The sequence below is a fragment of the Panicum virgatum genome, chromosome 3K, assembly GCF_016808335.1.
Source record: "Panicum virgatum strain AP13 chromosome 3K, P.virgatum_v5, whole genome shotgun sequence".
NCBI classification, from domain to species: Eukaryota; Viridiplantae; Streptophyta; class Magnoliopsida; order Poales; family Poaceae; genus Panicum; species Panicum virgatum.
The window spans coordinates 25,485,307-25,556,219 of NC_053138.1; the positions used below are offsets into that span (position 1 = coordinate 25,485,307).

Genomic DNA, 70,913 nt, shown 5'->3' on the forward strand with positions numbered 1-70,913 from the left:
CCATAATTCCCCTAGGGCTTTACGAACTATGCACAATCTTTAACGAACCAACGTATTTGCAATTGCGATTTTTGTGATCAAGTTTTAAGAAAACATGTTTTTTTAAAGTTTGTCACACTCTCGAAACTATGCTTTGCAGCTCTGATACCAGCTGTGGCAGCCCCGCCTAAATTAATCCGGCTTAAGTGCGCTAACCATCATCAAAACGACAATCAGGATTAACACGCACTTAAAACGGAGAAATCCGGCAGTGCTGTCGGGTAAAAATCCCGATTAAACCACTTGAACAGGATCGACAAAGCAGTCCAGAGAATGCAACATTCCACAAATTTTACAGCATAGAGTAAGAAATTGAATTAATATTACAAACCAAGTTTGAATTTATAACAGTACAACAGAGTTTAAGTCTGATGGAAAAACGAACGATAGTCTAGCGACGAAACAAGACATCATGATGAAGCCCATACATGACATCATCCATCCTCAGATGTACCACCTGAAAAACAAAGCCACAAGCAAGGCTGAGTATACTAATACTCAGCAAGGCTTACCCGACTAAGGGTATACTTAGCCCATTATCTAGACATGCAAGGCTTTTGGCTTGAGGGGTTTGTTTTGCCGAAAAGCAGTAAAGAGTAGATCCTTAATTTCATATTTTAGCTTTCAGGTTCTAGTTCAATTAACCATTCTAGGTGAGCATCTATCCACTAGCATCAATGGTGGAAACAATTATCTTTCATCAATCATCCATATTCATCATCATCATCATGTTCCACTTCTTACTCTATGTGGCAAAAGAGTTAAGCAGTCCCATTATCCGTGAGAGGCGGACGATTCGAATCGAATTTGTTAACCTTGCAAGGCAGACCTAAACACACGTCACGTGGTTACTCACAGAGTCACACGTGCAACATTTCCCCTTTCTTTCCGGGTTGTGGATCAGGGTCACCGTCCTCGACTACAGAGTACGACGACTCTGCACCCGCATGTGCGCGCATGAGAAAACGACGTTCAAAGAAGGTGAAAGTAAAGTCCACTTGCCGGTCCAATCAGGTACTTAAGCTTACCGATTACCATATTCTCGGCATGTGTCTAGTACGTTCAAACGCTTAACCACCACTACCACACACTGCGGCCTTATCAAATTTCACTAAACAGACGGGGCATCACAAGTACCACAGCCCCGCCCGTAACCTTATAGTTGCAGCAGGTATTAAACAACCAACTCCTATAATTCTCGCGAGTGACAGGAAATCACTCGACTTCTACCGAACACTTAGCATAGCCAACTAGCGACCTACACATACTAGTGTTCAAGCATAGGTACCTAGGATCATGCAACTAAGGTTCCAATCAACTCCTGTAACTTAGATGCACAAGTAGATAGAAACAATAATAAGTTGCATAAATTTTTCCATAGTAGGACATGCTCCGGGGCTTGCCTGGGAATAACACTAGGTCAGTGTTAGTTAGAGGATAAGTGCTCGGCGAGCATCTTCCTTCGGTCGTGCACATCGGGATCCATCCGTCCATCTTCTGGATGTGTCCACCATTCACCGTCTTCTGGCTTGACTCCAACGTCGCGTCCTTCACGTGATTCATCTATCGTACCTAAATGAAATGCAACAATGCATATGTATGAATGCACAGTTTCGAGTTGCTCAACAATATAGATGTTATTATTTTTACTTCACGATAAAGTTGTAGTCCACATAAAACTTAAGTCAAGAAAACACTTATTTCATTTCCTACTTACTGGGCAGTCATTTATAGAGTAGTAACTTGATGCAATTTAGTTCATAAAAACAACGTGGGGTGGCTTCCCAGAATCTGGCTAAGTCATATAACGCAAGTGTTTCAACATACACTAATTAAACAAAGATAAAAGGTACAGGTCAAACACATGCAAGTAAAAATAAGGGATTCTTCACTAAGTGTTGGCGATCTCATGATGAGCCTACTGTATATTTTTCAGATTTAAACAAGCGCTATAAAAGGCATCCAAAGTAAATCAAGTTATAGTAACATAGACCAAGTTCAATTTATTCAGACCAAAATACTAAGTTTCAGTGGCTAAAATTTTACAGGAATGTTCACGTACTGAAAATCAAGCTCTAATAAAAACATGAGATTTTTCTAATAAAAGAAACTAGGGCTTTTGATTTACAAAGTTTATTCATGAATAAATCAAAAGTACTAGTTACGCATTACTAAAAATTCCCAAAATTTTTTCTATAGCATCTATAAACAAAGTTAAGATTGTAATAAAAATTTCAGCTCAAGAAAACTAGTATAGAACCCTGTGGATTTAACTCTATTTAACACAAGCATAAACCAAGATCTAATGAAATATATAGCTAGAGTTGTCAAAATGTACTCAAATTTTTACAGTACTCTATTCATCTATGGTGTAGCAAACTGTCCAAAAACTAGCCTTAGTTCATGACTACAACAGGAGATACATACAAAGGTGTATAAAACTAATATTTAATATAGAGATAAAACTATTGGTCAAATGCAAAACTGGATGTAACAAAAGTTGTAGGTCTTGTTGCAAGGATTCCAAAACATTTAGATTTGTATTTTTCTTATTTTTCTACGATTTTCTAGGTATTTTCAAAGTTCGCTATTTTGAGTTCATGGCGTTTTTGCGCTTGGCCCCCTGGACTTCTGTTTCTTCTAACCGTAGGTCCCTGGACGGACCAGGAACAGAGGAACGACGGCGGTCCGTTTCCCGGTGAGGAGAGGCACCGGAGGTGGGGGCTAGGTTGGGGGAAATGGAGAGGAGGTCGAGCCGCACCTGTAGATGGTCTCGGTGGAGGCTGAGGTGGCTCGTAGCGGGCTGTCCGCGGGCGGCGGCGGCCGGCGGCGGCCCTGTGCCGCGGCTGCGGCACTCCGGCGAGCAGTGGCGGAGCCAGGATTTTAGAGTTGGGTATTCCCGCTTTCCAAACAAATGAACTCAAAGGTAAATCCGAATAATAAACATTGTTGATGAAAGTTCGATTAATCCATATCCGATAGAGTGGCATGGATATCATTAGGGATGTTGATCGTGGTGACAGGTTTGGTATTGTGCGTTGAAGATCTAGGGTCAGAGAGGAGGAAGATTGTGACGCTATGATCATCAAACAATGAAAAAACAGTGGAAAAAGGGATCAAAGAATCTATTTTGTCTGTTACCATATAGAAGCAGATGCTAATAAGATGCAATTTTATTCATTTAAAGGATGCGCACATAAATGTACTAGAGGCCGTAGGTCCGATTATCGTGAGCAGCAGCAGATCACGCTCTTGTAATAGGAGTACATAGTTTAAGAAGCCAGGAGAATGGGTAACTAGCTAACCAACATGTTAGAGCATCTCCAGCAGACTACCAATAACACATCCCCAAAACATCCATATACGGTGACCTCCTATTATAGGTATTAGTATTTTTCTCAATCTCCTTGAGCAGATTACCTATATCTCATTACTCATATTTTGTAACTGGGCCACACCACCTCCAAAGCAACCTATATGCAGCCCGTTTCTCTAATATCTCTTTCGTGAGCCCATCTGCGATTCCACTCTGCTCTTTTTTTTCTTCATGAGCACAATCCAAATGGATCACTATTTCCAAACAGCATGTCTATCTGAGGTATATGAACACTCAAATTTCAGCACAACAATGTTCAAAGTTCCAAACAGCAGGTCGGCAAGTGTTTTTTCCCAAAAAAAAAGCAGTACAACCTAGTAGCAGGCAGTAGCAAACCACAATGTTCATCAAGGTTATTTGGAGAACTGCTACAATTCTTAACCTTGGTGAATGCCCTTTGTAGAAAATAAGCAAACAATAAACTAGATAATCCTAATCCAACGAGAAGAAAACTATTGTCCATGAACTTGCCACAAATGTTCAACAAGGTCATCACGGAGTTGATCATGCGCCTCTCTATCTTCAATCTTGCGATGCACTTCGAGAAATCTCTTGATCCGGTTCTCATCCTTCTCAGGGACCACACGTGTTCCCACATGCTCATAGTTGAAGTCTTCCGGTTGGCCTCTCTCATCCTCTATTATCATGTTATGCATGATCACACATGCTGTCAAGATACGCCCCAGGGTCTTTTGGTCCCAAAATCTTGCAGGTCCACGGACAATTGCAAACCTTGATTGCAACACCCCAAATGCTCTTTCAATGTCCTTCCTAGCTGCTTCTTGAGCTTGGGCAAAGTGCGCTCTCTTGTTACCCTGGGGGTTTCTTATTGTCTTGACAAATGTGGACCATGAAGGATATATGCCATCTGCAAGATAGTAACCCATTGTGTAGTGATGGCCATTGACTTCAAAGTTTACTGGTGGAGCATCGCCAGTAGCTAGCCGTGCAAACAAATGGGACCTTTGCAGGACGTTAATGTCATTGTGAGAGCCAGGCAACCCAAAGTATGCATGCCAAAACCATAGATCATATGATGCAACAGCTTCAAGAATAATCGTTGGATCATGACAATGTCCAGTGAACTGCCCATGCCATGCTGCGGGACAATTTTTCCACTTCCAGTGCATGCAATCGATGGATCCAAGCATACCACGGAACCCCCTTGCTTCACCCATTTGCATAAGTCTTGCAGTGTCCTCTGCATCTGGTGCTCGCAAGTATCGCTGTCCATAGATTTCAATCACTGCTTTCACAAACTTCTTCAAACTCAGAATAATAGTGCTTTCTGCAATATGAAGCCAATCATCAAGAGAATCAGCAGGAACACCATAAGCGAGCATGCGCAGTGCTGCAGTAATCTTCTTAAGAGAACTATGTCCAAGGTCCCCAGCAGCATTCCTTTTCTGCTAGAAATATGGACAATGAGCCTCCACAGCGGCTGCAATTCGCAAGAATAACGCCTTAGACATCCTGAACCGTCGCCTGAAAGTGACCGGACCAAACACAGGGTTATTTGCAAAGTAATCCTCAAATAGCTTATCATGGCCTTGCTGCTTGTTCCGATGAACCACCTCACGCCCTTGCATGGAACCACCATGCTTGGGCTGCTTATTCCTCTCCATCTCAGCAATCAAAACTGCTGCCATCTCGAAGTCATCATCAGACTCATCGGACTCATCGTCAAAAAACAAATCAAGAAGTGAATTCATCTGCACAAAAAGGAAAAATAATTAAACGTCCTGATTAACTCACACATGAATATGACAACAATATGGTAGAACTAAACGATATGACTTTTTCATATTGCAGTGCAGAAACATCAGCAATGTGTATATCCAATATATATGGCGATAGCCTATTTTTTATTTCAATCAAATTAGATCAGACCACATGCTGGGACAACAAAGAAGCTACTCTAGCTCAGCACGTCTACCAAATTAAGCAAGTATTAGTTAGCAATATATTATGTTAGCAATATATTATGAGCAATCGCGATGAAAATTAGCAAGGGATCAATTACTGACATGCCCTTGGTACAGCACACCACTTGGACTTTGGCGCTCATCTATACCAACATCATCACTCAGCATACCCACAAAGGAACCACCACTAGCCATTGGATCACTGCATATATGGAATTATAACAAAATTAACCAATCATCTTCAGCAATAGAGATAAAGAACTACTTTCAGCCTATGCAGCAAACAAGATGCATATATCCATATAACCATCTGAGCATAATGCACTCTGAATTTAAACTATATTGTAAGAATAGGAGATAATCAATATCACATTTAACCGTCACAGTAAAATACACATGATCCCAGTTAATCAACTAGATTTAACTGTTAAATTGAACCGTAAATGTGTATTGGATAATGTTTGAACATGATGCTATTTAGGATTATTGAACTAACTTTGAATAGATGCTGAATCTAGTAGCTTAAAATGTTTGGTATAGTAGTTTGATATTCTGAACCTATTCGATCATAAATGTTTATCAAAAATTAAATCATCGACAAATAATAAAAAGAACTAGCAGTACGTGATGCAGTGATGCAGTGTGTGATGTAGTGCGTTGCTTGTCCTCGTGCGTGATGCAGTGCGTTGCTCCCCAATCTGCCCCTCCCCAATCCAAGCCAGGCAACCAAACGCTAGGCCTAGGAGGCGGCGCGGCTAGGCCACCAGCGAGCGGCGGCGAGAGTGTGAGGCCAGCGGTGAGGGCCCGCTCCGCACGAGGCACGGCCGCACCATCCGCTACGGGCGGACAGCGGCTAGGCAGGCAGGCCTGAACTGCAAAGAAGTCAAGAACACACCTTGGAGGAATTTGGTCGAGCAGGTGGTGGGCGTCGTCCATGCCAACATCACCCGTTGCATTTGGGCCACTAGCTGGTGCACTCTGCGGCATGGGAACTAGAACAGGGACGGGAGGGAACTGCGCAGCGTCTGCCCCACTCGCCTTCTTGCTCGGGTGTGCCCTGCGCAACACCGATGTGGACTCCGAAGCTCCTCCATGGATGGCAGAGCGAGGTTTCGGGATGGCTGCTCCGTTGCGCGCAGGCGGAGCTGTGGCACCTCCATGAGTTGCGGGATGAGCCTCTCGAAGAGCGCGGGGCCTTGGAGGAGCATCGGCTCCCGCGGCGGCAACGGGCTGCTATCCTTGGCGGCGGCGCGGGGGAGCCAAAGAAGAAGGATCGGGGAGGGGCGCACGGAGATAGGGTGGGTCTTGCAGCTACATGGTGGTGCGGCCGCAGAGTGGAGCGAGGCCGGGGCCGCCGGGCAACAACGTCGAGGTGGGGGCGGCGGCGCACGGAGAGAACGAGGCGTTGTGGCGCGAGACGGGAGGAAGCTTCGCGCCAAAAATACCGGTGGATAGGGGAGAGGTCGTATCCCCCTACATGTAGGGGAGAGGATGTGAGTTTTGAGGGATTGCCAAAAAAATTTAGGTATTGGGGAAGAGTTTGGTAGTTTATTGGAGTACATGCATTACCTAAAATCATTTTTTTTGGTATTGGAGATGAGATTGGCGGTCTGCTGGAGATGCTCTTAACATTCATGAGTACCTAAACTTTCTCTTACAAAGGGGAGAGTGTCTCGCATTGGGATGAAGCTCTGAGCTGCTGATCGAGAGCGTTTCTTTTATATAGTATAAAATATATATACATATATGCAACTGATATATGTCTAAGGTATTGTCAAATTTGTTGGGTATTCCTGGGAATACCCAGGAATCTAGCTGGCTCCGCCCATGCCGGCGAGTGGGAGGCGGCTTGGCTAGGCTTGGGAGGACCAGTGGAGGTCGAGGAAGCTCGCTAAAGGGTCGGTTTGGGGAGAGGAGAGGCGCAGGAGGAGGCTCGGCGACGGCCTAGGTGGAGGCGGCGGCCATGGTGTGGTGGCGCCTCTGCGCGTCCAGGGAGAGGCGGTGGGCAGGCCTGGGAGATGCACGGGACGAGAGAGATGCTATCTGGGCGCTGAGTTGTGGCGGAGGAGGGGCAGGGCAGGGGTTTCGCGGCGAGCTGCGAAGCGGCACACGGCACGGCTCGGCGTGTTCGTCGCCGTGGCGCGTCGACGGCCGTCCTCGGCGTGCGCGTAGGGAGATGGCGCCGCGTGGCGATGTCGCGAAGCTTCAGGGAAACACCAGAGGCGCGGAGAGGGCTGGGGCGCGGCGCGTGGCCGGCGGCGCTGGCAAACGCCGTCGTCACGGCGAGAACAGAGAGGGAGGTGCGAGGGGATGGAGGTAATGACAGTTTCGTAAATAAAACGAAGTTCAAAACTCCAGTTTGAAAACTAAAATTTTCTCCTTCTACATGGCCTCAAATGAAAAACTTTTGAATACCAAACTTGCTTAGAATTTCGAGATCTACAACTTTCGTTTTAGGCAAAAGTTCATTTGAAGCTTCGTTTGAAAGATACAATTTAAAACTTAAGTACATTTGAAAATGTCCTTTGTGCTTCGAAATTCAAATATTTCTTCCATTTTTGTGCGGCAACTCGAAAAACTTTGAACACGAAAATTGTTCGTATTTTGAAAACCTACAACTTTGGTTTTGGACAAAAATTCATTTGAGCTATAATTTAGAAATTATTTTCAAAGCAGATTAGTTTGAAATTTGACCTGTCATTTTATGTTCAAACTTTTATTTTCTCTCTTTGACTTCAACAAGACTTTGATTTAACATGATTTTAGAGAGACGCCTATTCGCTTTCATATGTATACTTGCATTGGTTTACAAAATTATTTACGGTTTCTGACCTATGCATCTATACACATACACATGCATGCACACATAAATGTATTCGAGTCCATCTTCTTAGTTGATTATGCATAATATCGTATCTAATATTTCTTACTTAGCATTTTAAAACTCTGGGATGTTACAGCAAGCAACGCTGTGGCAACCGACAGGTCGCAACACGGTGTGAGTAGGAGAGACAGTTGAAGCATCTAGCCCCTTTCTAGGCTGTGGGGTGGCCGCGGTGGCGGCACAACAGACAGCGCCCGGCGGCGTGGAGGGCGAGGGGGTGCTGGCGGTGGAGGCATCCTCCAAGGCGCCCGGCGGGGTGACGTCGACTTCCGCCCGACGCGCGGCACAACCCCGCATCCCTCATGCTCGGGCGCCGTCGCGGGCCTGGATACGCGTGGTGGAGGAGGGGAGGGTGAGGCAGGGAGGTGAGGGGAGAGGATGGATGGGGAGGCCGTCGGTGCCACGGTGGCGGCCGGCGGTGGCGTCGATGGCGGCGCGGGGAGGGAGCCAGAGGCCCCTAGCTCAGCTCATGTCTCGTGGCGGGTTGCATCAAAACTGATATTCCTTCAATTCTAAAATAAGTGTTCATTTAGCATTCAGATTTTATCATACAAGTAATGTTTCTTTTAGTTTCTAGTGAGGTCCATCTAATTAAAGTGATATCAAATGCTAAGAAAACACTTATATAGAGAAGGGCATGGAGCCAGTCAAATGCTTAGTAGTTACTACATATTTGGTCCCAATATATTTGTATTTAAAGAGAATCTAGAGAGAAAAAAATAACACGGTTCTCAATCATAACTGCTATAAGTAATTATGGCCAGTGAGGTTAATTTCTCACTATTAGTAATGTCAGAAATTTTCTAAATAAATACTTATTTTGGGATGAAGTAGACAATAAACGAGGTTGCATGAGCACAAACCGATCACGGATGCCACGGATTGAGGATGGCAGGCGAGTGGGTATGCGATTGGAGAATCTAAGGAAAGAGGTTAGCAAGTAGCAACTCTAGGAGGGGATCCATCCTAAGATTTTGCAGCCCAACGGGCACTTGTCCAAAAAATTTGTCAAAAATTTAACATCTATGTAATTTTCAGTAATGATCTGTTTTAAAATATTGGTAAGTGTACAAATGTACAACACCTTACTATTAATATACCATTATATTCTTTTGACGAATCCTATGTAAAATTGGAACAACCAAACCTAAAATTTTAGATAGTCCACTATTTAGTAAGGTGGCAACCATAGTACAACACTCACGTATCTGCGAGGTAGGGGCGAGGATGACCACGGAGTAGGAAGTTTGTTGGGTGGAGCCGGCCAGCCATCCAAGCCACTGGTGTCAGCTTCACGGGAGACTGATGTCATGTCCATGGATAAACAACATCGAACAGTGTCTCTCGCTAATTTCGCATCAAATCGTCGGTGTCAGCTGACACCGATGAACATGTCTAGCTCCGCCCCTCATCAGCAAATTGAACACCAACAAAAGAAGGACAAACGACCAAAGCCGAAATACGGGAATCTTTTTTTTTTTTTGAAGAAATGAGAATCTTATGGTTGTGGCACGCTGATGGAACCTTGTTGGAAGTAGCTACCCTCGTGTACATCATGTCTTGAAAGCTCCTGTGCCAAGTGCCTTGCAACCATCACCCTCTTCGCTTGGCTTGTCCAGCCGGACCAGCGCTACAGTCCCACCGTTGCTACAGTGCTACCGCATATGATCAGATTCTCGGTATTTTGCATATCGACCAGGAAAGCTGTTCCTCTCGCAAAGACAAGCGCGGCTCCTCGGGCGCCACCGAATCATACACGTCCCGCGGCGCACTCGCAAAGCTAGGGAGATCGCATACGGCTCCGGTCACGCCGCCGCTGGCCACCCGTCGGCCGTGAGACGGGTCGCGGGGAAAAACCCTTTCGAAACCCCGCGCCCCGGGTTCAAAAACGGGCTCTGCTATTCCGCGCGCGCCCTAGGAGAGGAACTGGCAAACGATTTCCGACAATCCAAAGGATTCCATGGATTCCATTTCCGGTTTTTGCGTCATTTACTTTCCATTTTCGGCCTCTGCAGGACATGCACTCCATCCCGCCCCTCCCACCACGAAACGCACACAGCGCACGACGGAGTACCGGCGCTCGATTTCAGACAGCAGGTAATTTTCCATTTAAAGAAAGTTTCTCTCTCCATAATTTTCTACATTTAGAAAGTTACTTGCAACACATGTATGTATAACTTTTTTCAACACAGTTATTAGATGATAATTTTGCAGCACAACTTTTATGATACTTATAACTTTTACGTATAAATTTTTCAAACCAACTTATAGGACAATTTTTTAGCACGACACTACAAATTTTACGCATAATTTTTTTAGCCTCCTTACTAAATGATAATTTTGAACATAACTTCCACGAAACTTCTCGGACTACAACTTTGATGCATAAGTTCATCATACATCTTGTAAAAAATATAACTTGTCGATATAAGTTTTCAACACAACTTCTATGAAAAGGTAATCAAGAAGATTTTTTACGTACAAGTTCATCATACAACTTGTAAGTACAATATTCGATATAATTTTTTAGTACAATATTTCTAAAATCTTTGTCAAGAGAATTTACACATAGTAGAAAGTAAAGGAAGAAACTTGAAAAAAAAATAGAAAGAATGGTAGCAGCTGCCATTTACGGGACACACGGTGGGAAAAAAATAGAAAAGAAAAAGAGAACAAAACAGGCATGCTCATTCACAGTACCACACGAGTTTCTGATTCAGCACGGCAGCATCGCTTGTGCCAGTTGCTGCAGCTTTTGTTTGGTGGCTTGGTTCACGCAGAGAAAAGAAAATGAAACTAAAGTATGCATCACAAGTGACGTGTGCATGTCCGTGCGGGCGGCGCGGTCCGGTCCGGTCGGGAATCGAGCGCCCGCATGCCAGCTAACGCTCGCGCGTCCGATTGGATTTCCGCTCAAAAACGCCCAAAACGCGCGGCGCGGCCACGGCGCACGCGACCGGCCACACCGACCCGCACCCCGACCTAAATAACACACGGCACGAGCCCGAGCCGCGTGCCGGCCGAGAGCCCGGAAACACCCACGCCTCGCGCTCTCGCAGCCGCACCCACCCCCCCCCCACCCCCCGCGCATCCTTGTCGACGACGCCGTCGCCGTCGCCCGTCTTTCCCCTCCGCGTCTTTCTCTTTCCTCCCCCACGCAGCCGCGCGCCCGCTCCATACGGATACGGTAGTAGCGGGCTAGCTGGCCCAGCTTCTCCGCCACAGCTCCCTGCGGCGCAGCAACCACGGAGCCCACTGTGCGGCGGGACGAAAAGCCGAGCCACCAGCAGAGGGGGAGGGCGAGCGACCGAACCGCCCCCCCTCCCCCCTCGCCCGCTCTCTCCCCCGCCTCCGGATCTCGCATGCGCGGTGGCCTCCGCCGCGCGGGACGGGGGACGGCGAGGAGGGGTTTAGGGGGGGGGGGGGGAGGTGGGCCCCTGCCCCTGAGTAGAGTTGCCGGCCGGCGGCGCGGCGCGATGGCAGGAGCCCAGCTGGTGGGGAGGTGGGTGGAGTCGTACACGGGGATGTCGGCGGACAACATCAAGGGCCTGCTGCTCGCGCTCTCCTCCAGCCTCTTCATCGGCGCCAGCTTCATCGTCAAGAAGAAGGGGCTCAAGAAGGCCGGCGCGTCCGGCGTCCGAGCAGGTGAGGCTCGGTCGGGCACCTCTTCGGCCTCTGCTTGGGACCCGTTTACCCCCCGAACCAATCCAGCAGGCTGCGGCCGTGCTCTCGTTGCGATGCCGGCGTGCTTGGTTTGCCGCTTAGATCCGTGAGCTGTGTGCGGGTTGGATCTCGGCTTGCAGTGTCGGTGGGTCTGGGTGTCTAGTGGTAGTGGAGCGCGGTTAGGACTTGGGGCGGTAAGCGCTGAGCACATTGGAGACCGGTTAGGTCGTGCGAAGCATGAATTGGGGTTTTATTTGGAGCTCGGTTGTTCAAATGTAGTTCAAGCAGGTGTCGCTTATACTTGCGGTTGATCCTGGAAGATCACTAGCAGCATAGTTGATTGCTGGCACGGTGTCAGCGGGGTGATGCACTGCTTCTAATGCTGCTGCCTTGCAATCCAAACAGACCACCGTTTGCAAATTTGAAATGTAGTTAGTGCATATGGATGGTTCGAACAAATTTACAAACATTCCTAGAGTAGCAGAAGAAAAGAAAAAAAATGCTCAGTTGCTTTTTGAAATGCTTCAATGGCAATAGATGTGTAAACATCCTTTTTGTCGGCTTATGCCACCGAAGAGTTAATACTTCCATTGATGCTCAGTGAACTACGTACAGTTGACCACTGATCAACCATTGGTGTTATGCAACTTCAGCTTAGCCTATTCTGCTTCTATCTTTCTAGATGACTTCCAATATTCCTGTTTCCCTATTGATTAGATTTACTTTGCTGATTTGCAACAGGTGTCGGTGGCTACTCATACTTGCTCGAGCCACTATGGTGGGCGGGAATGATAACAAGTGTGTGTTTCCTTCTGATGAAATATAGTTCTGATATTGCAACTTTGTTCATTATGTGGTACCAATATACTGTACTCTATTTCAGTGATTGTTGGCGAGATTGCGAACTTCGCAGCCTATGCATTTGCTCCTGCTATCTTGGTCACTCCACTTGGTGCACTTAGCATAATTATTAGGTAAGTACTAAGCTTCAATGCGATCTCCAATTGGTACAGTAACATCTTCTTCCACTGCTTATGTTTTCAGTATTTCTGATAGTTTTGGTGTGTCTCATACAGTGCTGTTCTTGCCCATATTATGTTGCGGGAGAAGCTTCACATATTTGGTATACTTGGGTGTATTCTTTGTGTTGTGGGCTCAACAACTATTGTGCTTCATGCCCCTCCCGAGCGTCAAATCGAGTCCGTGGCAGAAGTGTGGGATCTTGCTACTGAACCAGGTACTCTGATTTTTTCGTGCATTTCTTAACTCACTAATCAGATCATACTATTTTATTAGGTGTTATGTCATGAATATCAATGTACTAATTTATCAGGTGCTAAGGTTTAAATTTTGTCCTGCAGCATTTCTACTCTATGCAGCAATTGTGCTTGCAGCAGCTTTTGTTCTCATATTCCGTTTTGCCCCTCAGTATGGTCAGACACACATCATGGTTTATATCGGCATCTGTTCTCTTGTGGGATCTTTATCGGTATGAACCTCACTGATTAACAGTTGTTTTCATGTGAATACTTGTAACTCTTCTCAAGAAGCTAGGATATAAATGTTTTCCATCTGTTATTTTTTTGGCTTGGTTTGGCAGGTCATGAGTGTCAAAGCTCTTGGGATAGCATTGAAGCTGACGTTTTCAGGGATGAACCAGCTAATGTATCCACAAACATGGGTGTTCTTATTTGTTGTGGTCTCATGCATAGTAACACAGATGAACTATCTGAACAAGGTATGTTCAATACTGTGGTCATGTACTCATATGAATTGAAAATTTGTCTTACACTTAGGTGGACTAAAAATATTTGCCTTGTGTATATTGTCTTCTGTTCTACATTATTTTCAACTTGCCAAAATTAAATATTGCAGGCCCTTGACACATTCAACACTGCAGTTGTTTCGCCCATATATTACACGATGTTTACATCCTTGACCATTTTAGCTAGTGTTATAATGTTCAAGGTAACAGATTCTGACCTTAATATATTTTTTTGCATGATTTTAACTAAACTTTGACTTAAGTCTTAAACAGTGACTTAGGCGTAGTAACTTGATTTACTTATCTTGTTTAGCCTGAAATATCAGTACACTGGACAGCAGACTTTACTTTGAATGAGTCAGGTGCTGAAATTACTAGCAGGCATTTTTTTACATTGTTAATTGATGGAATTATGGTATAACTACAAACACCCAATTAACTTAACTTATAGTTAATTTTTGTATTTTTTTCTCCGCATAAGTATGCGATCTTTTTTGTGACACAAAAGGTTCAAATCCCAATCCTTTTTTATGAGAGATTCAAATTTCAGTTTTGAACCCATAAACTCTCAATCCATCTTTCTGATGACCACTTAAATTTATTTGCTCCCTTTTTGGTCGATGGCATCAAGTATTGCAGTTGCCCCAGTTATCTTTCTGATTGAAATCAAATATTCCAAACTCCACTGGTTAAATGAGATTCGAACCTTGAGGGATCTAATTTTTTGGACAACGTTTATGAAATTTGTGAAGAATCATAGTTGTCCAGTCCGAGGACCACTCTGCTGTGAACAGGACTAGTTGGGGATGGCATTGGAAAGTATGAGTAAATAAGTATCTAAAATTAATACTGGCAAACCTGCCAGATAGCAACAAAATTTTCGGTCACGATGGTATGAAACACATTCTGGAGAAAGCATAGTAGGATGGACTGATAGCTAGGCTGGATTGCCAAAACGGGTGCACCATTGAATCCCCCTTTTTTGTGAAATTCGGAACTATTTATTAATGCCAACTCTGATTGCATGCAGGACTGGGATCGTCAAAATCCGACTCAAATTGTCACGGAGATGTGTGGCTTTGTTACAATCCTTTCTGGAACTTTTCTTCTTCACAAAACAAAGGATATGGTGGATGGTATGTTGGCATTCACTCTCCTTATGACATGTAATGGCTTCTATCCATATATTCTTATTGGTTCGCATCACAGGTCTCCCACCAAATTTACCCATCCGACTTCCTAAACATGCGGATGAGGATGGCTACGCCACTGAAGGAATTCCTCTAAGGTCTGCTGCTGATGGCATCCCACTCAGGTCGCCAAGGGCCCCAGATTCATTTCGGTCATTGTGATGTCCTGCTGAGATTTTCAAGTGCACTCAAATCATGATGCTTCAAGGATTATACTCAGCAATCGTCGGTCTTAGACATGGGAAGGGAAGAATACCCCCTCCATTCATCACTCGTTGGATACAGAAGATAGGTTTTGACTGTAGGAGATCAAAAGGTAACAGCTCGGTTCCCCCTCTGTAATTTCTGAGGCATTGGTACAGAATTTTGAGGATTATATCAGGTATACTTCTCTGGGTAAGATAGCCAGGTTGGCCAAGAATCCTAGTTTTGGGTCATATGTAAATCGGGGTGGGCCATATAGGTCACTTTCTTGAACTGTTGTGTTCTTTCAACACGGCTCTCAGAATACAGGAAGAACTGAAGCACACCATGCCGTTAACCACTTGTGAACCCGTGCACTTGATGAATGCTGCCTCATCCTCCGATGCTTCGTCATATATGATATGCGTGGAGTGACGTAGCACATACATATGCGTGAAATCATCTTTAAACTGCCCTGTAAATTGGTGTCCATGAGCAAAATTGGACATACTCCTATTGACGCCAGGTGACGCATCCTGACGTCCAACAAATGAGTGACATATATTCGTTGGGTTTGCGTCTTGATTTCAGCAAATTAATGGAGCACGAAGGCGAAGGCGAAGGTTTGGCTGCCGGCGCCGGTCACCTATTGCGTTCTGGTTTCAGACTGTTAAAAAAATAGCTGCTCAAAGTTGACCAAAACGAAAGCGACGTCTGAATTTCGCACTCAAAAGTCTTCGTTGATCCACTTTAGGTCAGTAACATTTTCGTTTTCTTTAGGGTAACTATGCAGCGGTTCAATTCAATGAATATGCAAGGTAAAAAAGGTATTAGGATTTCTTTTTCCTAGTAAGAATCTGTTTTTAGCTCACTAGTCTACCAGAATTCAGCTAGTGCCTCGTGCACGGAGAGAGCTCAGCGAAGCGCTCTTGCAAGAGGTCGTCAGACACTGATGGAGCTCTCTCCCCTGCTTCTCCTCCTCCCTCTCCTCCTCGTTGGCTTCTTCTACCTTAGCAAGGCCCGCGCCGCCGGCCGGAACGCGCGCCGCCTGCCTCCAGCGCCTCGGGGCCTGCCTCTGATCGGCAACCTGCACCAGGTGGGCGCGCTCCCGCACCGCGCCCTCCGCGCGCTAGCCGCGGCGCACGGCGCGCCCGACCTCCTGCGTCTCCGCCTCGGCCAGGTCCCCGCGCTGGTCGCCTCCTCCCCGGCCGCCGCGGCGGCGCTCATGCGCGAGCACGACGGCGTCTTCGCCACGCGCCCGCACTTCCGCACCGCCGAGATCCTCACGTACGGCTTCCAGGACCTCGTCTTCGCGCCCCACGGTGAGCACTGGCGCCACGTCCGCCGGCTCTGCTCCGCGCACGTCCTCAGCGCCGCCCGGTCCCACGGCTACGGCGGCATGCGGGAGCGGGAGGTCGCCGCGCTGGTGCGGGCCATCAGGGAGCGCGCCGCCTCCTCGCCCGGCGGCGTGGTCGACGTGAGCAAGGCGCTGTACGGCTTCGCCAACGGCGTGATCTGCCGGGCGGTGGGCGGCACCGGAAGGCTGTCCCGGGCGGAGGAGGGGCGGAGGAGCGAGCTGTTCCGGGAGCTGATCGAGGAGAACACGGCGCTGCTGGGCGGGTTCTGCGTGGGCGACTACTTCCCGTCGATGGCGTGGGCGGACGCGCTGTCCGGCGCCAGCGCGAGGGCGCGGAGGAACTTCAAGCGGTGGGACGAGCAGCTGGAGACGGTGGTCCAGGAGCACGAGGCGCGGCGCAACGGCGGCGGCGGCGGCGAGGAGGAGGAGGAGGACTTCGTGGATGTGCTGCTCGCGCTGCAGGCGGAGAAGCAGGACGACGGGTTCGAGCTGACCAGGGACGCCATCAAGTCGCTCCTGGAGGACATGTTCGCGGCCGGGACGGAGACATCCTTCATCGCGCTGGAGTGGGCCATGTCGGAGCTGGTCAGGAACCCCGCAGCCATGCAGGAGCTCCAGCGCGAGGTCCGCCGCGCCGGGCCCGCGGACGCCGGCGCGACGCCGTACCTGCGCGCCGTGGTGAAGGAGACGCTGCGCCTCCACCCGGCTCCTCCCGCGCGAGTGCACGCGCGACGCGGCCGTGCTGGGGTTCCACGTCGCGCGGGGCACGCGCGTGTTCGTCAACGCCTGGGCCGTCGGCCGCGACCCGGCGTCGTGGGGCGCCGGGGCCGACGAGTTCCGGCCCGAGAGGTTCCTGGCGGAGGACCGCGAGGTGGACTTCCGGGGCGCGCACTTCCAGCTCATCCCGTTCGGGGCCGGCCGGCGGGCCTGCCCCGGGATTCAGTTCGGGCTGGCCACCGTGGAGCTCGCGCTGGCGAACCTGGCGCGCCTGTTCGACTGGGATGTGCCCGGCGGCGCCGCGCCGGGGGAGCTCGACATGTCGGACGCGCCCGGGCTGACCACGCCCAGGCGGGTGCCGCTCCGGCTCGTCGCCAATCCGGTCGGTGGTTGGGAGGAGCAGCAGGCGTAGTCAGTTGTTGTGCCGTGTGGATCCATGGGATGTGATCTCTGCTGCAAGCGTCAGCCGTGGGCGCTGCGTGTGCTCCGCGTCGAATGTCGATAGCTACTTTTCTGCTGTGTGTCACTGCCAAGTGTACGGCCATCCACAGCAGATCTTGCTGCCGGGCACTATAAGCCGAAGCATCCATGTTCGCATCTGTGACCAATCGAAGCTTCGCCTGGAGGGAGAGATGGCGATGGCAAGGAAGTTGGCGTGGCGGGGGCATGGCTGCGCTGTGGCTGGGCTGGGCTGCAGCCATGACCACAAGCCCACCAGCGGCAGAGCAATGGAGGCGGCGGAGTCGACGAAGCCGGTCCGTCGTGCCCCGCCCAGCCCATCTTTTGGCGTTGGCATCGGCAGCCCAGCCAGCAGCCATAGCTGTTTTTTTTGGACATCACTAAAACAACAGGCCCTGCGAAGCAAGGCATGCTGCATCCCTGTACAAACGGGCCGCAAGCCCACAAGTAGGGGTGGCAAAGGGCCCAACATTTTGAACTAGGAAATCTAAGAACCGGACTCTAATCTTATATAATTTTGAGCTAAAAAATTTAAGGACTTTTTTGGACTATGAAGAGGCCACTAGGGCCATGGCTCATTACCACCCCTACCCACAAGCAAATTGCTCACTGTGTGTGGATTCAAAACTAATATTGTGGTCCAACAATTTATAAAAATAGATAAAATAGAAATTTCAATAAATGGAAGACATATTATGAAATATTAGTCATAATATGTCTTATAATATTATGAAATAATAGTCATGATCGACATCTTCAGGTGCTCTACTAGAGCATATCTGGCAAGATGTCCGGCTATGGATAGCGGCTGGAGCGAGATGTTTTTTTTTGAAGAAACCGGCAGGAGCACTGCCAAATCATTTAAAGAGGAGAAGCAGAGTCTTACAGAATCTAAAAAGATATTATATAAAATAGAAAACACGCAAACTCATCAAAGATAAAAATAACATAGGAACTACGCTCGGGAGCGAGATGTTTAGGTTGCCTCGAGTGCGAGTAGTACCTTTTTCGGTTGGCCCTAGGGCATTGTCTATTTCTAAGATCTCTATGTCTAATGCAGCCGCAGATTTCTTCAAGAAATTGTATAGTTGTAGACACTTTTTTCACTCTTCATACAAGGATGCACAACTCTCTTTCGCATTCGAGAAGGAAAAAAATATTAGTCATATTTTGTATGGGTGGAATGTTACTTATCTCAAATAACTGAAAATGGTTGCGTTGTCGAGTGCGTGTAAAGAGGAAAAAAGCATAATAAGTTTAAATTGTTAGGATAAAGTTTTTGCCACAGTAAAGCATGTAACATTTTCATCAAAATTTTTGATTTGTTCCAAAATCCAAACATGTATCACTGACAGGTGAATTCAAAACGTATGTAATGAAAACTGTGCAACAACACTGTATTGTAACATAAATGGACTTGAATACAATGAGAATATGGAAACACAACAAAAATCCATTTCAAAGAAAACTTGTTGCATAAAAAAATATGTACAACGTACTTGTTCTTCTATCATGGCAAATTGAAGCGTCCCCTCATAAGAGAAGACTTAAATGTGATACAAAACATCAGTCCCAGGAGGCTGATGCCACATTTATTACATCAGATGGTTCAAAACCTTACAAACCTTGGCGGACACTCGATACAGATGATAATAATAATTAACCAGGCTACGACATAACACCAGACCGCGAACCACATAGGGTCTACTACGGGCTCAGAGTACTGCGACAGCGGAGGCATCTCAACAGGGCCGGTTCCACAGGTAAAGTTGGGTGTAGAACGATAACCCTACTCGGCGTCGTCTGGTACGAAGTCCGGGTCTTCTTCTGTAAAAAAAGTAAGAGTGGGGTGAGTACAAACGTACTCAGCAAGTCCAACCACACCCACGGAGGGGGTTATAACAGAATAATATGCATAGGTAAATCAAGGATGAGGTTACGGTTTAATTTGCCGAAAAGCGATACTTTATGCAGGGGTTTATTTTATAGAAAACCATTTAGAAATCAGTTTTTGGCATTAACACAGAGTTCAGGTTTTAAAACTGCTACCGGACTCCCCGTCTGACGTAGCACACGGCACAACTGCCGGGACCAATTCCAAAACAACTCACACCAGCCCATCCCAGAGAAACACTAGTTATGTGACCACACCGTAACTCGCCCAATACCGTGGGCACGGACTATTCGAATAGATTCTTAACTCTGCAGAGGTGTGCAACTTTACCCACAAGTAGGATACCACAACTCGAACACCGTCGTGTCGGTGTAGATCCCAACATAGCCATTACCCACCATAGCTAAGCCTGACTAGCCATCACGGGATGCACCAAGGGGTCATTGACCGTTCACTTAGGTATAACCGGGCATAAGTCACTCGGGGCTTATCCCTTCTCCTTAGTCACCCGTTGCTCTCAGCTCTCCTGATGGCTATCACACCAACTAGTGGGATTTATGCTACGCCGTTGCCCATACAACGGTCGAGTGGTTTGCACGATAGTGGAGTCAGGTGAGATGACACACCAACTCGGTCCTTAGACACGACAAGATGGATATCTCCCTTCTTTGCCCAGCCACACAGGCATAAGCACACCAATCGGCAAATCACACAGAAATGCCGTCCATCTCGCCCATACTCATCTTTCGAAAATCCACATTTTATCCCTTCCCACACGCACACATTTTCTTTATAAATCAGATAGTATTATGAGTAAAGTCCTAAGCGTTCTAATATCGATTAACGTCCAAGCAAAATCAGACATTAATCTAGGTGGTCAAGGAATGGTCATCACAAATCAAGGGGTGGCTATCCAACCGTGTTTTCATGTAAGTAAAACATATGCAACTTTATAAAACAGGCCATTGGGTTGTGTTTATAAAAACTAGGACAGAAACATGCATCAAAGGATGGGATTGAACTTGCCGTCTTCAAAGCCTTCGGGGAAGTCCTGTCCTTCGGGCTCGGGGTCGTGGATCGGGTCCTCGTTCACCTGCTCACAGCACTGCTCGTCAACGGGTTCTCCTTCGTTCACTCCGTGGTCTACAGCGCACACAAACAAACATTCAATCAAAACAAAGATTTGTCGTCGAGCTCGAAACGGGAACACATGAAATATAGGGCATAGATTGTTATTTTCGAATGGTTTCTGAATGGTATGGCCGAAACTGAGTTAGGAGAGGCGGGGTAAAATTTTAGGTTAAACCGGGGTCGTTAGGCACATAAAATGATAGGTCAGGGGAGCGTTTAGGCCCTAAACAGGGGTTCAGGGACCTAATTGTAATTAAGATTAAGTAGGCAGGGGCTTGGTTTATATTTTAGAAGTTTCTTGGGTTAATCTGAAAGGGTTAGGGGCTTAGTTGTAATTAACTTTATATGGTGGGGGTTTATTTTGGGAATATAACAAAAGAAGGGGTTTTAATTGAAAAAGGCTTTAAATGGGTGGGGTTTCTTTAGTGAATATAGAAAAGTGGAGGGGGTTCCTGGCAAAAATGCCAGTCCTCTTCCTCCCCCGCGCTGGGAAAACAGGGGAGGGGTAGGGGCGCGCCGGCGGCGGCCGATTCGGCCGCCCTGGGCCTCGACGGCGGCCCGGGGTAGAGGGGAAAGAGAGAGGGAGCTGCGGTGAGATGATCCCCTGCCTCACCTCGGCCGGAGATGGCGTGTGGCGGTCCGGCCACGGCGGCCAGCGGCGGCGGTGCTACAAGGCAGGCGGCGGCGGTGCTAGGGGAGCAAAGGAGAAGCTAGGGCGGCGGCGGTGGCTCTGGGTGGTGGTTGCGATACTTGGGGATGCTCCGCGGCCCCTTTTATAGGCGGCCAAGGCGGTGGAGGGGTAAGAGCGGGGCGACGGCCGGCGAGGCGGCTCTGAGCGGCGTCAATGGGGTGGGGACGGCGAAGCTCTGTGCGGGTGTCAACGGGGGTTGAGGCGGGATGCGTGCTGGTGAAGTGACGGTTCGAGGGGCGGCGCTGTGCTTCGTCAATGGCACCAGTGGACGGCGAAGTGACGCGAGGCGGCGACCGCCGCAGGCGGCACTGTGCCGTGGTCGCCGGCGCTGTGCGCCGGGGCGACGGCGTGCGCGTGCGGGTCGGAGCTTCGGCCGTCGACGGGACGCGTCGTGGGCAGGGCAAGCGGGGCTGGACAGTGGGGCGCTGCGCGCGTAGGAGCGGCCAGGCGGCCGTGGCGTGCGGAGCAGGGCGTGGGCGGCGCTGGAGCGGCGTGCAGGCAGGGTCGGGCTGAGCGCAGCGGCGCGCGCGAGAGCGGGGTCCCGGGGGCGTGCACGCGCACAGGCGCTCGCGTGGGCACAGCCCGGGGGCGGTGTTCGCGGCGAGCAGCGGGCGGCCGGGGCGCGGGTCGGGTCAGGCGGGCGCGCGTGGGTGCGTGCAGCGGCCGGGAGCGGGGCGAAGGCGAGCTGCGCGGGGCGCGGCCGGTGCGCGCCGAGCCGCTGCAGGGCGGCGCGCGCGCTGCGTGGCCGGAGCGGGGTCCAGGGGCGGCGTGCCCGGGGGGGAAAGGCGTGCTCAGCTGGGGCGCGGTCGGGCGAGCAGGGGGCGAGGGGGAGGGCGCGGGCCAGGCGCGCGCGGCAGAGAAGAAAGGAAGGGGAGAGAGAGAGGAGGGAAGAAGAGAGAAGAAAAAGAAAAGAAAAAGAAAATGGGAAAAGAAAAGAAAAAGAAAAAGGAGGGGAAAGAGAAGGGAAAAAGAGAGGGGGGCGAGCGCGTCGGCGCTGATCGCGGCCGCGGTCGGCCACGCGTGTGTCGGCCGCGTGCGACGCGCAGGCCGAGGGCCAAACAGGGATGGGACAGCGGAAGATTTGGGTGCCGGCTCGGTTCCTCGGGGTATCGGGAAGTCAGGCGGAAAAAGAAACAAGAAGGGATCGAGCTCAACGACAAAACAAGGATTAGCGCGTGATTTAGTTTTGTTAGATTTTTGGGATGTTACACAAATTGGCTTACTTTCAAAAAATCATGGCAAATTGGCAACCCACAGACATAATTGCAATAAAATAAATTCAGAGCACACAAGCATGACAGAATCTTCAATCCAGTGTACAGCTCAAAAACCACTCTACAATCCAAGACTCCAAAGGCCAAAGCTACAGCCAACAGAAAACAGTTGGTTTGGGGAGTTAACAGAAACCCCACAATTTCGATCCTCAATGCAGCACTGACCGACTGAAGCCACCCACTTTCAGCACACTGCAGCATCTACCGAGTACCGACCCGTCCGTCGGCAGCAAAGATCCACCCCATGGTGCATTATTACAGATCTTTTGGAAAGAAAGAAAAACTTCTCGCAGTTCTGAAAAATCTGCAAGTGCAATGTTCTCCAGATCTCTTTCAGCTGCTCGAGTACTCTACTAGTAGTGCAGCCAATAATGCACGGCCTGCTGCGATCCTCATCTCATCGCATCTCACAGTAGAAAACAGTGCCCGGGTAGCGTGTAAACACCATCCGTCAATCAAAAGCAAGCACCAAGCTGACAGGCAACGCCGGGTGCCGGGCATGGGCGGCGGCAGGGGTATGCCCCTGTATGACTTGGCATACCCATGATTTGAGATCAAATATTAATATGTATATATATTTATATGTATCATGTATATTCAGCACATGAAGGAATAAAGTCTACTAGCTCATCAAGGGAGAAACTAGCCCAATAAACTTCAAATAAGTCTCATTTCATCCAAACACATAGACTTATAAGCCCCTCCATAAACCCATAAGCTCCGATGCTTACGAGGTTTATTTCATGTGGACCGCATCAAGAAAATAACATTTCTTAACATGTACCACTCCACACCCCTATTATTTCGCCTCTACAAGAGGCTTATGGGCTTGAATTAACCATACAGGTCTAGACTCGAGTACTCGCATATCGCAAGCGGCGAGTCGCATTGTATCACCCCTTTCCTCGCTCGCCTCAGCGCCGCATCCTGGAGGCCTCATCGGCACATCCCCAGCTCGGCAATTGGCGCTCGACGGCTCTCACACTTGGTCACTCTAGCGATAGGCGGGTAGCCCATCACCTCGCGCGCTCGCCCCCATCGGCTATCGCTCGCGGGCTGCGATTACATTTGCTTGGTTATATTTATTCAGAGAGAATTCTTCAGTCAAGTGAAAGATGAGGATATTATAAATCTCTTCGAACAGAAGGGGTCGTAGGATTATATTGTAGTAGCTTTTATTGTTTTATAATATTCTTTAATTATTACTTATACTTTGGTTATTATTATGAATTTGTTGTGGCCATTATAACTTATCGTCCATTGTATTGCGTATTTGCTTTGAAATTTTTTTATATGTGGCATACCCAGTCGCAAATTCCTAGCTCCGCCACTGGTGCCGGGGCATCCTGTACTGATGGGATAAGAACACAGGGGAACAACGCAGCGCCACCAGCTAGCCAATCGATCGATATGTCCCTCCCCGATCAATCCCAACTCCTCCGGATTCCCGCCATCCGGTTGACTGTTACTACACTCCTACAACGGATTGATGCTTGCATATATACGATGCTGCCCCCACAATGGGCTGGCCCGTCTCTCGCCTTCCCGGCCAATCCATGGCATCCCTTTTGACCTTTTCAGCAGTTGTGTAATGCTGTGTCTGTGTGCTAATCATCCCGGGCCAATCTGTTTTTTTTTTCCTGCTTTTGTTTCCATTCCAGCGCACATTCTCTGGACGTGGTTTAAGGTTTCAAATCAAGAGCACTGAACGCAGGGTGTTTGAATCCAAGAACTGATTTTCAGTCCGGATCACGTACTCACGTCGCATGTTTGGATGCCAATTAGAGGATTAATTAGAGGACTAAACATGAGGTAACTATAAAACTAATTGCATGAGCCAGGCCTATTAAATCTAATCAAGCCATTATTAGCACATGTGTACTGTAGCATAACACGAGCAAAACATAGACTAATTAGGTTAATAGATTCGTCTCGCGAACGAGCCTTCACCTATACAATTGGTTTTATAATTAATTTATATTTAATATTTTTAACTAGTATCAAATATTCGATGTGATGGTACTAAATTTATATTTAATATTCCTAATTAGCAGCAACGCGAATTCGTCAGGCCGGCAGCTGACAAATCTGCCTTGTTCTTGTTCGTACGCGAATTTCGATCGTGTCGCGTCCTCGTGGGACTGTCGGCAACGCGCGTCGCAAGCTCGTCCCTGCACCGCAGCGAGCGAGATGCGAACGCGATCGCTGCAGCTCGATCTCGTCCTCCCCCTCCTCCCGAACTTATGCGCCGCGCCTTTCCACTTTCCAGCGATCGATCGATCGGACGAACCAGCGCCTGCCACTCGCGCACGGAACGCGCGCGAACATTCCCCGATGGAGCGCACGGCGGCCGCCCTTTCCGGGGAGCGGACAAGCTGGAGACGACGGCGAGGGTATTCCGGCTGCTCCCTCCCTCCTAGCCCCGGTCGCCGCGACGGCAGAGGAGAGGAGCGGAGCGGGCCGCGGGGGGGCCACGGTGGTACGCCGCCGGCCGCACTGATGAAAAAGCTCACTCCTGTACGTACGGGCAGTGCGCGGTGGATCGGCGGTGGAGCCGAGAGGGGGATTTTGGAGCGTCTTGTCTTGTCTTGATTGAAATCATCATCGTGGTCAGGGAGATTCTTCCGGGATCCTTCCTTTCCTTTTGGCGCCACCCCATTAGCAGCCGCGGCAAAGCACGATCGGCCGTAATGCGGCGTCCGTACTTTGCTTTGTCCAATCGCCACAGCAAAAGCAGCGGCGGAGGCCGCCTGATGATCAGCTGGTCGATCTGACCGGCCGTGGTGGCGCAGGCGGGGCTCTCTCACACACACTTTACTAACTAAATCCCATGGAGTGCGGTTGGTTGTTGAGGCCACGTCGATGGCGTCCCTCCCAGGATCGGAGATCCCTCCGACGCCGACATGGCGCGGATTTCCACTGATCCCGCGGCCGGCTCTTGTGCTCACCTTCCTGGAATCGTGGATGTCTCCGGGCCGGGTCTCGCCAGCTGAGCTCCCATGGCACGTGCTCGCAGACCTGATTCGACGGGAGGGGCGTCAGGTGACAGCCTTCTGGGCCTGGTCGGCTGTACGCTAGCTCCCCTCGTCGCAGCCTTATCTTGTTTGGTCACAAACAGTTATGTAATGGAGGATCTTAGGACTTATAGGGTACGTTTACTTGGAGAGCAAAGTAAAGTCGGCGTAGAGATGCGTACTGGTACTGTGGTACATGCTGGTGTCACTCTGTGAGCCAACCCTTGTGCTTCGCTCCAGTGAGCAAACTTGATTACAAGTTGTCATGGAAGTTGTCGTAGAGTCTCGTAGTAGCTAGGTACATGTATCTAATTTCTTATGGACATATTTCTTGATTACAAGTTGAGGACACATCATGCATTTTACTGGACTTATGTACGGAATAATTTCAATACTGGTCTGCTGAACAGAGCCCACACAACAAGCATTTGACTAGGAAACACACTATTTGATTTCTCTTAATTCACTGCCTTTTTCAGTTAACCAGATCACAAACAATGGAAATTATCCAGGACACGGTACATCGGCGATGCAAGCTATGCATCACAAGGACACCAATTTTCTTTTTTTTCCCTTTTCTTTTTACCGTTTGGTAATTAATTAATGACTAATTTAATTAAAGACTGCACATACTAGGCGCCAAATCATCTGTCTGTCCATCAATCTGTGCATATGTTCAGTGCGACGAACCATCGATCCATCAGTAGGTGGTGACGAACGGCTTGTACACCTTGAGGTCGGAGATGATCCCGGCGACGGAGCCAGCGGCGGAGGCCACGGTGATGATGAGGCAGCCGAGGCTGAGCAGCTGCAGGCACACCCACCGCGTGCTCCACCTGGGCACCTTCTTCTGCACGATGTACATCTCCACGGGGAAGTAGACGGTGAGCGGCCAGAACCCCAGCGCGCCGAGCAGCCCGACCACGTCGTTGAAGAAGGGCAGGAGCATGGAGACCACCGTGGTCGCCACCACGAACGCCGTCCGCCACGTCAGGCGGAACAGGTTCATCTTGTAGCAGCGGCCGGCGGAGCCGGAGAGGGAGAGCGGGACGCCGACCTCGCCGGTGATGTACCTGGACTCGGGCCACCTCTGCTGCGCCCACTTCTCGACGAAGGCGAAGAGCGGCTGGCAGTAGACCTGGTAGGCGCCGACGAGGTGCACGACGATGGCGGCGTTGGCGACGTCGAGGAGCCAGAAGGGCTCGTAGAAGCCGAAGCCGGTGAGGAGGTTCCCGGGGGCGGCGTCGCCGAACGCGGCGTAGCCCGTGCAGCCGCAGAGCATGTAGAAGAGCGTGGTGACGGCGACGCTGACGATGGTGGCGCGGCGCATGACCTTGGACTCGGACGGTGGCGGCGCGCGGATGGTGTCCTGGATCTCGATGAGGATGAGGGAGTAGGAGTAGGCGAAGGCGATGTCGCCGAACGCCTGCAGGCTGCGCCACACCTTGTCGACGGGGGTGACGGCGCCGACGCTGATGCCGGTGAGGCTGCCCTGGACGCCCTTGTTGGCGACCACCTGGACGATGCCGAGGCCCAGGCCGATGGCGGAGTAGGTGAAGGACATGACGGCGGCCAGGATGGAGAGCCACGATATCTGGTCGAAGTCCGGGATCTGCGAGAAGAAGATCTCCGCCACGCCGAAGATGATCATGTAGGGCGTGCTGGAGATGCTGCACGGGTCGCCGTGCCCCTCCACGTGGAAGCAGTTGGCCTTCTTGATCGCCCTGCATGCAGATCATCCGGCCGCCATTGAGTAATCGATCGAGTTAAGCTGAGCTCATCTTCAGCTCTCGATAACACAACACACGTGCCAATGCAAGAGACACGCGTTCTACTCACAGCATGCTAATGGAGGCGGCGATGGTGTAGCCGATGGCGACGCCGACGATGTTGGCGTACTGCAGGAAGCCGCAGATCTGGACCTTGACGCCACCTGCTCGACGGAACGACGACATGGATGGGGAGAGGGAAACAAAGTCAGCTCTTGCTCTGCAGCGGCGAACAGCCACGAGAATGAAGGCGCGCGCACTGCACAAGTGCACGTACTGAGGTTGGCGTTGACGGCGTCCATGTAGGTGTAGTTGCGCTTGCCGGTGCACGCGTCGCCGGAGCGGTAGCAGTCGGCGAGCAGCCCGGAGGTGTAGTAGGTGACGAAGGAGAAGAGCAGCATGACGGCGGGGCCGGCCACCCAGCCGAGCTGCGCGATGGCCCACGCCAGCGACAGCACGCCGGACCCGATGACCGCCGTGATGATGTGCGCGCTCGCCGTCCACATCGTCCCTGCCATACAACTCTCCATCAGTCTCTGGCGCGGCGATTGTTCAGGAAAAAAGCACGGGGAGCAGATGTGAATCTGGCCAAGCCGCTCCGCAGAGCGAGCGAGCTGCCGAGCTCCTCACCGGTGCGCTTGAGGCGGCCGTCGTCGTCGTAGCACTTGGAGGCCGCCGTGTGGCCGAGCTCCGCGGAGGTCACCTCCATGGCCGCCGCCGGGTAGCAGTGCTTACCGTTCTCCCCCATCTCTGCAGACCAGTTGCACAACACCACCAACAGTGAGACTCGCAGCTAGCTTTAGTACAGCACAGCAGAGCTCGGTAACATAGAACTGCAGAAGACAGTCAGACAATGGTTCGTGCTCTAGCTGGAGTGCTCAGCACGGTGACTTACGCGGCAGTTTATATAGCCGCCGGCGGTCGACAAGACGAAGCTGCTGCTACTCGATCAGGTGGTGAGCGACAAACGACGGGACTAGCCGTCTAGCCGGGGAGCGCGAGGACGCCTCCCCTCCGCGTGGAATTCAAAGGCGGCTACGACTCGGGCACTCACTACTGAGCTAGCCTGCCTGCCTGCCTGCCACTCCACCGGCTCGTGGTTGGCTGGTGAAGTGACCGCGAGGACTGAGGAGGAAGGAGAGGGCGGCCACGGCAATTTATAGCCGGGGCTGCCTGGAAGGCGCGGGTGGCCCGTGGCCATTTCACAGGGTTTCGGGGCGGCAACATGTTCTTTTCAGGTTGGCACGATGTTTTTTTTTTTCTGAAAAGAGTGGACCTCACAACGCAGTGAGGATTCCAGTGGCGCCCAACACCAAAACGTGGCTGAAAACTTGAAATGCAAGGGTTGGCTTCTCGCCGGCCCTTTTCTCGATTGATCCCTGTTCGGCTGGTTGTAGTTGGTGGCTGGTACTGATTTGTTGTTAGAGAAAAGTACTGCTGATTGGTTGGTAGCTGGTGGCTAGTACTTGTTTGGTGTGAGAGAAAAACATTGTTGACTGGTTGCAACGAACAGAGCCGTACAGATGCTAGTAATAATTCGTCAATGGAAAAGAGCATGGCTACCCAAGAAATAGTACATGAGCACAGGACCCTACTACTGGTTGACCTCCCTGCGTGCCCCCAGGCAGATCTACCCATCATGCAGGGTGGGGCATATGCCCCAGCTAGACGCCGGGAACCCCGACCCCGACTCCCTCCTCCTCCGGCGAGTGCGCAGGCAGAACCAGAGGCGGTCGGCGGCACGTTTTGCTTTCCGCGGCGGAACTCGCGAGGTCTGGAGGATGAAGAAGAACAGCGATTCAGCGAACCGTTTTTTGGGCCACGATTGGGCCGGTGGGAGGGTTAGCTGGGCGGCTGGGCCGGCCCACGTGGATCTCGCCGAAACGGCTGGCGCATCACTGCCCCACCTAAAATCTCAAGCTACCTCCGCCACTCCCCAGCACACAAGATCATACTGTGAGCAGAGATCTACTACGTTACTGGGGATCGGACAGTGTCCACTGACTAATAACGAAAAGCAAGTGAAGGCCATGAAAACCTGGGAGGAAGATATGCATCACACTCACACCAAAGCCCACCCAGAGATAGGATAAGATCTCGCAACAGCCAGCGTACTACAAGCACATGCCGTTCCTGCCATGCATTTTCTTACCTTTGCAGAAGTGACCTCCTTCCGGCCGCAGCTCCCCTTCTCCTAGCTTGCTCTTGCAACAAGAGCTTGAAGCTAGTGAAGAACTGCCGCAAAGGTTCAGGGGGGTGATAGATATGGCTGATCAAGCTTGGTGTGGTGTGTCATGTATGCAGGCTAGCCAGGCTTTTATAGGAGTGTGGTGGCAAAGCCTGCACGTCAGTGATCATGGATCAGTGACAGGGGTTGTGTGTCTCTGCATTTTCTGCATTGTGTTGTAGGATCAGAGAAGGGAAGGACGGAGGGTGCTGAGGCGTTTGCGCCCCACGGGCTCTCGACCACCCTTTTGCTTCCCCTCGGAATAAGGTTCGGTGCGTGCTGGTCTCCTCGGCCGAGAGATTGATTAAGGCAGGGCATTAAGCTGAGGACCCATCGGGAGGGATCGTATCATTATCAATTTATCATGCATGGTCTTGTTCCCAGCGGAGATCATTCCCCTTGCATCGCAGGTAGGAAACGGAAAGGCTTTGCCACATTGGTTTTCCTCATTTCTGGCCCGTCGATCGAAATGCGGCCCCTAGTAACTCTTAGGGGCAAGTGAAAATTGAAGTGTTTGTGATTCACTGATTTGTTGGAGTGCTGTGTTGTTTTGTTAGGCAGCCCTAAACCATTTCGTAGGAGAGAGAGAGAGAGAGAGAGAGAGAGAGAGAGAGAGAGAGAGATGGTTGAGGCAAAAGTCGAACATAGAAATTCGTTAAAAAGGCTTTTAATAAGACCGATTTGCTTGAAATTGCTCCGTAGTGGAGATCCGTTCATTTTCTTAAGAAAAAAAAATCCAAAGCCTGCACATTTAGTATCCTTATCTCTTCCACGGTTCTCCATCGATGGAGAGACATAGTTTTGACAAGAGCAGCTATGATAGAACTGGATTTGATTTGATTGTTTGTTTGGGTGAGAGCATGGGTCTTGGTAGGCACCGAAGAGCATGAAAATTGTCAGTTTGGCATGGGACAGGGTCAGAAGATGACACTTGCGGCATCAGTATTGTGGGATGACTTGGCTTGCAGCTGCGGCGGGTGGCTCAGCCCCACTGGGCTAATATCGGCGGGTGGCTCAGCCCCACTGGGCTAATATCGGCGTGGTGCATCATCGGAAGACGGCACAAGCGACTGCTTGGTGACAGGAGCCTTATGCGTAGGTGGAGTAATGAGGCGATGTCGACCTTCGGCGGTGGCTTGGCTCCTTGGTGGAGGCTCTAGAATGCGGGGGTGGCCCCCGTGTCTGGTGTTTCTTCGAGCCGATGAGAGTGAGGTGGAGTCCAATGGCAAAAGTGGCAAAGCCCCGCGCGTTTGTGCTTTCGCGGTGGCGACTGCGAGGCAGCCTGTGAGAGGTTCGGATCTGGTATTTTTCACCCTGTCAGGTCGAGCATGGTGTTGCAGTGGCACTTCGGTGATGGGTCCCGTATGGCGGTGCCCTTCTTGGTGCCCTGTGGTTTGTTTTTTTCCTAGGGTTCCCGTTGATGCGGGTCACTATGAGGGGTTTCGGCGGCAGCTTTATGAGAGTGTAATTGCTAGTGGGTGCCGCGTTTTAGACTTAGATCTTGCTACCGTTTTAGAGTGTAATACTTATTTTGTGAATGGGAACAAAGAAAGATCTCATTCTATTATGATGAGCTCTCTGGATCCATGTGTTGTTCTTTGCCGTGGAGCACCATGACTCGATGAGAATATGTGATATTTCTTATTCATGACAACAGAGAATTCCTTGCATCCGACGCAATTTTGAAATTTCAGACGCGCGCCATATTTTCTGCAAGAAAGTCTAGCAAACTCTCAAAAGTTTAGCCGATTTGGCTGAAAGATTAAGGTACAAATTAAACCAAACGATATTAACTCGGCAGGTATCCTAACGTGATGAAGGCCATAGGATAACCTTTATGCATGCATTTTTTTAGGTAATATGGACGTAATCTTCATTCTGTCCACGAAACAGCATATATATATATATATATATATATATATATATATATATATATATGCGTACATATATAGTTTTCCGAATTTGTGGTTAGCAATTTATCCCCGTTTTTTGTTATATTGCAGCCAATTATATTTTTTCCATGTAATTGTCAGTGCATACAATATCTCAAATATTCAGGCTTTAGTCAGGGAAATTTGTTTGAAAGTAGAATATATTATTATTCTATTCTTAAGACCAAGGTGCGTATAGTATACACTGTATGGAGTGAGCTAGAATCTAAGTTAACGCTTCAGGATTCTCTAATTATGTCAGCGGGCTTAAAAAAACAATATCCCTGGCGATACTATTTACAGAAAAGTAAGCACAAATCAAGCGACACAAAACATCCTTTAATTTAATTTATTCTGTGACATGGCTGCTACATCATCATTGCCCACACACAGCACTAATCATAGTATACGTTGCACCAAACATTGCAGCAATATTCCGTCATTTGTTTTTTTACACAGGAAGGACAACATTCTGTCCTTTTACCAACTTTTGAGCTAACATATATCGGGTTACTTTTTGGGGACTGTCATGCAGGTTCCGTCCGGTTAAGTAAAGTAATCCCTCCCTTTTTTTCTCTTTGACCTGCCCAAATCCTATGGAAAAGGGGGAAAGAAAAAGCAACGGCATGGAGGCGGCATTCCTTCCTGGCCAGAGGATGATGGCCGCTTTTTACGGGGCTCGGTTTGAACAAGTAATTTTATTTTCTGTACACCAGTGGGATTGGCCAGGATATCTATGCATTAACAACAACTAGCTAGCATGTTTGGTCTTTCCAGTTTGGCATGGTATTAGATTCCGCAGGGGAGTAGTGAGCTCAGACGTGGACGAACACGGGACCTTCGACGCTATGTCGGCTAACGCCATCCTACAACACTAGTAGTAGCTTACTAAAAAATTAGAGATCAAATTAAGGTTGTGAGTGGAGTTTGGGGGGGTCAGCGGTGGCGTGCTGATGGCTCATGAAGTGGACTGGCAGAGTGGCTTTTTATTTGGGGAAATAATTACTACATGGAGCAGAGAGCGTTGCAGAAGCTAGTCCTGCATACGGGCGGGCCCACTTGTGTTAGAAAAGGTCGGGCGGGCCCCGTGTGCACGTGCGCACTACGATCCGAGGCGAAAAGGTGCCACGAAAGGCGCATGCACCTGCGACGGCGAGCACTGTTGTTGGCTACTGCTAGTATACTGTACCTAAATTCCCCACTATCTGAACAACATTGGCAGTCGAGGGAAGAAACAAAGGCAAGCAGGCTGGGCAAATCTGGTGATTTCGCCATCGTCATGCATGTAACCGGGTGGCCGGCCTCGATGCTCGCCGCGGCATGCGTTTGTTCGCGACGACCGCCGGATCAATTGATCATGGAGCAGCTCGCCCGGCACGTCCGTGAGCCAGGGTACGTTTCGATCTGTACGTGAGAGCGCGAGCGAGCGAGCGAGGAGCAGCTGGGATGGCTCGAGTAGTCGAGTGCGGCGGCGACCGGGTGCCGCTGCATACTCTGCTGCCGCTGCCAGGCAAGAACCCCCTTGCTTGTCGATCCTAAGTGGATCTTTTTCCTTTTTTTTTCTTTCTTGATGAATCGCATCCTGCTGAGTGGATCTCTGTGGCCACACCTGCTAGTAATATAACCGATGGGTTTATTCTCCGATGTGTGTGCCGCTAGCTGCGCCACTCGACTCGATCAATCTCGGGCTCCTGCTCCGGCGCTTTCTTCCAGTCCGTTTCCGGCCTGCTCCCGCACGATCACCATTCCCATGCTTTTGGCTCGGCCCCGCGCGGCGCGGCTGCCGTGTCCGCTGGACGGCGACTTTTCGGCCCCGACGAAAAGCGGTGGCTCCCACTACTCCCCAGCCGTTTGCCGGCCCCTCCCCGCCGGCCGGCCGGCCGGGTATAGTATCTCTTCTTTTTGTCCTCGCCATCGCTGGTGGTCCTAGCTGCTGCTACTATCTAGCATCGTGCTACCAGCTACCAACAACAGAGCCGCCGCTCAGCTGCAGTATAGCTCCACAAAGACTAGCCGCATAGTACGTCGGCACGTCTAATCCAGCTAGGGCCATTGGCCAGCTAAGCACTCATCATCAAGTGCAGGTGCAGTGGTATCGTCGTGTATAGCAGCAGTGGCTTATTTATCTCGCTCTGCCCGCCGCTGATCGAGCCGTCGCGGTCGGCCTGCGCTTTGCGGGAGGATCTCATGGATAAGGTGATAAGCCTTTCGGGCATGGCGAAAATTAGGTCTGCCTGCGCTTGATGATTCGCCGGGATTCTGCTGACCTGGTGAACCCGACGTCGACGCCCAGCGCTCCTGACCCTGAGCTGGAGCTGACCGATCGAGACGAGACGAGACGAGGGCGCCACGCGTGACAGCACGCGGCCTCCATTGTCACTGTACCCGGCCCGGGTCGGGCCCCTTGGATTTTGTCACAGTCCAGAAAAAAAAATCCCTTGCCGGGCCCGCCCGTCAGCCTCCCATTCCCTCCCTCCTCTGTTTCGGCGCCGCACGCGTCGCCACGTCGCCGGCCATCCTCGGCTGCCGTGCCACGCGCGTCCTCCGCTCGCCCTTATCCTCCACGACGACGCCGCGGCCTTATCCTCCACAGCCCCCCTCAAACCCTAGCCCTTCCCCCTTCTCCATTGCCGCCGCCCCGAGCTCCCTCCCCGCCGTCGATTCGCCGTCTCCGGTGAACTACTTCTCGATTCCTTGCGCGGGGAGCATATCCTCCCTTCCCTCGCTCGATTTCCCTCCTCACCAGGCCTCCTCCCCCTCCCTGCAGGGCCGTCGGCGCAGCCCTCCGCCCGCCGCCGCCTAGCGCCGTCGCGCCGCCTCCTCGTCACAGCTCCTTGCCCGTGCCGCCGCTGGTGAGCTTCGCCGCCGTTCCCTCCACCCCGTGCGCGCGCCCTTTGCCCCGCTCCGGCTTCGCCTCGCTGCGCCGCCTCGCGCCGCCGCCGCTCGGCGTCGCCGCGCGCGACGCCGTGGCCGCGCCCCGCCGCGGGTCAAGGCCTCTGGTTGGCCTTGACTCGGGCTGGTGGGCCGCTGGCCAGCGGGCCCCACCTGTCAGCGCCTACGGGTGTGGGATCCGGGTCGATCTAGCAATTAGCTAGGGTTTTGTGATGTTTAGTATATCTGTAATCTTACAAAATGCGTAGAAATTCGTGTATAACTCCAAAAATTATGAAACTTGTTTTGTTGGATTCCTCTAGCGTAGATCTACTCAAGAAAAATATTGTTTAGCATGTTACTTTGCTGTAGATTTATCTATAGTTTTATCTTGCAAAAGTGAGTTTAATGCTTATTTATTTGTGTATTGCTCTAAAAATTTCAAACTAAATTTTGTTAGACTCCTTGAGAGGTGTAGTTTTTAGTAGTGCAACTTGTTCACATGCTTCCTTGCTGTGTATCAAAGTTTTAGCTTGTTTTCTTATGCTTTATCTGAAAGTGGTTTAATATAGAACTTTTTGCTGGAAAGTGAGAAAATAGTAAAACCAGTTTTTTTTTAACTTTGTTTTCATGCCTAGTATCTAAGATAATTTTATTAGTTTTGTTTAGTTAAGTTTGCAAGCCTTTTTCCGAATTTACTTGCTTAGAGTGGCTGAAAATTGATCTATTTATGATTACTTATAGGAAAATCCTTTTACTGCAAATCTAATCTTTATGAGTTCCTTGTAATGTTCTCTGCATGCTCATTTTAAATGGTGATTTATGCTTACTGTATAAGTTCATTTCTTAATTCTTGCATCGCATTCATGCATTATAGTAACCGAGACGTCGGAGGTCGAACTCGTGGAGCCCACTGAGTCCGTTGAGCCTGAACCCGGTGTCCAGTTCGTGGTCGAGCCTGAAGTTAACCCAGGCAAGCAGCTAAGCATAATTCCTTGCACCTATCTAATTTGACTAGCTTAGTTATCTCATTTGGGTAATGTTGGGTTATACATATTATGTATGTATTGCATTCTTGTACCTACTTTGATGCACTATCCTTCCTTGAATTGTTCAACCATGTCCTTTCCACACATTAGTCAGTTACTCACTTAATTTGACTAGATGCTGAGCTATGCTTAGAATAATCTTTTCGCTTACTACAAAGGATAGTTTGGAGTATGACACTTACCGGTTACTCTTGATCGCACTGGTTCGGTTTAGTGGTAAGGGTTTAGTAGTATCGAGATTCGAGCGGAATGGTAGGGCCTAGAGAATGAAATCACATGGGCATAGTCCGCTTGGATCGATTAAGGACCGAGTGGATGACGTCGGTTTTGAGCACCTTTCTGTGCTACCACATATCCAATATAATGGTATGGATGAGCCAATTACCTTCTTTGACTTGATCATTGGGGCCCGGTCCCAGATACGTGGCCAAGGGCTATGCAGGGAGGCTTAGTGTGTCCCCGGGTGTAACTATGTGTAGGAAAGTTTAGAGATGTCCCCGGTGGAACTAAGTCTCCACGCGCAAGCTGGGCGTACCCTCAACGGTTGAGCCTTGTTGGGAACGGTTGACGCAAGTACCCCCTTATCCAACTTTGGCTGGTTGGGTGAGTCGCATGGTCCTTGCGTTGTGTGGGTAAACTAGTACACCCTTGCAAGGTTATAATCAATTCGAATTGCCGCGCTCTCGGTTATGAGCAAGCTCTTTATCCCATGAACTCCTCGTAGAATTTCGTTTATGATGGGAATGGTTCATGTTACAGCTATGATCAGTTATAGATTATATTACTCTCTTAATCAACTAAAAGTGTTTGGGGTTGGGCAAGATTAATTAATTCTGATAGGTGATAGTGTAGAGAGCTAATGCTTATGTAATAATTACTTAACCTTAAAGTTTTTAATTGAGCTATTGCATGATCCTTGTTTATTTAATCGGGTAAGTCTTGCGAGTACCTTTTGTACTCAGGTTGCTTTCTAAACCTAGTTGCAGGTGAGCCGGAAGTGGTGTTCGGCCACTTCTACCCTGCTGATCCAAATGCGGGGGAGGAGTAGGTCGTTGTGGTTGAGATGATGTCCTTGAGCCAGGCATCATCATCTTAGTATGTTTTTATCGTAATCGAGCTCCGTGAGAGTATGTAAATGCAATAAACTTTAAATTTCAGTTTAATATGTCTTTCGTGAGCCCAAAGCTTGTAAAGGAAGTTTGAACCCACCTATATCGAACTTGTAATATTAAGTTTGTAAAACTGTTCTTTGTGGATTATTGGCGATGTATTCGATTGTAAACGGTATGTGCATATGTTGATTCTGGGCGTATGTTGGAGCACATACCGGGACTACTGGATTTGATATTATTTTGGATGAATGACGTGTCGGTTATTCGTGTCTCTAGATGTGGGATAACACGTGTCACGCTCTCCGGCAAGCACATGTTAACTCTCATCTGGGTGATAATGACCGGCGGTTCGTTTAAAATAGTATCAAATTGGGCGGTTCTCACAACGGGTATCAAAGCTGAGGTTTCCATAAAGTGAACCTAAAATTTGCTTAGTAGGGTTTGGGTAAAAATAAATTTTGATCACTTGCACTAAGATTTACTTTGGTTAAAAATTTGAACCTAAGGTGAAATGCTACCTTTCTTCCTTCGTCTTAGAGCTAATTCTCCTTTACTGCTTCACTTGCTTAATTAAGATATGCTTAACCCCTCTTGTCTTCATGGGTAGCGGGCGCGTAGGAACACCCTTTCTCCTGCTGGAAACCTTTTGAGCCTTTTACCGGGGTTGAGTGGGTGGGAATCACCTATTGTCCTAAGTGCTAGTAGGAGGGTTGTAGCGCTGCTGGGCAATGCGGTTGTTTTGGGTCGTAAGTGAGTGCTAGAACGTTAAGGCGTGCTCTCGATGTGAGGAGACGTCATGTTGCATTCATACCTTACATGCATGCATACTATTTCTTGTGGTTTCTAAATCTGTACTTGATTAATCTAGTGGGCTGCTGTCAAGATCTTACCTAGTTGGTTCTCGGTAATCTTAGTGAACCAAATCTACTCTATCTGTTAGAGTTACTACTCTTGTGTTGATTGTGGGTTAGATTTTTATCCACACATTGTCTTTCCACCCTGCCTTTGAGTATCATTCTCCATCTTTCATTCCTGACTGCTAACTGTTTTGTTTATTAACAGGATGGTGTTGCATTCGGGAACCGAGAGGAATGGTGCCAATGGTTCGGGTGGCAATAACAACTGCAACAACGAGGTTCCCCTTCCTAATCCTCCCGTTCACCCAAGCCTCGCGGACGTCCTAGACCGACAAACTGAACTCATGGCGCATTTAGTCAATTAGATGGGCAATGCCGGCAACCATGGTCCAAGAGCTGAGCCTCAAGTGAACAGGTTCGGAGAATTCTTCCGTACCAACCCACCCATCTTTCGTGGTTCCAAGGATCCTTTGGATGCGGATTTCTGGCTCAATATCATTGAAGAGAAGCTTGGTCTTATTGAATGTGAGCCACAGGAGAAGGTCCTCTTTGCTGCTCATCAACTTCATGATGCCCCTGGGGCTTGGTGGCGGAATTTCAAGGCATCTCACCCTGCTGATCGTCGCTTCACATGGGAGGAGTTCCGCAACGCTTTTCGCTCCTTCCATATTTCCAAGGGTATTATGGATATCAAGAAGAAGGAATTTCTGAACCTCACTCAAGGAAGTCGTGATGTGATGGCCTATGTCAATGCCTTCAACACCCTCTCCCAATATGCACCTGAAGAAGTGGTCACCGATGCCAAGAAACAAGAACGCCTGTATGATGGGCTTTCTGAAGAATTTTAAGACAAGCTCTCCACTACCAAGTTTGAAGACTTCAATGACTTGGTGAATATCGCTATCAGAGCTGAGCACAAGATGAGGAATCTTGAGGCAAAGAACAAGCGCCCCGCTCCTACCTCGGTACGCGGTAGCTCCTCACGTCCACGTCTGGGGCCTTCTCCTCTTCCACCTCGGGCACCGGGTGCTCAACCTTCCCGTCCTATGTGGATTGTGCGTCACCCTCAACCTCCTCAAGGACAAGCTCCTAGGCCGGTCAATGCTTATTGGAGCAACCCAAGTGTTGCCGCAAAGGGGCCGTGTTACAATTGTGGTGGCACAGGCCACTTCTCTAGGGACTGTCCCTCTCCGAGGCGTGGCGGTGCCTTCAATGCACCCATGCCTAATAACCCTCTACCTCAAGCACAGCGTCAAGAAGTCAAACCACAACAAGCTCCTAAGCGTGGCCGCCTCAACTACACCACCGCCGAAGAAATTCCGGAGAATGCCGAAGTTCTCATGGGTACGCTCCTAATCAATTCTTACCCTGCTATGGTTCTTTTTGATTCTGGGGCAACTTTTTCATTCATCAGCAAGAAATTTATACTGCATAATAAGCTGGAGATGCAAAACCTACCAGTGTCATACCATATAGAATCACCGGGTGGAGAGATCATTTCTAGAAATTTTGTGGATAGGGTTCCAATTCTCATCGAGGGAGCTATTTTCCAAGCTAATCTTCTTGTCCTAGATCGGATGGTGTAGCAGCACCGTCCAAATTAAACTGGTTTAAGTGCGCTAACAATCATCTTAATGCTTAATCAAGTTAATGTGCACTTAAAACGGTGTAATCTGACAGGCTGTCGGGTAAATCCCGATTAAACTACTGTACTCCAGTATCACAATTGCACTAGTAGACCCGTACGAAGACGAGCACAGGTGATACCAGCATACAGAAATCTTCAAATTAATTTACAACACGAGTGTTACATAAAAGGTTTAAATACAAACGACAGAGTTCAAAAGCACAGCGGAAGTTTAAAAACTGAGCTCGAAATATAATACGATAGCCACGACGACGATACAAGGCGAGCTACACATCCTGCCCACCGATGTGACGCCAACCTGCCCGATCTTCACGGGGAAGACGGGGCCCACTCGACGGTCCACCCAGGAGGAAGCGGCTGTCCAATCTAGGACGCGCAGACCTCCTCGAAGTCAGCGGGGACACAACATGCTTAAAAGGGTTACAACAACAACCCTGAGTATACTAATACTCAGCAAGGCTTACCCGACTCTGGGTATACTTAGCCCATTACCTAGACATGCAAGGCTTTTTGGGCTCTTGAGTTCTTTTGCTAAAAGGCTGCTAGAAGTGAATCCTTACTTTCAATATTTTAGCTCCATTTAGTACAGCGAGTATTAACTAAATTTGCCTAAACATCTAGAGCACACATGGTGGATCAGATTAAACTTCAGTAACTCACAAACCAGCCTTTTCCATTCCGTTTTCATTCCACTTTCTTACTACGATGCGACAAAGTGACCAAGGTTCTCTTAACCGAGAGAGACGGCGAATCGATCCGATTTAACTTTGCAAGGTGGACCTAACTCACACGACACGTGAAAACCCCGTCGGGCCACACACGTCGACTGTTCCCATCATCTGGGCGGCCGGCGCGCGGCCAGGGAGGCCCGCTGCGGTGCAGCACCGGCCCCCGCCGGTGGCGGCCGGGGTGCGGGGTGCGGGCGGGCGGCGGCCGGGCAAAGCATGCGCGGCGCGGCCCAGAGGCACGCGCAAGGCGCTCGCGGCGGCGCCATGGCGAGGGCAGCGGCACGCGGTGTCCCCCGCCGGTGGGGTCGTACCGGCGGCGCGGCGGGGCGGGCGACGACCAGGGGGCCCAGGCGGTCTTGCGGCTCGCGGCGGCGCCCCGCGAGCGCGCGCAGGGGAGCCCCGCGGCGTGCGCCGGTGGTGGCACATGGCGGCGATGGCGGCGCAACGACGTTCCGACGCCGGCGGCCGCGGAATCGAGTGGGGAAGGGGTTGGTAAGGAAGAGGAAGTCGCGACCGAGCTCACCTTGGCTTGATTTGGGCGGAGAAGGACCGGAGGAGGGTCGTCGGCGTGGAGGTGGAGCTCGGGGCGGACGGCGATGGAGGACGGCGGTTCTGCAGACTCGATTCGGCCGGCGTAGGGCATGGCCGAGCTCGGGAAGATGTGGATTGGGTTCAGGGCGAGGTCGCGCAGCTCGGAGTGCAACAGATTGAGGTGGGGCGGCGAGGAACGGTTGACGCAGAGCTCGGCGGCGGCTCGAGCTCGTGCTCTGCGCGGCGGCAGCTCGAGGAAGGGAAAGGGATGGACTGGACGGGAAGTTTCCAGGCCAGCGCGAGGTGAAGAGCGGCGTCGGGGCGCGATGGCCGACGTGTGGCGTCGCTCGCCGGCGGCCAGACGCCGGTATGGCGTCGGGGCGGCACAGTAGAAACGCTGGAGCTCACTGTTGACTCGTTTGAACGATTTTGACTCAAGTTTGACCCGCTGAAACTCCAAATTTCATATAGAAACTTGGAATTTGACCAAAATAAAAGTTGTAGAGGAAAAGAAGATCTACAACTTTCGTTTTGGGCGAAAGTTGATTTGGAGCTCGGATCATTGAGAAAACGAGATCAAAATCGGCTAAGTAGACGTTTACTAGGCGAACGCGATTAATGCTAACGATGAACTTGAGTCCACGATTAGCGAGTTAACTCGTGATTAGCAAGCACAATTAACACAGGGGTGTTACAGCCTTCCCCCCTTAAAAGAATCTCGTCCCGAGATTCAGGCACGAGAGAAATTAAACAGGCGGGAAAGGTTCGAAGATGTAGTACCTGGATGAGCGTTTAAAAACTCCGGATACTTGGATTTCAAAAACTCTTCCTTCTCCCAAGTCGCTTCATCTTTGGAGTGATTACTCCATTGAATTTTGTAGAATTGGTTGGTTGTGCGACGAGTAACTCGATCTTTGCGATCAATAATCTTGATAGGATGCTCAGGATAAGTGAGATCGGATTCTAATTGAATCGAGTCACTTTCAACAACTTCAGTTGGAACTCTAAGGCACTTTCTGAGTTGTGATACATGGAAAATATTATGAATGGCAGAATGGTTTGCTGGAAGATCCAACCGATAAGCCACATGACCGCATCTTTCCACAATTGGATATGGACCGATGTAGCGGGGAGCTAACTTCCCTTTTATTCCGAATCTTTGCACGCCTTTCCAAGGTGATACTTTTAAATAGACATGGTCACCGACTTTAAAGACGAGTGGATCGCTTCTTTTATCCGCATAGCTTTTCTGTCGAGACTGTGCAATTTTTAAGTTGGCTTGGATAAGACGAACTTGTTCTTCGGCCTCTTGAACCATGTCGGGTCCAAAAATAGTTCTTTCCCCGGTTTCAGACCAATTGAGAGGTGTACGGCATCGACGACCGTATAATGCTTCAAATGGTGCCATTTTGATGCTTTCTTGATAACTATTGTTATAAGAAAATTCTGCTAATGTCAAACATTGATCCCATTTCTGTGGATAGGTTAAGACGCAGGCACGGAGCATATCCTCCAAAATTTGATTTATCCTCTCGATTTGGCCGTCTGTCTGAGGGTGATATGCAGAGCTACGAATAAGATGGTTTCCCAAGCAAGCATGTAATTGCTCCCAAAAACGAGCAATGAATTGAGTTCCACGATCAGAAATGATGGTCTTTGGCACACCATGCAAACAAAGTATGCGATTAATGTACAATTCCGCATATTGCTTGGTCAAGTATGTCATCTTAACTGGGAGGAAATATGCCGACTTGGTCAGGCGGTCTACTATAACCCAAATAGAGTTGTAACCCTTTTGAGTTCGAGGTAAGCCGACAATGAAATCCATACTTATATCTTCCCATTTCCATTCTGGAATATTCAAGGGCTGGAGAGTTCCAGCTGGTCTGAGATGACTAGCCTTAACTCTTCTACAGATATCACACTCTGATACATATTTGGCTATTTTCCTTTTCATCCGAGTCCACCAAAATCGTTACTTCAGATCTTGGTACATCTTGTTGCTACCCGATGAATTGATAGTCGTGAGGTATGGGCTTCATCAAGGATCTGTTTTCTAAGCTCAAAATTCTTAGGCACCACTAAGCGGTTCTTGAACCGTAACACATTCTCAGTATCCTGGTGGAAGCAATTCACTTTAGGGTCTCCTTCTGATAGTCTTCTCCGAATTTCCTTCACCCCTTTATCTTGCTTTTGTGCCGTGATGATGAGATCACGAAGAGTAGGAGTAAGCTCTAGATGAGCCAACATGCCATGTGGTACAATGCTTAAATTCAGCTTTTCCATTTCATAGTAAAGAGACTCACTCAATGGTATAGCTGAAATGCAATGACAGTGAGCTTTGCGATTTAGCGCATCGGCAACCACATTCGCCTTTCCCGGATGATAATGTACCTCGAGCTCATAATCTTTAATCAACTCAAGCCATCTCCTTTGATGTATTTTTAAATCAGCTTGAGTGAAAAGGTATTTGAGACTCTTGTGGTCAGTATAGATGTTGCACAATGAACTTAAAAGATAGTGTCGCCAGATCTTCAGAGCATGGACCACAGCTGCTAATTCAAGATCATGAGTGGGATAATTTTCTTCATGACGCTTGAGTGATCGAGATGCATACGCAATCACTTGGTTCTCCTGCATCAAGACACAACCGAGTCCTGTGCCCGAGGCATCACAGTAGACATCAAAAGGTTTTGTAGTGTCGGGCTGGGCCAAGATTGGAGCTGAAGTGAGAAGTGTTTTCAATTTCTGGAAAGCTTCCTCACATTGGGCACTCTAATAGAATTTGACACCCTTCTTAAGAAGTTCAGTCATCGGCTTTGCAATTCTGGAAAATTCTGGGATGAACCGACGATAATACCCAGCTAAGCCCAAGAAACTGCGGATTTCAGGAACTGAAGTTGGGGCCTCCCAATCTAGTACATCCTGTACTTTACTGGGATCAACGGAAATACCTTCAGCAGATATGACATGACCTAGAAATGGAACATCCTTCAGCCAGAAGTCACATTTGCTGAATTTGGCATAAAGCTGGTGCTCTCTAAGATGTTGAAGAACTATGTGAAGATGATGAGCATGTTCTTCCTCATTCTTGGAGTAGATCAAGATATCATTAATGAAGACCACGACGAACTTGTCTAACTCCGGCATGAATACCGAATTCATGAGGTACATGAAATAAGCTGGAGCATTGGTTAATCCGAAAGACATCACCAAATACTCGTATAGACCATAACGAGTAGAGAAAGCTGTTTTTGGTATATCTGCCGGTCTGATTTTGATTTGATGATAACCAGATCGAAGATCTATTTTTGAGAATACCTTAGCTCCAGCTAGTTGATCAAAAAGAATATCAATACGAGGAAGTGGATATTTATTTTTGATGGTGACTGCATTCAGAGGTCGATAATCCACACATAGCCTCAGCCCGTGATCTTTCTTCTTTACGAACAGATCCGGGCATCCCCAAGGTGAGGTGCTCGGTCGAATAAAACCTTTATCTAGCAACTCTTGCTACTGGACTTTTAATTCAGCTAACTCACTTGGAGTCATTCTGTATGGTCTTCGAGATATGGGCGCTGTGCCGGGCTGTAACTCAATGACAAACTCAATATCCCGATCGGGAGGCATGCCTGGCAAGTCCTCCGGAAACACATCGGGGTATTCACAAACCACCGGAATTACTTCTAGAATTTTCCCCTCAAGATGGTATATGACAGTGGTTGGAATTTCACGATGGGAAAGATAAATATCCATAGAACCATACGTGGGAGAGTTTAATTGAATAATACGAGAGGAGGTATTGATGATAGCACCATGTTCCTTCATCCAATTCATTCCAAGTATGACATCTATCCCCTGGCTTGGAAGGACAATGGGTGTGGTCTGAAAAATCGTCCCGCTCAAGTCATGGGGCACACTTCGAACTAATTGACTGGTACTTAAGTGTGCGCCTGGTGCATGAATAATATACGGCCTTTTCATTTGAAATACGTGCAAGTTGAGCTGTGTTACGCATGCTTGACTAATAAATGTGTGAGATGCTCCCGAATCAAATAGCACAGTAACAGGGCAGTGATTAACGGAGAACATATCCGCCATCACTCGGGTGCCCTCCGGAACTTCCTTCAGAGTGGTGTAGTTCACACGACCAGTCTTGGCAGGTACAATCTTCTTTTTCTGATCCTTCTGGCTAGAACCTTGACTCAGCGCAGGAGTCTTGTAGTTATTCTGCCGAGGTGGCAGACGACAGTCACGTGCAAAGTGCCCCAGATTACCACAATTGTAATATGGGTAGTTGTTGGGGCGAGGACCTTGTAACATTAAAGGCCTCTGCTGCTGTGTCGGAAAACGGGGTGCCAAATGCTGCTGTTGCTGTGGTGGTCTAGTGACCCAACGGCCTTGCTGTGGAGGATGGTTTGAAGCCTGCTGATTCCCTGTCTGAATCAGCTTGTACCTCTGGGGTGCATTGCTTGAGGATCCAGCAGGTGCCTTCCTCTTCTTGTCAGCTTTGTGCGCCAGTGTGGCATCTTCTTGAGTAATGACTTTATTAACTAGCTCGGTAAAGTTGTTGCAAGTAGTGAGAGCCAGTTTGTCCTGAAGATTTGTGCTAAGTCCCCTGCTGAAGCAATCCTGTTTCTTCTCATCAGTATCCACATAAAAACCACCATACTGGGATAACTGATTGAAGGTTTGAGCATACTGGAGCACAGTGTTGTTCCCTTGCTTCAGGGCTAGAAACTCTGCCATCTTTCTCCTCATTAAGCTCGTAGGGATGTGGTGGGCTTTAAAAGCTGCCACGAACTCATCCCAGGTGAGATGCGTATTGGCGGGAAGTAGAGCCTTCTGATTGACCCACCATATTTTTGCAGGTCCTCTCAGCTGTTGTGCTGCAAAGGCGGCTTTGTCCATTTCTGCGCAATTGAGGATGCTGAACTTATCCTCAATGGTGCGAATCCAAGCATCTGCCTCCAGGGGATCATCGGCCTTGTGGAACAGAGGTGGCTGGGTGTCCAGAAAACCAACATAGTCAGTTTCTGCTGGTGGTGGCGGGGGAGCGTGTCGACCCCTGCCGGCATTAACTTGGGCTTGCACCAATTGCCTTATCAACTCCATCTGCTCGTTGCGGTCCGCGATAAGAGCCGCAACAGCTTGAGCCAAAGAGGGAGGTTGTTGGGGCAGTGCTTCGTGATTCTCGTTGTTATGATTATCACCCATCTGCAAAAATAATCATTCCCCTGGTTAGCAATTTCGCTATCAGGACTAATTCATGCAAATAAAGAATGTGCATATATAATATGAAAACACGGCATGAATCCTTCCCCTTGCGATATGGTTCACCAAGGGAAGATAAACTAACTTGCTTTGGTTGAAACCGCCTCAACTCAACAAGTTTCGTCTACAGTAGCTCTAACATATGCAATACTAAACCTCGCTCAACAATATTTCAGATTCGAAAGCAACTAAAGTACAGCTCACCAATAAAGTTTCACACACTGACAGAAAAGATCATTACGGGAGTAAAATTTACATTAAGCAGCCACACTGCTTAAGCTGGAACAAGGGCTATTACATTACCAAAGCCATGCTGCAAACCAACTAACATTAGAGAAGGGTTCACAAACAACCCGACAACACACCACACTAGCGAGGGGTTATCCTACATGACTCGAACTACCGAGCCACAAAAGAATTCTCAACCCAAGGTTAGCCTAGAGCACTATGTTGGTCATCCTACCCAACTATCCTACAGTTAGGCTACACTGCAAGGGGAGAATCGACGCGATCTAGCTACGTCCTCACAGAGTCCCAGGTCCCGACTCGACTCCAGACACTCCCTCGATCTCCTCAGGGTCCTCTCCTTCTTCTTCCTCTTCTTCTGGCTCCTCCTCAGCTGCCTCAGCCTCCATGTCTGCTGCTGCCTGCACCTGAGCCTGGGCGTCCTCAATCCACTCCTGGGCCTGCTGAAGCTGCCCCTCAAGATGCTGCACCATCTGAGTCCTGTTCTCCAGCTCCTCCTGCAACTCCTGAATCCTTATCTTTCTAGCTCTGGACTTGGCCTTCAGGGTCTTGATCTTGTCTTGGGTACCAATCATGTGCTGCTCATGGAGATGAGCCTCTCGAGCCTTGCTCCTGCATACCGCATTTTCCTCGCGAAGCTGCTCATACATGTTGACCAAAGCTGAGGAGTAGCTGAATGAGAGGGCTGTCCTGACGTTGTAGTCGGGCATCATGTAGTTCATGTTGCGGTTCACCCGATCTGCATAGGCTTGAGTAGTCTCATCCTTCAGAGGAAACACACTGTAGGGAGTATCCATGATCTCAGCACTATGCTTCTCTGAGAACTCCTCAATGGCCTTCCTAGCTGCAATCTCCCAGGAGTCTGCCAGCTTCCTACCATTGACAGTGAGCTGCCACGAGTCCCATTCCAAACGAGCGGGGCAAGCAGGAATCTTCACTATCATCTGACAACGCTCGGTGCCCAGCAAACTATACTCATGTCCTGAGTACTGTGGGGGCTCAGTGTAGTCAAACGCCCTGAGCATCTGCCACAGCAGACGAGGAAAGTGGCCAGTGTGGAGGGCATTGGAGTGCGCCCAACCCTCAGCGTCCACGATCATGTGCGTGAAGCTAGCCATTTGTAAGAACACATAGCGCTAACGTAAGCCACAGATTTTTAAAAGAAACAGATTTAAACCGAGCAACGCAACATAATAAAATTTTTGAAGAACACAAAGTAAAAACATGGCAATCCAAATAAATTTTTATGAGCGCAACCGTAAGCAACAAAACAAACAACAACTTAGGAATGCAAGATGCAAGATGCATGCCACATTCTAGCATTTCTCACTCAAACAAGTACCAAATATGGTATACGAGGACAATCGGTGGCACATTTACGTACTCTCCCTATATATAGACTAGTCGTTCCTACGATCAAGGATTTTATAATGCGCTTAACGTGGTTAGTTTCCTGTAGAAGAACACAGAGACAGATATAAATATCCATATTTGGACCCTTCGTGCCAGCACACACGAACGGCCCCCATGTGTCCTACGCCACACGGGTAACGCATATGCAGTTTCCCACATATTCACACATACATTACCGTCCACTATAGAGACGACACCCAGGCGTTCGACGCTGAATGGGCAGCGCTGCATATGTCATAACAACGTATTCACTTCCCGTACACTCGCCTTACGGGACATCCAAGGGTAGACGTGTCCCAAGGGTCACGGTCATGGCCAACCGCATGACAGGTTTACATCTCGTAACATTGCCTTACGAAATGGCCGTGATCACAATCACACGGTAGGAAATCCGCACTCCATATCAGGCGGCAGATATCGACAGGCTCGTTTGAATTGAGCCTTATCACCTCCTCGTATGCTCATCATACGGGACCCGCGCACGTATGAAATACGTGGGCTATTCTAAAGGACTACCAAGAATGCTTACCTTGCTTACCTTAGCGGAGGTGCGTCGTTACAGAAGTAAGGTTTAACAAAAAGTAAAAGCTGGAAGTGCTGGAATAAAATAGATACTTAGATGCCACCTAACTTATGTAACATATTTAGGGCATACAAACTATCTATCCTATTCCTTAGCGCATCTAGCATCAACTTTTCGAAAACCCGAAATCGTTGCAAGGTAAGGGTTACTTAATGTAATTAAGCACACCAGTAATCACCCCAGTGCAATTTAGAGCTCTGATACCAGCTGTAGCAGCACCATCCAAATTAAACCGGTTTAAGTGCACTAACCATCATCTTAATGCTTAATCAAGTTACTTTGCACTTAAAACGGTGTAATCTGACAGGCTATCGGGTAAATCCCGATTAAACTACTGTACTCCAGGATCACAATTGCACTAGTAGACCCGTACGAAGACGAGCACAGATGATACTAGCATACAGAAATCTTCAAATTAATTTACAACACGAGTGTTACATAAAAGGTTTAAATACAAACGACAAAGTCCAAAAGCACAGCGGAAGTTTAAAAACTGAGCTCGAAATACAATACGATAACCATGACGAAGATACAAGGCGAGCTCCACATCCTGCCCACCGATGTGACGCCAACCTGCCCGATCTTCACGGGGAAGACGGGGCCCACTCGACGGTCCACCCAGGAGGAAGCGGCTGTCCAATCTAGGACGCGCAGACCTCCTCGAAGTCAGCGGGGACACAACATGCTTAAAAGGGTTACAACAACAACCCTGAGTATACTAATACTCAGCAAGGCTTACCCGACTCTGGGTATACTTAGCCCATTACCTAGACATGCAAGGCTTTTTGGGCTCTTGAGTTCTTTTGCTAAAAGGCTGCTAGAAGTGAATCCTTACTTTCAATATTTTAGCTCCATTTAGTACAGCGAGTATTAACTAAATTTGCCTAAACATCTAGAGCACACATGGTGGATCAGATTAAACTTCAGTAACTCACAAACCAGCCTTTTCCATTCCGTTTTCATTCCACTTTCTTACTACGATGCGACAAAGTGACCAAGGTTCTCTTAACCGAGAGAGACGGCGAATCGATCCGATTTAACTTTGCAAGGTGGACCTAACTCACACGACACGTGAAAACCCCGTCGGGCCACACACGTCGACTGTTCCCATCATCACCCCGACGTCTGAATCACGCCTGCCAAAACCCGGGTGAAGGGTCCCTCACGGCGAACTCCCAGAGAACCCGGAGGCGACATACAATCCAACACCCGCCATCATCCCACTCCCAGAATAGCAGGTCGCGATTCAAAGTATCGTTGCAATTCAAGTAATTAGCTTACCGGTTTCGACTACCTCCTACTTCCGGCATGTGGTTAGTACTGTTCAAACTCGGTCAGCACTGCCAACAACGGTACGGTCCTCAATCGACACAGGCGGAGGCTTACTTTCCATCCACTCCATATCCATAACTAAATTCATCTCCGCCCGGTCTCCATTCATCCTTTCTTTTTCTCAAAGATTCATTCTCCACTAACATTTTCATAAGAACAAGATCTATCTCTCTCGCGAGTGACAGGAATCACTCGGCTTCTACCGGGTTCCTAATTAGCAAGCAGTTCTAACGGTGCCTGCATACTAGTAGAGACCCATAGGTACCTAGGAGAAGCATGCATACTAGGGTTTCATTCAACTCCTAGAAACTTAAATGCACAATATTTAAATAATAACGTTGAATACTGAAAATAGAGGTTATGCTCCGGGGCTTGCCTTGCAGGTCAGCGGGGTTAACGAGGTCTTCTGGAGCGGGCTCAATGGCGTCCTCCTGCTACTCTTCTGCTTGTGGCTCCTGGACCGGCTCAGCGATCAACTCGTAGGCGACTTCGTTCGCGGCGTCTACACGAATAAAAATATACCATGCAACCGTTAGGACACAGTGCGATGCATGAGTGCTTATGATGCGATTCCAAAGTTCAACTCATTTTAGCCTGAAGTGTTTTCTTCAAAACAACAACTACTAAACTTGCTTAGAGCAGCATGGAGTGAAACAAAAACTAGCTTTGCTGAAGTTACACACGCATGAAACAATTAACTAACAACATTAATATAACGAAAAGAGCATAGCTAGGGGCAAAGTATAAGCAAAACCCTAACTTGCACACATGATCTAGCAACAAAATTGACCAGCTCAACATGAAAGCAGAAAAGCATGCCACCCAAATTTTTCCAACACTTATTGCTGCTAACAAAGCATTTAAATAACCCTGTCAAGGTAAACGAAACATAAATAGATCTACACAAAAGTGCCCAACACCAGCACATGAAATTTTTACAGTGGATTACCCATGTAAGGAATAAGTCACTGTGATTTTTTCACAAATTTTCGAGCAACAGAACAACTGGCATGAATTAAACTAGCTTAAAAGCAAACTGAATTTTCATCAAGGGCAAAAGTGGCATTTCACATGCATAAATATTTTTCCTCTGAAGATATTGATTTTAGAAACCTAACAAAATTGGGTTTGCATTTTTAGGATTTTCTTGTGAATTTCTATGCAATTATGAAATTTCAGCTGAATTAAGTAAAAAGAAAAACATAAAAGATAAAAAGGGGGGCTGACAGCCGGGCCCCACTTGCCAGTGGGTGCCGGCCCAGCTCGCCCCCTCCCCTGCTTCGCTACCCTGCCCCGCGCGGGCGGCCGGCGCGCGGCCAGGCAGGCCCGCTGCGGTGCAGCACCGGCCCCCGCAGGTGGCGGCCGGCCGGCGACGCGGCAGGGCCGAGCCACGGCCGGGGTGCGGGGTGCGGGCGGGCGGCGGCCGGGCGGAGCACGCGCAGCGTGGCCCAGAGACACGCGCAAGGCGCTCGCGGCGGCGCTCGCGGCGGCGCCAAGGCGAGGGCAGCGGCGCGCGGCGTCCCCCGCCGGTGGGGTCGTACCGGCGGCGCGGCGACGACCAGGGGGCCCAGGCGGCCTTGCGGCTCGCGGCGGCGCCCCGCGAGCGCGCGCAGGGGAGCCCCGCGGCGTGCACCAGCGGTGGCACATTGCGGCGACGGCGGCGTAACGACGTTCCGACGCCGGCGGCCGCGGAATTGAGTGGGGAAGGGGTTGGTAAGGAAGAGGAAGTCGCGGCCGAGCTCACCTTGGCTTGATTTGGTGGAGAAGGACCGGAGGAGGGTCGTCGGCGTGGAGGTGGAGCTCGGGGCGGACGGCGATGGAGGACGGCGGTTCTGCAGACTCGATTCGGCCGGCGTAGGGCACGGCCGAGCTCGGGAAGATGTGGATAGGGTTCAGGGCGAGGTCGCGCAGCTCGGAGTGCAACGGATTGAGGTGGGGCGGCGAGGAACGGTTGACGCAGAGCTCGGCGGCGGCTCGAGCTCGTGCTCTGCGCGGCGGCAGCTCGAGGAAGGGAAAGGGATGGACTGGACGGGAAGTTTCCAGGCCAGCGTGAGGTGAAGAGCGGCGTCGGGGCGCGATGGCCGACGCGTGGCGTCGCTCGCCGGCGGCCAGACGCCGGTATGGCGTCGGGGCAGCACAGTAGAAACGCTGGAGCTCACTGTTGACTCGTTTGAACGATTTTGACTCAAGTTTGACCCGCTAAAACTCCAAATTTCATATAGAAACTTGGAATTTGACCAAAATAAAAGTTGTAGAGGAATGCCCGAATGCCTCCCAATGAGTTGAAGGAATTGAAGAAACAACTCAAGACTTTATTGGACAAGGGTTTTATTCGCCCGAGCTCCTCTCCATGGGGATGCCCGGCTCTTTTTGTGAAAAAGAAAGATGATAGTTTATGGATGTGTGTTGATTATCGTCCGTTGAATGAAGTCACTATCAAGAACAAATATCCTCTCCCTCGGATTGATATTTTATTTGATCAACTCTCGGGAGCTCGTTATTTCTCCAAGATTGATTTAAGGTTAGGATATCATCAAATCAAGATCAGGAAAGAATATATTCCAAATATGGCTTTTTCTACTAGATATGGTCTCTATGAATTCACTGTCATGTCCTTCGGCCTCACCAATGCGCCGGCTTATTTTATGTATCTGATGAATAGCATCTTCATGGAGGAACTTGATGTCTTTGTGATCATCTTCATTGATGATATTCTCATTTATTCCAAGACCCAGGAAGATCATGCTCGTCATATTCATATTGTCCTTCAAAAGCTGAGAGAACATCGTCTTTATGCCAAGTTTAGCAAATGTGAGTTTTGGCTTGAAGAAGTATCTTTTCTGGGTCATATTCTCTCCAAGGATGGTATTGTTGTAGATTCTAGTAAGGTGCAAGATGTTCTTGATTGGAAGCAACCTCAGAATGTCCATGAGGTTCGGAGTTTTCTGGGACTTGCAGGATATTACCGCCGGTTCATAGAGAATTTTTCTAAAATTGCCAAGCCTATGACCGAGTTACTGAAGAATGGGATTAAGTTTGAGTGGTCCCCAGCCTGTGAAGAAGCTTTTCAAACCCTTAAGGATCGTCTCACTACCGCTCCTGTTCTTGCTCAGCTAAATATTTCCAAGAGCTTTGATGTTTATTGCGATGCTTTTCGCATCGGTCTGGGTTGTGTCCTTATGCAAGAAGATCGAGTAGTGGCCTATGCTTCTCGACAACTCAAGCGACATGAGGAAAATTATCCTACCCATGATTTAGAGCTTGCGGCTATGGTCCATGCTCTCAAAATATGGCGTCACTATCTGCTTAGCAATCATTGCAATATCTATACTGGTCACAAGAGTCTCAAGTATATTTTCACTCAATCTGATCTCAACATGAGGCAACGTCGATGGCTTGAGCTGATCAAGGATTATGATCTTGAAGTGCATTATCATCCTGGTAAGGCAAATGTCGTCGCTGATGCAGTAAGCCAGAAGGCTCAATGTAATTGCTTGACCGTAGCCCCTCCTGTGCATACTCTCTGTGACGATCTCTAAAAACTCGGAATTTCTATGGTCAAGAAAGGTTATCTTGCTACTCTCATGGTTAAATCCAACCTTTATGATAAAATTAAGGAAGCACAAAAGAAGAATAAGGGTATGGCTCGAATTCAGGAATTAATGAAGGAGGGCAAAGCTCGGTGTTTCTCTACGGATAATGAAGGGGTTCTATTCTTTGGGAACCGTATTGTGGTGCCTAATGATCATAACCTCAGGCGAATTATCCTTGATGAAGCCCATAGTTCTCAATTCTCCATTCATCCGGGTAGTACCAAAATGTATCAAGATCTCAAGAAAAGGTTTTGGTGGACTCGCATGAAGCGAGAAATCGCTCGATATGTCGCCGAGTGCGATGTTTGCCAAAGGGTTAAGGCCGAACATCTCAAACCTGCCAGTACCCTTCAGCCCTTGCCTATCCCATCATGGAAGTGGGAAGAAATTGGAATGAATTTTATCACCGGGTTACCCAGGTCTTCTCAAGGGTATGATTCTATCTGGGTAATTGTGGATCGATTGACGAAGTCGGCTCATTTCCTTCCTGTGAAGACTACTTATCTTGTCAAGCAATATGCGGAGTTGTACCTTACCCGCATCGTTTGTCTTCATGGTGTTCCTAAAAAAATTGTCTCTGACCGCGGTCCTCAATTTGTTGCTCACTTTTGGAGAAGTCTGCATGAAGCCATGGGAACTGATCTCAGTTATAGTACTGCTTATCATCCTCAAACCGACGGTCAAGCCGAGAGAGTCAATCAAATCTTAGAAGACATGCTGCGAGCCTGTGCTCTCATATATGAAAAGAAATGGGTTACTTGCTTACCATTCGCAGAGTTCTCTTATAATAATAGTTATCAAGCAAATATCAAAATGTCTCCTTTTGAATCCCTTTATGGAAGACGGTGCATGACTCCTATCAATTGGTCTGAATCTGGAGAAAGGCCTTTCTTCGGTCCAGATTTGGTGAAAGATGCCGAGGATCAAGTCAGGATTATTCGTGAGAATCTTCGCATCGCTCAATCTCATCAAAAGACTTATGCTGATCGTCGTCGCCGAGAACTCCATCTCAAAATTGGTGATTATGTTTATCTCAAGGTTTCCCCATTTAAGGGCACTCGCCATTTTCAAGTCAGAGGAAAGTTAGCGCCACGCTATGTCGGACCTTTTCGAATCACCAAAAAAGTTGGAGCAGTGGCTTATCAGTTGGAACTCCCTCAATCACTCTCCGCAGTGCACAATGTCTTTCATATCTCTCAATTGAAGCAGTGTCATCGTGTTCTAGCTGACGCCGTCGACCTTGAGTCACTTGATCTTCAACCGGGCCATACCTACGAGGAACACCCAATTGCCATTCTTGATCGTGATGAAAGAAGAGTGAAGCGTAGTATGGTAAATTTGTAAAGGTTCAATGGAGCAATCATTCCGAAGATGAAGCCACTTGGGAGCGTGAAGATCAATTATGTCAAGAATACCCTGAATTCTTTTACGATGAGTAAGTTTTTTTCCCTACCACACCCCACTTTCTAGATGAAGTTCATAGTTCTAGATGTTATATATGTCGACACAGTCACCATCAAGAAGACTCTAAGAATGCCTCATCACACTACATCCCTGCCTTTGTGCATCATCTCTTAGATATTTACCTTGTCTAGGTGAATATGGCCTCAACCAAGTCTGAGTTTTATCCTTCCCCTCTTGTCTACTCAAATCTCGGGATGAGATTTTCTTAAGGGGGGAGAGTTGTCATAGCCCAGAAAAAAATCCCTCATCGGGCCCGCCCGTCAGCCTCCCCCTCCCTCCCTCCTCCCTGCTCTGTTTCGGCGCCGCATGCGTTGCCAAGCCGCTGACCAACCCCGAGACACACGCCGGCCATCCTCGGCTGCCGTGACACGCGCGTCCTCCGCTCGCCCTTATCCTCCACGACGACGCCGTGGCCTTATCCTCCACAGCCCCCCTCTCAAACCCTAGCCCTTCCCCCTTCTCCATTGCCGCCGCCCCGAGCTCCCTCTGAAAGCATCTAGGCCCCTAATTTGAGTTTTGGTAATTAATGACAATGGTTTGTGGATTAACGATTTCATTTGAGATAATTAGTATAGGTTGATCTACGGATGAAACATATTTGGTTGTGAACGTATGGAGTTTTGGAGATGATGAGCAAAGCTCGGGCTCAAGGCAAAGGTATAAAATAGGGCTTTTGTATTTTACCGGACACAAGGCGTTTAGTGGATGAAAAGTGACCGGATTTATTGGATAGATAGCCGTACTATCAAGAGGGGTTGTGTACTCATGCTTGACGGGTCTTTAGTGCCATTTTGCTCAAAATATCTAGGTGCATGCATGAGGGCTAACGACGTTTTGAAAAGATTTGAAAAAGAACAAGTTTGAGAGCGCGGACAGTCCGCCCCCTGCGGCGCGGACGGTCAGCAATCGTTCTAGAGAGCATGTTTGGCTCTGGTGGTTTTTAGAAGTGACTGGCGGACAGTCCAGCCTAGGTGGGTGGACGGTCCGCAGCTCTAACTCAAATTGTCCCAGAGAGGGTGTTTTCTCTGGTTGGGCTTATGGTCTGTGCTGCGGACGGTCCGCACCTGGGGCGCGGACGGTCCGCCTTCTATTTGACAGTTTGTACCAGAGACATTGTTGTCTCTGGTGGATTTCAAGGATGAACTGCGGACGGTCTGCTCCTGAGGCACGGACGGTCCGCAGGCTAATTTCAAAGTTGTACCAGAGATGATGTTCGTCTCTGGTGGTGTGGAACACTCACTGCGGACGGTCCGCACCTGGGGAGCGGACGGTCCGCCAGGGCTTAACGGCTAGTTCTGACATGCATTAAATGCACTCTGACTCACTGGTTTATAACGACGGACGGTTCGGTTTTTGAACCGCGGACGGTCCGCGACTTCGCAGAAAAGAGTGTAACGGCTAGTTTTTTAAGGGATGTCTATATATACCCAATGCCCAGCCATTGGGTGTCTCTCTTGGCCATTTGGACTGCATACTTGATACTATAGAGCTAAGGCATCCCTCTCACACATATACTTGCTTAGAGATTGCATTCTTGAGGGTGTGAGAGCTTCCTAGTGCATTGCATCAAGAGTTTGAGCTTTGTGGCATTAGGGAAACTTCAAGCAAGTGTCATCAACTTGTTACTCTTAGGAGTTGCCGCTCCCTAGACGGCTTGGAGAAGAGGATTTCGTGGAGCACCTCCAAGGAGATTGTTGAGGAGCCCCGATTTCGGTTGTGAGAGGTCTTCTGCTCACCTCACCGGAGTGGTGAAGAGCAACTCTAGTGGAATCGAGGTGTGGAGCGGTTCCTTGATTCAAGCCGGCTCAAAATCAAGAGGTTCTTGATAGAGGAGCGGTTGATTCTTGGAATCCACCTCAACGTGGATTAGGGGTGACCGGCAAGTCATCGACACCACGTGATAAATTCTTGTGTCAAGCTTGGTTACTTCTCTTGCTCACTTTTATTCTTGTCTTTACTTTGAGCAATTTACTTTACTAGAGCTTGATTTGTATCTTGTCACCCTAGGTTGCAAACCCATCTAGAGATAGTAATAGCATGACATATGGCTCTCCTTTGTTACTAATTAAATTTCTCTAGTGTTGTTGGTTTTAGTTTTTAAACCGCCTATTCACCCCCCTCTAGTCGGTGTTCTTGATCCTACACCCTCCACGCCGTCGATTCACCGTCTCCGGTGAGCTACTTCTCGATTCCTTGCGCGGGGAGCATTTTCTCCCTTCCCTCGCTCGATTTCCCTCCTCACCAGGCCTCCTCCCCCTCCCTGCAAGGCCGTCGGCGCAGCCCTCCGCCCGCCGCCGCCTAGCGCCGTCGCGCCGCCTCCTCGTCACCGCTCCTTGCCCGCGCCGCCGCTGGTGAGCTTTGCCGCCGTTCTCTCCACCCCGCGTGCGCGCCCTTTGCCCCGCTCCGGCTTCACCTCGCTGCATCGCCTCGCGCCGCCGCCGCTCGCCGTCGCCGCGCGGGACGCGTGCGCACGCGTGACGCCGTGGCCGCGCCCACAGCGCACCGTGGCCGCGCCCCACCGCGGGTCATGGCACCTGGGTGGCCTTGACTCGGGCTGGTGGGCCGCTGGCCAATGGGCCCCACCTGTCAGCGCCTGCGGGTGTGGGATCCGGGTGGATCTAGCAATTAGCTAGGGTTTTGTGATGTTTAGTATATCTACAATCTTACAAAATGCGTAGAAATTCGTGTATAACTCCAAAAATTATGAAACTTGTTTTGTTGGATTCCACTAGCTTAGATCTAATAAAAAAAAATATTGTTTAGCATGTTACTTTGCTGTAGATTTATCTATAGTTTTATCTTGCAAAAGTGATTTTAATGCTTATTTATTTGTGTATTGCTCTAAAAATTTCAAACTAAATTTTGTTAGACTCCTTGAGAGGTGTAGTTTTCAGTGGTGTAACTTGTTCACATGCTTCTTTGCTGTGTATCAAAGTTTTAGCTTGTTTTCTTATGCTTTATCTGAAAGTGGTTTAATATAGAACTTTTTGCTGCAAAGTGAGAAAATAGTAAAACCAGTTTTGTTAACTTTGTTTTCATGCCTAGTATCTAAGATAATTTTATTAGTTTTGTTTAGTTAAGTTTGCAAGCCTTTTTCCGAATTTACTTGCTTAGAGTGGCGGAAAATTGATCTATTTATGAATACTTATAGGAAAATTGTTTTACTGCAAATCCAATCTTCATGAGTTCCTTGTAATGTTCTCTGCATGCTCATTTTAAATGCTGATTTATGCAAATCCAATCTTCATGAGTTCCTTGTAATGTTCTCTGCATGCTCATTTTAAATGCTGATTTATGCTTGCTGTATAAGTTTATTTCTTAATTCTTGCATCGCATTCATGCATTATAGTGACCGAGACGTCGGAGGTCGAACCCTTGGAGCCCACCGAGTCCGTTGAGCCTGAACCCGGAGTCCAGTTCGTGGTCAAGCCTGAAGTTAACCCAGCCAAGCAGCTAAGCATAATTCCTTGCACCTATCTAATTTGACTAGCTTAGTTATCTCATTTGGGTAATGTTGGGTTATACATATTATGTATGTATTGCATTCTTGTACCTACTTTGATGCACTATCCTTCCTTGAATTGTTCAACCATGTCCTTACCACACATTAGTCAGTTACTCACTTAACTTGACTAGATGCTGAGCTATGCTTAGAATAATCTTTTCGCTTACTACAAAGGATAGTTTGGAGTATGACACTTACCGGTTACCCTTGATCGCACTGGTTCGGTTTAGTGGTAAGGGTTTGGTAGTATCGAGATTCGAGCGGAATGGTAGGGTCTAGAGAATGAAATCACATGGGCATAGTCCGCTTGGATCGATTAAGGACCGAGTGGATGACGTCGGTTTTGAGCACCTTTCCGTGCTACCACATATCCAATATAATGGTACGGATGAGCCAATTACCTTCTTTGACTTGATCATTGGGGCCCGGTCCCAGATACGTAGCCAAGGGCTATGCAGGGAGGCTTAGTGTGTCCCCGAGTGGAACTATGTGTAGGAAAGTTTAGAGATGTCCCCGGTGGAACTAAGTCTCCACGCGCAAGCTGGGCGTACCCTCAACGGTTGAGACTTGTTAGGAACGGTTGACGCGAGTACCCCCTTATCCAACTTTGGCCGGTTGGGTGAGTCGCATGGTCTTTGCGTCGTATGGGTAAAGTAGTACACCCTTACAAGGTTATAATCAATTCGAATTGCCGCGCTCTCGGTTATGAGCAAGCTCTTTATCCCATGAACTCCTCGTAGAATTTCGTTTATGATGGGAATGGTTCATGTTACAGATATGATCAGTTATAGATTATATTACTCTCTTAATCAACTAAAAGTGTTTGGGGTTGGGCAAAATTAATTAATTTTGATAGGTGATAGTGTAGAGAGGTAATGGTTATGTAATAATTACTTAACCTTAAAGCTTTTAATTGAGCTATTGCATGATCCTTGTTTATTTAATCGCGTAAGTCTTGCGATTACCTTTTGTACTCAGGTTGCTTTCTAAACCTAGTTGCAGGTGGGCCGAAAGTGGTGTTCGGCCACTTCTACCCCGCTGATCCAAATGCGGGGAGGAGTAAGTCGTTGTGGTTGAGATGATGTCCTTGAGCCAGACATCATCATCTTAGTATGTCTTTATCGTAATTGAGCTCCGTGAGAGTATGTAAATGCAATAAACTTTAAATTTCAGTTTAATATGTCTTTCGTGAGCCCAAGGCTTGTAAAGGAAGTTTGAACCCACCTATATCGAATTTGTAATATTAAGTGTGTAAAACTGTTCTTTGTGAATTATTGACGATGTATTCGATTGTAAACGGTATGTGCATATGCTGATTCTGGGCGTATGTTGGAGCACATACCGGGACTACCGGATTTGATATTATTTTGGATGAATGACATGTCGGTTATTCGTGTCTCTAGATGTGGGATAACACATGGCACGCTCTCCAGCAAGTATGTGTTAACTCTTATTTGAATGATAATGACCGACGATTCGTTTAAAATAGTATCAAATTTAACGGTTCTCACAGATTCGATCGACCCATGCGTGCTGTACCTTCTTTGGATACGGGATTAAATTACCAAGCAGAGATCTCTCCTTGTGATCGGACCGGGCGCCCAGCGTCCTGCAGGCTAGTCGTGCGGTGCGACGTGCTAGGCTGGTGCACGTACGGCCCAGCCGTTCCGGCGGCTTCTGCCTCGGTCAAAAATTTCGAAAGGCCCTTCTTTCCACGGTTGTTGGTTCGGTTGCTTGCTGCTTTTTTTAAAAAAACATATCTGATTAATACGCAAGGAAAACAAACAAGACCCGGTCCAGATACGGATACATGGGCAGAGGATATGGAAGGAAAAGCTGCTGTACCCACACAAGCTCCAAGAGAAAAACAAAGAACTCCGCAGAAGCTCCTATGGTGGCTTGCTGCCAGGGACTAGCGCGATTTTGCAGGCTGGAGCGCGGATGGGCATCCGATCAATGGGCCACGTCTCAACTCAACTAGTATCTCTTACTACTACAAACAAGCCCAAAACTCCAAACCCGACGCGATTCGGTCCCAGGCCACAAGATATGGATTTCCCCGGCCTGCTCACCGTCGGCCCACAACTAGTGTTTCGGCTTCACACATCCCAGCCCAATTCACAGGGCCCAAAAGAGGAGAATGGGGAAAAACCTGCAGCTTTGGCCTTCACTGCCGAGTCAATGCTGACTGCCCACTGTTAGCCAGCACCAACGCCACGTGAAGGGCAGCAGGAGCTGCGCGCAGCCACGATGGCAGGCAAAGATACTGCCGCGTAAATGTAAATTCACGTCGTTTCTTTTTTTTAAAAAAAAATCACGTCGTGCTCTTTTCGGAAAAAAAAATAATCGTCGTGCGTCAGAACTTCAACATGTCACACACGTGCTCCAACAGTAGGCACCAACCAACTAACAACCGCCATCGTTCGTCGACGAAGAGACCAACTCGACTGCACGCACACAAAACACGAGCTGCCAACAGTGAGGAAGCTTCCCCGCGTGTTCCTCTTCCTCTCCGGCAGCGGCAGGCACACGCACATGTATGATCCGACAAGGAGGAGGGAGCTGAGCTGCGGCGCGCAAGAGGCGAGAAGAAGACCGTTCCTCCGCTGAAAACTTCTCTCCCGTGCCACGCGCGCACGCACGCTCGCTCCATCAGCGTCACCGGCCGGAATTTCTCGAGCTAGCCCGCCCGTGCCAGGATCACAGCGACGTGGGTGGGCTCCGGACGTCGCTGCGTGTCTCGTGGTCGAGCCAATCCAACGGCTAACTTGAGTTGCTCGGTTGCTCCGTCGAATGCTACTGCTTGGTGTGCTTCCGTGCAAGCCATGAGCGGAACCCACGGGCTTCTCTGTGTGTGTGCCGTGGTCAAAGATCATGTGGGGGAGACTATCGCGAAATACGACCAGAGATTTACTCCGACACAGATTCGGATCCATGTAGTCCGTGCATCCACCTTGACCTTGCCTTTGGACTGCAGCTCTCCCTCTCCTAACCCGAATCAGTATAGTTTTGTCAGGCGAGAACATCTGAATCAGCAGCCGACGAGCTGCGTACGTGTCTGGTTTCCGGTTTTCATCTCACCATCACCACCCCTCTTCTGGAAGCCGTGGCACCATCACAGACAAAGAAATGCATGACAAGGTGCAAGTTGGCTGGCCCTGATGCCAGTGTCTGTCCGGTTGATAGACTACATATAGGAGGCGTAGAGTGGTTCCAACACACCTCTAATAACCTTTTTTATTCTTTTTTTTTGCAAGGAAACCTTTTTTAAATCTTTGGCACATGCGCATTACTGACCTTGAATTCCATGGACTCGTTTGGATCCAAGCAGCTAAAAACTAGCCCCAAAAAATCTTACTATCTAGAAATATTTAATAAAATATATGTATAAAAGTACTTGCAAAACCTTTGAGCTATTTCACAAGACAAATCTAGCGACATGTATTAATTCATGGTAGCGGATAGTTACTGTAGCATCACTCTAGCAAATTAGAAATTAATTAATCTCATTAGATTTATCCCGCAAAATAACCTATAGATTGTGAAATTAATTTTATCAGTAATCTATGTTTAATACTATAAATATCAAGATGGTCCAAACAGAGGCCAAATGCGAATACACGGCTCCCCCTCAACCAACAACCAGTAATAAATAATTAAAGAAACCAAGATTTCTGTAGGCAGAATTTTGAAGCCATTTTGTGGTGTTCTGGGACCACAAACAGGATGGTGGTCTGATAGCTGGAAGGTCTTCTCTCGGCGACAACGAGGCAAGCTTTGATGGGGCTCTGTGGTAGCTACAGGGATTAATCCATGATCAATCTGTCGAACCGTATAATCTTATAGTTTCAAAATATCATATAAGCAGTGAAAGTTTGTGAAAATATATAACATAATTTTATACTATTTTTTAGTGATATTAAAGGAGCTCTTAGACTTGTCTGTGTATGTAAAGCAATTATTTTTTTTAATGTTTGCCCTCCAAAAGAAGCCTCTAAGATAAAGATCTTTTTTTAGTAGCTCTAAGATAAAGATCTTACATAGGTTTACATACACACATGCTGTTTTGGTAAAAACATAAAGGGCAAGTTGGTCTTTTGAGTTTGGTAAGAAATGAAGGGAAACGAGAAGTGCTGTTCCATGAATGGTTGAGTTGCTGCAGTGCCATCTCCGAATTCACATGATTACACTGCTATTTTCATTTGGAGACTGTGGAACCTAAGCTTAATCGCCATATTCTATCGTGGAGGAATGAATGACTTGCAGTTTTAAAAAGGAATGGGGATGAGAAAGCGGATGTGTGATGTGTCTCTCTGAAAATAAGGAGGCGGGGGGAGGGGGGTAAAGAAGGAGAGATGAATGATACAATATTTTTTTTAATGTGGGTCTATCTTAAAGCTCGATATAGACCTTAGACATAAGAAAAATCTCAGAGCGTAGCCATGTCATCAAATTCTAAAGTCTAGCCCAACGTTATACGCTAGTGATGCCATTAAGTAATGGAATGTGTGTTATCGCCAGAATTTGACCAGGATTGGTAGGCCAAATGTCAGAAGAAACCCACGGTAAAGGAGTCCACTTAGTCAGGCTTATATCATAAGTTGGCCAAATACAATGATAATTGGGCACTCAAGGGTCAAGCTGAGATGGGGTCACGGGCCTAATCCATGTTGAAGCCCAGTCTATTCGCGAGGCTGGTTCGGACTGCAGAAAGAGGCCGTACAAAAATGGACGCCCAAGCCACATATGAACTCCGGTTTAGATGTTCTAGATATGCATGGAAAGCTAAGGAGATAAGCTTTCCAATACAACTGGAATCACGTCCAGATTCGCTCGGAGTTGACGGGAACTGCCGAAACAATAGGACGACCAGAATCTGCCACAATTATACGGCATGTTTCAGCTGATATTTGGAAGCTTCATGAAGATCTGGACCGGTGGAGGGAAGAGTCCAAATCATGTTATCTAATCTTCGAGTCTTTATTGAGTTGTAATCTATCTCTAGTCTTCGTTTAGGAAGAGTTTAGAGGTTGTCTTGCACGACAAGAAGTCTCCGGACTATAAATATGTACCGTATGACATTTGTAAAGGAAGGACGTCATCACGTCTCGCAAACAACAACTCTCGGCGCATCGCCACACCTAATTCTAGAGTTTCATCCAAGTAAGCGCCATGCTGCCCTGATCGCGTCTTGCGATCAGGGCAGTGTTGTTCTTGCTTTTACCTTGTTATTACTCGTACTGAAGCGTTTTTATGGCGAGTAGTACTAGTTATCTTGATGTTCGTACCATGGCCTTTAGTAGATTCATCGTGCTTTAGTTGCTTACCATCTACGAATATCATGTTGTCTCTGTGCAGTCACGTTTCAATCTTATGCTAATTCTTGTTGCATAGAATTAGTTGCATGGAGGCAGCACCTTACTTCTTTTCTATCTAGTAGATCCAATCTATTACGGTTTGTCCTTATTTTATAAGGATTAGTTCATATCTGCTAGGTTAGGCCCTGCAAACGGATTGGATGTTCCGGTGATGTAATAGATGCTTTATCTTAGGCTTGATAGGGATTGTTCCGGGAATCGGCTCTTGCTAGTTCTTAGGCCTCTGTTTTCGGTTATGGTTTAGTTATCTATTATTCTCGCTAGGTCTAGTTGCGTGTAGGATGTTCCGATCTAGCAGTGAGGCTTTTACTGTCGTGGATCGAATCAGCTAGATTTAATTAAAGGAAGTTTTCCATAATTATTTGCTTTATTCATCAATATCCGGATAGATGCAGATCCAATCTGACATCGGGACCCGATCGGCTCTTTAAAGCCGATGCAAGAGTCGTCCCGGGGAGCCACGGCTCGGATTTACGTTTCCACGTGTTTGTGTATGCAGGCTAATCGTTGCAAGCACGTTCGCACCTTTCTGATCGGGTATAGGTCAGGTGGCACGCCTTACATTCTCCGGAATCTTCGGCGTGTGCCGGATTGTGGGCCGTTGACGAGGAAGCAGTGCCTGCCAGCGCCCCAACGACCTCCCGGCTCTTCGTGTTGCCTGTCGCTACTCGCCGGTGGGTTTTGACCAACAACACATTCTGGTACGCCCGGTGGGACACTCATCAACAACAACGCCCGCCGCAGAGATGACTGGACCTCAAGACCAAGCGCCCGTTCCACCGGTCACCAAACCTGTCACGTATGAAGAGTTGACTCTAGAACATAAGCAAAAATATGATGAGGTCAAAGCTCAGTTCGAAGCCGATCTCATCGGCTCTTTCGAGAGGACCCGCAACCACGGCATCAGGTGGAAGGGGTTCTCACCCGAGGGCGCTCTCGACAACGTTGACCTGTCTGTGCTGTCAGAGGTGCGCACCAAGGCCCTATGCCAGGAGATGAATTATATGGTGGCTCACACGCTTCATCGGCACTCAGAAAGCCTGGTGAACGAGCTCGAGCGCGTGGCGCATCGCGTTGTCCAGGAGGTGATCAAGAACCAGTACTCCCCATCGGGACCAGTCCTGGGGAGTCACAAGGGGGAAGCCTCGCTCTAGTCTAGGCCGCCATTGCCATATTCACTCGCGGCAGCAGGACAGCAAAGCTCGCCGATCTACGTCGTGTACAAGATCGGCGGTGATCCTGGAGAGGGCCAGTTCCTGAACGAGCCGCCTAAGGAGATCCCGCATGGCTACACGTGCATGTACATACCTGACAACATCAGCGCAACACGCACGGGGCAGCTGGTGGGTACATGAGCCTCAGGAGCAGGCGCAGAGAAATAGGCATGGCTGGCAAAGTATGCTACCGGGATGAGTGCTAAGCCATCGGCCCTAGGAGTTCTTAGTGTGGAGCAGGTCAGTGCAATACTGAGAGACCAGTTTGGCATCCTGCCCAAGAGAAAGGCGATCGGCTATTCCAAGCCGCATCCAAGTGATTATGACTTGATCCCGTTGCCACCCAAGTATCAGCTTCCGGAGTTCACCAAATTCAGCGGATCAGAAGGAACCAGCTCCATTGAACATGTGAGCCGATACCTGACGCAGCTTGGGATGATCTCAGTATCGGATCCTCTGAGGGTCCGTTTCTTCTCCCAGTCTCTCACGGGTTTTGCTTTTGGATGGTACACATCACTGCCTCCGGATTCGATCCGGACTTGGAGACAGCTGGAAGATCAGTTTCACACCCAGTATCATTCAGAGGCTGCTGAAGCTGGGATTGCCGACCTCGCTCAAGTCAGGCAGAAGCGAGGGGAAAGTGTTTCAGAGTACGTGCAGTGCTTCTAAGAGGTCAAGAACCGATGCTACACGTCGCGCATAACAGAAAAGGAAGAGGTTGATTTGGCAGTTCTGGGACTCGCTAAGCCGATCAAGGATCTGTCTTTTCAGTTGGAATTCACCTCTCTGGCACACATGGTGCAGAAGCTTACGACATATGAACACTAACACCCTGATCTATACCAAGAAAAGTTCAAGCGCCATGTTAATATGGCCCAAGCAGATGATTTAGATGATTCTGACAGGGAACATGAAGTGGCTGTGGCGGAGTGGACCCGGGGGCAAACCCCATCCCGTGCAAGTGGGTTAAACAGAAGGGGCTTGTGAAGGGCTTTGACTTTGATGTGGCCAAGGCAGAGCAAATATTCGATCTACTGCTCAAGAAAAAGCAGTTGAAGCTCCCAGAGAGTCACAAGCTACCAACGGCACAAGAGCTGCAGGGAAGGCTGTACTGCAAGTGGCACCACTCGTTCACCCACGCCACGAATGACTGCAAGGAGCTGCGTCGGCACATCTAATCGACTATCGAGCAGGGCCGATTAATTCTGGCCCAACACACGATGAAAGTGGACAGTCAACCGTTCCCACAAGCTAACGTGGTGGACCTGTCAAATTTCGGATTCGAGGGCCAGAATTTGGCATTCCAGATCAACATGGCGGGACCCATGCGCCGCCGTGACGAGCAGAGGAGAGAGGCCGCTTCTGGCAAACGGCTCCAGGATGAAGACAAGTCAGAGCAGCAACATGTCACTGAAGAACAAGTGCGTCACATCCGCAACAAGCTCCCAGCTTCCAATCGGCTTCTGGAAAAATACCAGTACCAGTACAAGTTGCGCCGCCGATATGAATCGGAAGAGGAGGAGTACGAGTACCGCACAGGGAGGACGCTGGGGAGGCGCCAGGCTATACGCGATCACTGGCATTGCCTGTTCTTCAGGTACTGTTGGAACTCCGGCATGAGCCGATTGCCTACTATAGATGATTGCTTGGAGTGCAGGCCTCGGGAACGCCAGCAAGGCGAGACATCGGTGTTCCAGCGCTTGGGGCCCAGAACACGTCGCGATGACCGTGTGAGGCGGCCATCCAGGGATAATCTTGAGCTAGAAGAGGAAGACAAGTATCATCGTCCACGATAGTGTCCTGACGGGCTCAGCCGATCACAGAAGCGCAGAGTGCAGCGCCTGCACAATCTCGAAGAGGCGGAAGTAAGGTACCTCAACGTTCTGAGGAAAGCGCGTCCGGATCTCGCGGAGCAAGTCAGGCGACCGCGAAGGGAGGAGAGGCGTCCTCCAAGGAAGGAGTGGCGCCCCAAGCAGCCAAGAGCCGATGAGAAGCCATCGGCTGATGTGAACATGGTGTTCGTGCTCCCGTCGGAGTTTCGGGCACCCCAACCAGAAGAATTGGCCATCGCACAGCTGGATCTCGGCCCACAGCCGATCATCTTCGAAAAGCCCAAGGAGAAAAGCTACAAGCACCTGAAGGGATTGTATCTCAAGGGCTTCATAGATGGAAAACCTGTGAATAAAATGTTGGTCGACACTGGCGCTGCAGTCAACCTGATGCCGTACTCAGTGCTGCGCCGGCTGGGTCATTCCACTGCTGATCTTATCAAGACCAATGTGATGCTCAATGATTTCAACGGTCAGCCGTCGGAGGCACAGGATGTCCTAAATGTGGAGTTGACAGTTGGCCGTAAGACCGTTCCGACATCATTCTTCATCGTCAATTGTAAGAGTACATACACAGTGCTGCTTGGGAGGGATTGGATTCACGCCAATTGTTGTGTTCCTTCCACAATGCACCAGTGTTTGGTTCAATGGGATGACGACGAAGTGGAGGTAGTCCGTGCAGATGACTCCAGCGAGGTTTCGCTCGCAGAAATGAACGCTTGGGACACGGAAGGACAAGAACCGATCTCAGGGATCGCGCCGGAAGACTGTGATCGGATCGAAGCGACAAAAAACGGATTGAGGCTGGTCTTATCCACTGGCCTCACAGAATAAACACATTCTGGCACCACTTCATGAATTCTACGGGATCATGCCCTGTAGTGGCCGATCTAAGCGATCGGCCCCAGCCGATGCGATGCCATCAGGGCCCAGAAAAGCCGGTGCACCAGCATCGCCTTTAGAAAAAGAAAGTCAAACAAAATAGTAGCAGAACAAATTAGCTGCATGGCTAACATCTGAGTCCGGGCTGATGGGCAGATCAGCCCCAAACACAGCCGATTCCAGCAATCGGCAGCAAAATGTCTGAATTCTATGGTTCATAGTGAATTGGGCACGGTCGATTGGAGAGTCGATATCCCCCAATACATGAAGGATCTGGCTCGGGGGGCATAAGCGGAGATTTGGTGATGAAATATGGAGACTCATACAAAAAATTTCGTCCGGATGAAGAACTACAGCCGGTGCTCCTACGGCTTCTTCGCCATCGGCTACTTCCGCTCCATCGCAGTTCCGGCCATCGACATCGGCTACTTATGCTCCCATATGGGCGTGGGAGTGTCTGATACATTAGCTAATCAATCCGGCCAACAGTACTTCTGCATCGTCATCATCATCGGCTATTCCCCTTCCTGCTACACCATCGACATCGGCGAATTCGGCTCCTACGGGGTCAGGGCATTCGTCGCCTATGGACGGGTCCGCCTCGCCCGACCCCTGCGGACGGGGTCCATCTCGCCCGACCCCCGCAGATAGAGGGTCAGGGCATTCGTCACATCAGCCGGCTGATTCAGCTTTTGTGCTCCTTCGATGCGATCAACATCGGTTACTTCATCCACGTCGACAAAGCATTTGAAGAGCTCTCTACGACAACAGATGTGCTGATTGGACTTTAGGCTACAGATGTTTGGCTTTCTAACAGCCGATAGTTGGGGTGAGAATGCATTATGGCAAGTACGGACCAGGCGGGATTTTAACCATCAGCTCGTCAACAGCCAATTTGATTGCTAATATTCAAACCCACCATTGCATCATCGTATAGTATATGCGTTTATCACTTGCACTAGCTTCCTTGTATGCTTAGTAGCTTCTACTTGTGTTTCGTGTATATATTTTGAGGTGTGGATGCTGGTGACCATGTGTGGTTAGGCTCATTTGAATATGTTGAATATCTGATACCGAGCATGGATTTTATTCTTTTGAAAATCTGAAATATGGTCACCACTTTACTTGGCTACTAGTATGTGTAGGCTGACTTTGCTTTTACTATCTTGTACATGCCTGGTAGTTATATCATTTTCTTGGAATCATTTATGCAGCTCGAGTCTCAATGCTTATATGATAAACTTGTGCTAAATTACATTAAAATCTGAATGATGTCCATGCTGTGCTATAATGAAAAGATTCAGGTGGGTTTGTTTTGTCTCATTGATCTAGTTCGGGACTGCTTGCTATTGCACTTTAGCATGAACTTGGACTAGGCTGTGAATAACCAAAACCTTGCTTTAAGCTTCTGATGGTTCAATGGACCTAGGCTTAGCATTGGTTGGTAAGAAGTGGCCTGATAAGCAAATAACCCCCGGCACAGAACAAAAGGCTTGTTTGAGTTTCAAATGCAATATGTTTTAACCTGCAAGACCTGAGGGCATGAGTAATCAAGCTTGTTAAAAGATTCTTGTATCGGAAAGAGCTCACTGGTGTAGGTACTTGCTGGTTTTTGCTTGTCATGCTTTAATGTACTAGTTGGTTGGGCTAAGTGGTGATGCTTTTTATTTTGAAAATCCTAAAAATTGCTTGCTCATTTTCTAATATAGATATATTCTTTCGAGCTTTTCTATGCGGTGTCTATATGCTATACCCTCACTGTATATACATGCTAGCACTTGTAAATGCTTTGAGACATACCTGGAAGCTCACTCTTTGCATGACATAGCATATTTTTGTGGGGGAAGAAATTTTTATCAATGATGATGGTTTGGCTTGTGTGGACTGTTTGGCTAACCGAATATGATTCATCAGCTTTTAGCTGATTCACAATGATCTTTGTAGCATCGGTTCGGCAAGTGATTGTTTTGTAGGAGAGGCCGTATGTGTTGATGCTGAGCTGATGAAGCACGAGGATGATCACATAAGTCAGTGCCATCCATGGAATATGAAAACTAGGACCGGTCTGCAACAACATTGAGATTGGTCGAGGAAGGCGTGAGGCCGGTTCAAGCAATCGGTCACAAAGTCAGTTGGCTAATAGCCGATCTATCGGCATGGGGGACAAGACCATTAGTGGCATGAGAAGACAATTTGAGGAGATGATGTTTTTATTTGGTTTACGGCTGGCGCTTACAAGATTCTGTCATATTTGGCCAAACTTGGGGGGCATGTGTTATCGCCAGAATTTGACCAGGATTGGTAGGCCAAATGTCAGAAGAAGCCCACGGTAAAGGAGTCCACTTTGCCAGGCTTATATCATAAGTTTGGCCAAATATAATGATAATTTGGCACTCAAGGGTCAAGCTGAGATGGGGTCACGGGCCTAATCCATGTTGAAGCCCAGTCTATTCGCGAGGCTTGTTCGGACTGCAGGAAGAGGCCGAACAAAAATGGACGCCCAGGCCACATATGGACTCCGTTTTGGATGTTCTAGATATGCATGGAAAGCTAAGGAGATAAGCTTTCCAATATAACTAGAATCACGTCCAGATTCGCTCGGAGTTGACGGTAACTGCCAAAACAATAGGACGACCAGAATCTGCCACAATTATACGGCATGTTTCGGCTGATATTTGGAAGCTTCATGAAGATTTGGACCGGTGGAGGAAAGAGTCCAAATCATGTTATCTAATCTTCGAGTCTTTATTGAGTTGTAATCTATCTCTAGTCTTCATTTAGGAAAGAGTTTAGAGGTTGCCTTGCACAGCAAGAAGTCTCCGGACTATAAATATGTACCGTATGACATTTGTAAAGGAAGGACGTCATCACATCTCGTAAACAACAACTCTCGGCGCATCGCCACCCCTAATTCTAGGGTTTCATCCAAGTAAGCGCCATGCTGCCCTGATCGTGTCTTGTGATCAGGGCAGTGTTGTTCTTGGTTTTACCTTGGTATTACTCGCACTGAAGCATTTTTTATGGCGAGTAGTACTAGTTATCTTGATGTTCGTAGCATTGTCTTTAGTAGATTCATCGTGCTTTTGTTGCTTACCATCTACGAATATCATGTTGTCTCTGTGCAGTCACATTTCAATCTTATGCTAATTCTTGTTGCATAGAATTAGTTGCATGGAGGCAACACCTTGCTTCTTTTCTATCTAGTAGATCCAATCGGTTACGGTTTGTCCTTATTTTATAAGGATTAGTTCATATCTGCTAGGTTAGGCCCTGCAAACGGATTGGATGTTCCGGTGATGTAATAGATGCTTTATCTTAGCCTTGATAGAGATTGTTCCGGGAATCGGCTCTTGCTAGTTCTTAGGCCTCTGTTTTCGGTTATGGTTTAGTTATCTATTATGCTCGCTAGGCCTAGTTGCGTGTAGGATGTTCCGATCTAGCAGTGAGGCTTTTACTGTCGTGGATCGAATCGGCTAGATTTAATTGAAGTAAGTTTTCCATAATTATTTGCTTTATTCATCAATATCCGGATAGATGCAGATTCAATCTGACACCGGGACCCGATCGGCTCTTTAAAGCCGATGCAAGAGTCGTCCCGGGGAGCCGACCACGGCTCGGATTTACGTTTCCACGTGTTTGTGTATGCAGGCTAATCGTTGCAAGCACGTTCGCACCTTCCTGATCGGGTATAGGTCAGGTGGCACGCCTTACATTCTCCGGAATCTTCGGCGTGTGCCGGATTGCGGGCCGTTGACGAGGAAGCAGTGCCTGCCAGGGCCCCGGCGACCTCTCGGCTCTTCGTGTTGCCTGTCGCTACTCGCCGGTGGGTTTTGACCGACAACAATGTGACAAACACTCGAGTGTTGTGAAGGTAATATATTCTCAAACATTTTAAATATAATAAAGAATACCTCT

General features: G+C 48.7%; 3 protein-coding genes and 1 pseudogene across 7 annotated transcripts; 2 read left to right on the top strand and 2 right to left on the bottom strand.

Annotated features, from left to right (window-relative positions):
- Positions 1–3,670: 3,670 nt before the first annotated feature.
- On the bottom strand, positions 3,671–7,126 carry LOC120698636. Of its 4 annotated transcripts, XM_039982332.1 has the most exons (4): positions 6,236–7,126; positions 5,443–5,542; positions 4,990–5,127; positions 3,671–4,900 (listed from the first exon to the last, which is right to left on the bottom strand). In XM_039982332.1, the coding sequence occupies exons 1-4, from the start codon at positions 6,325–6,327 to the stop codon at positions 4,880–4,882; spliced, it is 351 nt and encodes a 116-aa protein (XP_039838266.1). In that variant the 5' UTR covers positions 6,328–7,126; the 3' UTR covers positions 3,671–4,879. The 4 variants fall into 4 exon arrangements, with proteins under 4 accessions (XP_039838266.1, XP_039838265.1, XP_039838264.1 ...); XM_039982331.1 differs by having other exon boundaries at positions 3,671–5,091; positions 6,236–7,111; XM_039982330.1 differs by having other exon boundaries at positions 3,671–5,091; positions 6,236–6,799.
- Positions 7,127–11,377: 4,251 nt separating this feature from the next.
- On the top strand, positions 11,378–15,386 carry LOC120698638 (probable magnesium transporter NIPA4). Its single transcript, XM_039982333.1, has 9 exons — positions 11,378–11,869; positions 12,629–12,685; positions 12,771–12,861; positions 12,964–13,124; positions 13,249–13,376; positions 13,488–13,625; positions 13,763–13,855; positions 14,683–14,788; positions 14,862–15,386. Exons 1-9 carry the CDS (start codon positions 11,587–11,589, stop codon positions 15,002–15,004), a joined length of 1,200 nt encoding a protein of 399 aa, XP_039838267.1. The 5' UTR covers positions 11,378–11,586; the 3' UTR covers positions 15,005–15,386.
- A 143-nt stretch (positions 15,387–15,529) lies between these two features.
- Positions 15,530–18,345, top strand: LOC120698637 (annotated as a pseudogene).
- Positions 18,346–25,982: 7,637 nt separating this feature from the next.
- LOC120698640 (amino acid permease 3-like) lies at positions 25,983–29,639 on the bottom strand. 2 transcript variants are annotated; one of them, XM_039982335.1, is made up of 5 exons: positions 29,484–29,639; positions 27,962–28,081; positions 27,609–27,842; positions 27,402–27,495; positions 25,983–27,286 (listed from the first exon to the last, which is right to left on the bottom strand). In XM_039982335.1, exons 2-5 carry the CDS (start codon positions 28,077–28,079, stop codon positions 26,263–26,265), a joined length of 1,470 nt encoding a protein of 489 aa, XP_039838269.1. In that variant the 5' UTR covers positions 28,080–28,081; positions 29,484–29,639; the 3' UTR covers positions 25,983–26,262. The 2 variants fall into 2 exon arrangements, with proteins under 2 accessions (XP_039838269.1, XP_039838268.1); XM_039982334.1 differs by lacking the exon at positions 29,484–29,639 and adding an exon at positions 28,227–28,469.
- Between the last annotated feature and the right edge of the window lie 41,274 nt (positions 29,640–70,913).

Excerpts from the sequence above, each read along its gene's own strand:
- LOC120698636 (XM_039982330.1), bottom strand. The coding sequence starts at position 4,758 with ATGCTCGCTTATGGTGTTCCTGCTGATTCTCTTGATGATTGGCTTCAT.
- LOC120698638 (XM_039982333.1), top strand. The coding sequence starts at position 11,587 with ATGCGCGGTGGCCTCCGCCGCGCGGGACGGGGGACGGCGAGGAGGGGT. Across the intron at positions 13,377-13,487 it reads CTCTTGTGGGATCTTTATCG|GTCATGAGTGTCAAAGCTCT; the intron begins GTATGAACCTCA and ends TTGGTTTGGCAG. Across the intron at positions 13,856-14,682 it reads CTAGTGTTATAATGTTCAAG|GACTGGGATCGTCAAAATCC; the intron begins GTAACAGATTCT and ends GATTGCATGCAG.
- LOC120698640 (XM_039982335.1), bottom strand. The coding sequence starts at position 28,079 with ATGGGGGAGAACGGTAAGCACTGCTACCCGGCGGCGGCCATGGAGGTG. Across the intron at positions 27,843-27,961 it reads CGGCCGCCTCAAGCGCACCG|GGACGATGTGGACGGCGAGC; the intron begins GTGAGGAGCTCG and ends GTTGTATGGCAG. Across the intron at positions 27,287-27,401 it reads GCCGCCTCCATTAGCATGCT|GGCGATCAAGAAGGCCAACT; the intron begins GTGAGTAGAACG and ends ATCTGCATGCAG.